Source organism: Melanostigma gelatinosum (assembly GCF_949748355.1).
Source record: "Melanostigma gelatinosum genome assembly, chromosome: 3".
Taxonomy (NCBI): Eukaryota; Metazoa; Chordata; class Actinopteri; order Perciformes; family Zoarcidae; genus Melanostigma; species Melanostigma gelatinosum.
This window is the reverse complement of record NC_136636.1, coordinates 17,586,550-17,647,497: the sequence shown is the minus strand read 5'-3', so window position 1 is coordinate 17,647,497 and position 60,948 is coordinate 17,586,550. Positions and strand designations below refer to the sequence as shown.

At 42.4% G+C, this 60,948-nt stretch overlaps 1 protein-coding gene across 2 annotated transcripts; it reads right to left on the bottom strand.

Annotated features, from left to right (window-relative positions):
• Positions 1-5,537: 5,537 nt before the first annotated feature.
• Positions 5,538-50,158, bottom strand: pax7a (paired box 7a). 2 transcript variants are annotated; one of them, XM_079265329.1, is made up of 9 exons: positions 49,981-50,158; positions 48,397-48,632; positions 47,643-47,787; positions 47,139-47,267; positions 28,891-29,090; positions 21,703-21,868; positions 21,082-21,272; positions 9,472-9,715; positions 5,538-8,307 (listed from the first exon to the last, which is right to left on the bottom strand). In XM_079265329.1, exons 1-9 carry the CDS (start codon positions 50,066-50,068, stop codon positions 8,192-8,194), a joined length of 1,515 nt encoding a protein of 504 aa, XP_079121455.1. In that variant the 5' UTR covers positions 50,069-50,158; the 3' UTR covers positions 5,538-8,191. The 2 variants fall into 2 exon arrangements, with proteins under 2 accessions (XP_079121455.1, XP_079121456.1); XM_079265330.1 differs by having other exon boundaries at positions 47,658-47,787.
• Positions 50,159-60,948: the final 10,790 nt, after the last annotated feature.

Sequence of the window (60,948 nt, the reverse complement as noted above, 5' to 3'; positions counted from 1 at the left end):
AGAGAGAGAGAGAGAGAGAGAGAGAGAGGGAGGGGGAGGGACAGAGAGAGAGAGAGAGAGAGGAAGGGAGGGGGAGCCGGGAGCAATACGAAGTCGAAAAGGGAACGTGGAGCCCTGGGGAATGCTGAGGAGGGTTAAATGATCATTATTGTGACACTTGCATGCACACACGCTAACACACACATGCAGTCACATGTGCATCGGTGAACAAAAGAGCACACACACACACTCATGCACGCTCCCCACCTCTGCTCCCTGGGGTCCTGATCTGACACTCTATTTACACACACATTTACACAGTCTACTCCCTCCTTTATAAAGCTGACAGGTACTTAAGCGGTACATTACTCTGAGGAGCTCAAGCCTCACGGCGGTGTAACCAAACTGTCCATTCACTGCTGGCCTTGTCTCAGTGTTCATTCAATAATGGCCTCGGAGAAATGCACCAGTAACGAGCGGTTGCATGTGGGCAGGTCTGACGCTAAGCATCGGGAGGCTCTTAAGATGGCCCCGGCTCATGGGTGGTGAAGAAAATTGTATCAGGGTTCAGCAGCTCGTAGAAACACAGAGAGCCACATGAGATCTCAGCTCTCCAGACCTGCCGGTGCTAGCGGAGCTGCTTGACCTGCTTCTGTTGATTTCATCAGAAATCAATAGCACAAGTGTGTTCATCAGAGTTTTAACATCATTGAAAGACAATCAGTGCATAATCTGTCTTAAGGTCGGTGACTTTAACCATTGTTATACAGGTGACAAAGCTCAATCTTAGCAGCTCCTCCGTGGCTCCTCTCAGATCCCAGCCTGGTGCAGTGAAGCGGTTAGCGTGGCAGTGGCTGGTGTGGTCAGGGCCCCATGTCACCCCCCAGCATCCTCAGTGTTCGTTTCCCTTTCATCTTGAGTGTGAAATCGCTGCCGGTGCAGCACTGACCTCAGCATTAAGAGGTCAACTATTGAAATCTGATGTGCGCCTCTCTGGCTGAGGAACTCCAACAGATGGAGGGAAAGAGAGGGAAGGTAAGAAATGGAAGGAGAAAGAACAAGACACATTGTATACACCCTGGCTCGCTCTGTCTTAAAAAGTGTGTTGTAGTGCATGTGTTACATCCACATTTATTTGCGGGAAACATTATGTTTTACTTTCATGTTTCTCGTCACCGTTAAGGGCACTAGTATCTCTGAGTAGAGAACTTTGCAGCTTTTGGCAGCTTTCTGCAAAATACATGCCAGAACTTCCTGTCTCCATGTGTTTCAAACATAAGGTTCTGCATTTAAAGTCAATTCGACACCTCATCTCAGTGTGAATCCCCTCCGAAAGCATATGTGATATGAAGCGTCGGAGAAGGTTGAGGTCTTGTCTCATATTTCCCATCGGCTACACTTTCATCCCTCTCTCTGCAGCAGACCACCTCTAGCAACCCTGCCCAAATAAGGTGTTCTGCCTTCAAAACCCTCCTCTCTGAAGAATCTGAAGAGTTCAGAATCTGCCGAAACTTTGGATCTCAAACACAAACATCTTTTATTCAAAGGGTGTCTGTAATCACAAATAAATAGCATTTCTAGCGATGAGCACAAGGCACAAGAGAGAGAGAGAGAGAGGAGCCTATCTCAGGAGCAGATAACTGGTAGATATGATTCCTCAGATAAGGAGCAGTAATTTGGCTTTTAGAGATCGCTCCGGGGACCGCTGTGCAGAGCTGCGCTGATTTACTGTGTGTATGGGAGATTGTTTTTTTTACACATTTTTATCTCTCCTGTTGAAGAGCTTTTCATCTCTGATGATTTTCTCTCTTTTTTATGTATTTCCCCCAGAAGGTGAGATCACAAACCCACAGAAGGCAGAGTGGCATGTTTTAAAGCGATGGACAAAATACAAATATTTGAAAATGTATTTCATGGTAATTATGTCAGGTTTCATGGCCTTGGCACAGTACTGAGGCACAGCCTGGATGCCTTAATTTGTGTAGAAACTGTAATCATTTGTTCATTTCAAGGTGAAAATTGCATTTTTTAATTTAAATTGTATCCTGCGTGATAGGCTATTATCTAGAAAAATTGTCACTGTGTATGGCGGTCTATGCCCTGCCGTCACGCCTGTTTAGAGCCCACCTCTCCTGAGAAAGGGCTTATATATGAATCTCCTGTCTGAATGCACCCAGCTTGCTCTTCACTTAGGGCCGCCACTGCACTCATTTCCATTTTGTTATTAATATTAATTAGTTTGAGAGCACAGCTCAGATTTTAAATGTAAATCAAGCTTGGCTTCGCAGTGATTTTTATCTCGCTCAGATTTCTTAGATTTACAACTTTACTTGGACTTTTTTCTTCTCCTTTTTTGTCTTTTTCTTTTTTAAAGCTGCTTTAAGGGAGGTGTGCATTAGTGTGTGTGTGTGTGTGTGTGTGTGTGTTTGTATGTGTGTACATGTATGTTAATACTTGTGCAATATTGGGCAAATATGTCAAGTTATATCTCATATTAAATATAAACTGATGAAATGCTATATAGGTGAAATATTGTATAACTTGGACACTGTTTCTGGTAAATCACACGACTTCAAGCTATGACAATACGCTATTTGAGCTCCTGCTTTTTACTTATACATGACAGATTGTCTATCTATAATACCTAAGAGGGGTAACCATGAAATTCAAAATACCTCAAATGTTCTGAAAATAAGATTTTCTCCCTATGCAAAGCACACAGTTGGGTAGAAGATATATGCACACCAAGCTGTGCGTCTGTGTCTGTGTCAGTGGGATCCTTGAGGTGACGAGCACAAAGCTGAGGCTCAGGTACACGGCGTATGCTGGCATAATTACAGGATTTGGAGGATTATTATACTGTAAGTGCTTTCATGGCGACAGCTGGGAGCTTTTTACTCCCCGTGACACATAATCTCAAAGAATAAAACCAAGACCCCCAGAGCATCTCTTAATCATTTCTTAGCATACCTGCACACGGCTCTCTTTCTGAAGACAGATTTGTATAATTATAATATAATTATCATATCTGGTATAAATCATTCTAAAGTCATGTTTTCAAACATATTTTCTTTAAAATGGAGACATTTTTTGGCCTGTTTTTCTTTACTAGATGCCCTCGCTGGTGGTTTGCCTTCTTCCTCTTCTTCATGGCTTTTCTGAGTCTTCAGCAGCAGGTTATTTATCACAGCATGGGCAGGTTCAGGGGCCTGGTTCTAAATTAGATCTGAATCAGAGCCTCTATTCCATGGCTCAGTTTGAAAGTGAGTATGACCCGGGTGAGGCTGTGACTTCTCTATCGCTGCCTCCTGAGCGATAGGGCCTCCTGGTCTCTCTACGGTGAGGCTCAGGAGTTTCATTTCCATCCCTGTGATCGAAACAAACCCATTACCGCCAGCCATTTATGCACAGGGGCAGTACGCAAGCCCCGGGTCTGAGGACACAGCCCACGGCTAAGCTACCGTGGCACAGAGCCACCTTCAATGGCCGTATGTCCACATAGAGAGGGGAGAGGAGGAACGGAGCGCTCGGGCCTCTGCACTTTATCTAAACCACTCCAGAGAGGCGAGTGGAATCGGCTCTTGTGGGCTCTGTTTATCCTCTGCTCCTGTAGTCAATCAATTAGGGGATCAAAGGAGGAGATGAGGGAAGTGTCACAAAGCTCTCCCACACACCACTGCCTGAGCTGCCACTTCGTCCAGTCTGAGTGACAGCAGACCAGAAGGAGACAAAACTCCAGGGCCGGCACCTCAGGAGACAAGCTGGAGCAAAGGGGACAACCATAGCACATGCCAAGGTCTAATCTGGACTACCAGAACACAAACTTTTAGAGGAATATATAAGGGATGACACACAGCAGGCAGAGAGCCACCTAACAATGCGTATTAGATATGTTGAGAGGAGGTCTCGCACATGAGTGAGATCATACAGGAAAATACCAATGTAGTTATTGACCATATTCCTGACATGCTTCTCCAGAGCCCAAGAACACTTTTATCTTTTATTCTTTTACGTGTATTTTGTATTAGACACTGAAGATAATTTCCACTTGCATCAAATTGAGCCTCGATGATAAAATGTGGTGATAAAATTGCAGTTTGAAGCTGATTTGAATCTGTAAATCTAAAGCGAATACTAAATATCCTGCATCTATATATATAGCTGACACGTTCAAATCTAAAAATGATTTTACAAAGTACCACATATGAACGATAGTTACCTCATGATGACACTGTCTAAGTTTATTCAGATGAGTCCTGGCTTTATTTAGCATCAAATCTATGTCCGAATACAATTTGATGTTAATGATGTTAATACTTGTGATGCCTTTCATTCGTTTCATTTAATTGCAAATAAACAGTATTGGTTCATATTTTTGCACTACAGAAAAGGTAAATACATCTCTCGCAGCACAACTTGCCATGATTTGCTGTCTTTGCTAATTTACACAAGATCATAGACATTTTATAGCTCCAGTGGCAGCAGATACAACATGTTTGAAGTGTTTAAAATCAGTCAGGACTGGATGGCGTGTTCGATATATATACCTCCAGCAGTGCTGATGGTAAAAACTGAATGAGCTCAACTGCTCTGACGTGTAATATGAAACACTGCGGATGCTTCCACACCACATCGGTTAGTTCCCCTGCATTCACACCATACCGTAGAGATTTGCAGACAACATTCCTCGGTCAGCGGCGGGAGAGGAGAGCGCTGCTGGTCAGTGGTGCACAATGAAAGACTTCCTACAGCTGCAACCAGACACGCTCTGAGTCTGTGTCTCTGAGTCGAGCACGTCTGAGCTCTCATCACTCCTTAATCACATCACTCGCACTGGAACAGTCTACCGGTGGTCCGCTGGCCCCACCGATGTACTTGAACATGGAGAACACACACACATGCTCAGGCAATATGCATGTGTGTGCATGTAAACAGTATGTGCACAACGCTCATTCCAACTTCACACAAAGGCTGCAACCAAATTTGATTAATCATTGCATTTTTTGTTTTTGATAAAAGTCAGAAAATACTGGAGAATAACCATCAAAGCCCAAGGCGATGTCTTCACACTGCATGTTTTGTCCGAACATTTAAAAACTTAAAGATATTCAATTCACCATGATATACAACAGCAAATTATCACATTTAAAAAAGCTGAAAGGTGAGAATTTTAAGCTTGTTTTTTGTTAAAAGAATTACTTCAATTATAGATATTGCTGTAAATAAATTTCATGGAAAAGATCAATTGACAAACTTTACACACAATAAAAAAAAGCGCCTGTTCGGCCAATTGCTTGGCCTCCAGTATTGCTGCTTGCAGCTTGGAGAGCCGCTCATATGAAACAGCTTCACGCTGGAGAATGCGCTTCCTCGGGTCCTCAGCAACACACCTGCCATGTGTGAAGTCGATCGGACGAACGCTTGACGAGAAAATCAAAGGACATACATACGAACAGAGACTTGTTCCATTTTTATTTTAAATGGAAAACAATCAACACACCCAATTTTTAAAGAAAGAGACAAATGGCAGAATCAGTTTTGGATCTTTAATTGATAACAGTTACGCCAGTGTTACAGTAAACACACCAACAGGCTGAAGGTAGTAAATACCAGTACAAGTTTCCCACTACTCTAATACTTCATACAGCAGAATAAATTATACCATGATAATATACACACATGCGAAACAGAAAGAGGAGTAAAGCAAAGCACAGATGTCAGAAAGCAACTAAACAGATTAAGGGTCAAACAGTCGGGAGGGGGGATAAGGAGTTGTATGCTTTAAATATCCAAATGTTTATTGACGCAAGTGTTAGAAATGGGTTTGATACACTAAAGACGATTCTAAAATTCTTCCTTTTTAAAATATACACATGAGTGAGGCGTCTAAGCGCAGCAGTTGGAGCTGCTGCGATTCAGTGCGGAGTCAGCGTTGCTTTGACTTCTTCTCCTGAAGTCGTATTGGTCCACAAATCAAACGTGACTCGATTCAGTTTCCCAGAGCAGAGCGGCCGTGTTCACCAGCTTCGTCACCACCCTGAACCGTTGGTTAAGTCCCACACCCAAGTTCCAGGGTTCAGGTGTGTTAGGTCCGTGGTCCAGTCGAGTCTGGTCTGCACTAATAATCAGTCTGTGAGATCAGGCGGTTAACAACACCCTCAAAATGCTCTGACACATGTTTCATCCAGCCACCTTTCAAATATACAGCGGTCCTGTGGTCCAGGGAGTCTATCTGCATTACCAAGCTTTCATTTTCCATTGAGCTCAGTTGGATCCTCTTTTAGACAATTTTTTTTCATGTAATTTATGTTATACTAATTTATACAAATTTATTCTTACCTGGGCCAAAAATCAGGAACAAAACTTTTGGTCAAAACAGGTAAACCAATTAAATACAATAGAAAGAAAACCAACAGAAAACAAGCCAGTTAAGGAAACTCAAATCAAACATTTACTTCCACAGATATCTTGCTTACCTACCACGCAACGTAGTTTTGTTTTAGTATAAAACATACTCTTTATAAACAAACAATACACAATCTGCTCCAGCTACTGTACAGTTTTCAGTTTTTAAAAGGCGACTGAGGACCAAATGCTGTGTTCAGATAAAGTGAACTATTCATCATCGTCACACTGATGCCAAAGAAATAGTCACATCTCGAGGGAGCGGCTGGTCCTGGATCGTGTCAAAAGTCAACTATTAGTGCTACACAAATGTCTCATTTCCACTATTCTTTAAATTGTTTTCTTATTTTTGTACATTTCAGTGAAAACGTCAAAGTGGAGGATTATGGGGGAGGGGGCGCTCCGGTCCAAACCAGAGAGGGGGGCCAATCAGTGGTGTTACCTGTGCCCTTTCATGACTGACTGGATTATATGATTTTCCAGAGTGCATGTGAATGGCACAGCTTGTGTACTTTTTAATCTCGTAAAACAGAGAGCGTCGGAATGCTTGTGGTTTATTCGTAGATGGAGAACGAGGAATGTTTTGAAGGAATGCTTGTTTAGTCTGAGAGTGCAAACCAACTGAAGGTGAATTTACAAAATTTGCTATTTACTCTATAAAAACAGAAATACTGGCTAGTAATGGGAAGGGTCACTGTGAATTAGCGTTGACATTATTTTCTGTGATTTAATCTGCTGTTAAAGTCACACAGGGTTCCCTGGCAGATGGGATTTGGGAGGAGTGGAGGGGGGGGGGGGGAATTGAGCTAGCCCTCCTTGGCAAGGTCCATATTTCTAAACAAAATACATTAATTTCCCCAATCCTGTTTTTGCAAACAATGCCCCCCTCCCCATGGACCACGGCTAAGGATGGGATGGAGGTTAGAAGGGGAAAGCTATTGGCCGCCAAAACGCTGCTTTAATTCCCTGCAGAATCCATCCAGCCAGACTTCCCACAGAGTGGCCAAGTTCTTTCGGAATGTCAAGATGAATATGAAAGTGGGAAGGTCAAATCGCTCACGAACATTCGAGCTCAGGGAACAGGCAGAGGAACAGCAGCTTGGAAAACAATCATCTTCTCTTTGTGTGACTGTGCCGACTCGCAAAACATGCACAAGCAACAGACACTCACTCCCAAATCGTCTCAGTCATCCACACTGTGTTTTACGCACCAACATCTAACAGAGAAAAGAGATACGAATGGAATCAAAGAACAACATAAATCACATTAACCATAATCATATAACAGCAACAATAATCTTAACAATATCAAAATGGAACAAGAATAAGAGTCGTTCAAATGATATTGGCTTTGTTAACTACGATGAACAGCAAGGTCAAAGTACATGTTGTTGATGGCTGTAAATGTTTGCTGGACTGCAGTCATGACAAACAGGAACAAGCGCCAAGGCGGCCGACCGTCCTCTGGTGTTCTTGGGTGCTGTCTGGCCTTCTGAGCAAAGCAAAACAGGGTTTGGGGCTGGGGAAGGTGTTTGAGGAGCAGCCAGAGACCCACAGAGATTTAGAAGAGAGGGTGCAGAGCCGCCTGGTGGTTGACAGTGGCGTGAAAAGTTGAGTTCAATTCCCCAAAGTGTCTTGTCACACCCGCAAGCGTCGCTTTCTCTGATACACAGCGAGGCTAAGTGTCTGTGCGCTGATGTCAAGCAGCAGAGAGGCGAGCTGGAGTTGGAGTTCAGAGTTGATGGAGCATGGAGAAGGGTGGCAGAGGGCGAAGGAGAGTGGTGCAGGGCGCATCCCGGGGGGGGCTTTAATAGGCCTGTCCCGTCTCCACCTGTAGCAGTCCCAGCACGGCCGAGTGGTCTCCAAGTTTCATCCTCCTCTGGGTGGACAAGCTCACGTTCTTAGCCAGGTAGTCCACAGCAGCTGCACAGAGACAAACAGACACAAAGAAACAGCTCATGTCAGACAGGTGGTAGATTCCTGAGACATATGTCCCATTCACTCTCATTTCAATCCTCTGATTAAGGCTGAAATAAGTTGTGGCAGAAGCGAGTGAGTCAAAGGAAAAACAATTCACAGAGTGAGAGTGAAAGATAAAAAACCCTTCCCCTGTCCCTTGTCTGAGGTTGGCACGCTGCTGGCATGGAGCATGTGCATCCTGGTAAAAGTCTCCATGCTGTCACTCAGACGGGTCCCCGTGTGTGTTCTGTGTGCCAGTCTTCATTACACTTGGCATCTCTGATTTCATGCCCTCCACACTCCACATGGCCGATCATTTTCATCCTCAGACAGCAGCTCTCTCCTCTCTCCTCCATTCATTACCCATCTACTGTGCTCAATCACCATCTTAATTAACCTCACATCAGCTCACATCCGCACTGCCATCAGTTTCTTGCTTGCTGACAGAACACTGATACGCACACACACACAGCATTGGTACGCGCTCACGTGCACACACAACACGAACAACATAAAAAAACAAAAAAGATGCACAATGCAGCAGATCACTACTTGAAGCTGCATATAAATACAAACAAATGTCGGCTAGCTGGCGCTGGCTGGCTTGTTGAGGAAGTGTGCTTCATTTTACCTCTTATGAATGGCTGTGACAGCATCAGTCAATTATGCTAATCTAATAAAGCAAACTCTTTCCTGCCCTGAGGGTGTGTGTGCATGTGTGTGTGTGTGTGTGTGATGGGGAAGAGAGAAAGAGGGAGAGAGGTGGGCAAGAGGACACTGTGGCCCCTGAGGGTGTGCCGTTCTTTGAAGTAGCCCTCTCCTCTTTCCCATCCAAGTGGAGTGGGGTGTGACTAAGGCAGCTCTCTAGGAGGATGGTGGTGGTGGTGTTGGTGGTGGGTTGAGGGGGGGTCTTTATCAAGAGCACGTGTCTGCCTCCACCAACCAAGGTGCAAAGGTCATGAGGCTCTCTTGCCTGGGAATTGGGCATCACTTCATAGGCTTTCTGAATTTAGTTAACTCAAGAGGAGGACGTAAAAGGGACGACTCGTTCGGACACGTAAAAAGACGAAAGCGCAACAACTCAAGCTAAACACAAACATACAGTATATGAATGCAGGGCTTACTCACTCTGGCCATACTGGCTGTACTGGTAGCCTGCAGTGACGGGGTCCACGCTGTAGCCGGTGGTGCTGTAGGTGGGGGGGCAGTATGACTGAGAGGAAGCCAGACTGTCCTTGATGGTGTCAGAGCGCTGGCTGCAGCTGGCTGAGATGGGGTTGGAGCTCTCCAGGCTGCCGTGCAGGGGGGAAATGGAAAAGTCGTGCTGGGGCTGGGAGGGTACGGCGCTGGGGTTACTCAGGATACTCATCACCTGGAGGGGAAGGGGGAACGGAGGATGTTGAAATTTGGAAAATTGAGGATCAAAGCATTGACGGAGTTGAGGGAAAGTACTTTTTTCTACAAATATAGTGCCATCCTAGCACTTCACGGTAAAGATGCCAATAGAAATACACCATTTCAACTTTGAAATGGGGAAAGGAAAAAACTTGCCCATTTTTTTTTAAAGAGCAGGGGGAAGGATACAAGGAGAGTGATGAGGTTAAAAAAAGGAGAAAGGGAACAAGAGAGACTGTTTCCATTAGCTGGCACTGCCAGTAAGTGTTCTGCTGTGGGACAGAAGGGTCCCAGGGTGATAATAGACCCACCATCCGTGCCAGACAGCCCCTGTCCCGGAGCCTGAGGCCTGAGCCCGAGCCTACAGCACAACAAGCACCAAGGGAGTCCCTAATCCCTCGCCCCTAGCCTACCCATCTCATGAATAGTAATGGGGTTGGAACTGGTAAATGATCCCCTCAGATCCCCACACAAAGTAGCCTCCACAAACCTTGCTGAGGGGCCCGCTGATACTGCAGGTTGAGGCTCGTTTGAATATCACAGTGTGTATATTATTCATAGTGTATAAAAGCTTCCAATTCAATATTCTAGATTAATGTAATAGCATGTGACATTCGTCAGAAGAAGGTCTCAAAATATGTTAAAATGGAAGAGATTACTTCTAGTGCTCCCTCAGTCTGAAGCACAGCGGCCCAGAACACTGTGAAGAATTTAGTTTTCTTATGCTGCGAGTTTCTTTAAGTGAAAAAGGAAAGTGGAGTATGTGTGTGGGAGGGGGTGGTAAAAAAGGGAATTGTCCCACACATGCTTCCCCTCCTATAGCATGGAAGCCTTCCCTTCAACATCAGGTTCATGTTGAGTTTTGCTATGCTGCACTGGCCTTTGGCCCCTCGGCTGCTAAACAAATTAGCCCATCATGGAGGTGGTTACACAGGGGTGACACACACAGACATATGTTTGCATGCATGCACACATACGCTGCAAACACAGAGACAATGCAGGGGCAAGGCGCAAATGTCCACAAAGTCCACAAATGATGCACGAAGTCCGGAATATCCCACAGAGGGAAAATTAACAATATTCTGCAAATGAATCATATCTTCAGGAAAGGCCTCCCAGGAAATACGAAGCACTCGAAGCACATCAGAAACATAAAAGCTGGTTCGTCATTTCCACATGTTAATTCTATCAGTATGGAAACCCCCACCCCTCCACATCTGTGGTCCGTGGACAAAGCATGTGACATGAATCCAGAAGAGGGAGATTCATGTCTCTCTTCATGCTGGACACATGTGATGCTTCCTCCCATATGGAGCCGAGCTGCACACTCTGAGGAGGAAGAGAGGACTATGTCTCCTGATGCGTTGTGATGGCTGAGAGTGAAGGGGGGGGGGGGGGGGGGGGGGGGGAGCTTGTGAGGGTCCTGAGAGAGACAGCTGGAGGGCATGAGTCCATTTTAGTCATTGGTTAATTGAAGCTTGATTACATCGCTTCTTCGTGAAATAGAATGGCCAACAATGGGGCCGAATATTATTCATGCTCATGAAAGTTCCTCAAAAGAAAATGACTTCTTATCACTGACATTGTAGCAGCTCTTCTATTTTAGCGAATTAGGAAGGGTCGACCACTTTAGAGTCTAACAAGTGTTGTCATCTGTGAGGGTGTCGCTATCCTTCAGTCGTCCTTCCCCCAAAGACGATTCCGTCTCAATGATTTGAGTTTTGCAAGTGGGGAGAAGGTAAGCTCTTCTGGAGTCATCAGGCTCTCATTAGCTGCGTGTCAGTTACATTGTGTGTTCACACCACTGGAACAAAAGTCAATGCTGTTTAAACATTGTCCTCTCAATCTGATGGAGGTACTGATAGAGATGCATTTAGTGCCATGCTTGAATGTGTTGTTGTTGTGTCTTTTTCACATCTTCAGTGTTTTATGTTTTATTCATAGGTCAATGTAAATGACATGGCTTTGCTACTTTGGTGTCCCCATAAAGCGCTCTCATTTCACATTCAGGGGTTGAATGATGCTTCGTCAAATAACTCGTAAAAACCATTTGCAGCCAGATACCTGCACACTTTTCTTTCACGATGTAAAACAAGACTTCATAGATATTAAATTGTGGCACAAAGTGTAGTATTCCTGCTGGCAAAGTCACAGCCAGTGAATTTATTCACAGAGAGGAATAAAAAGCTTTTTTGTAAGATTTGTATATATATAACATGCACACAGCTTGGTAGATGTGAATGGAATGTGGTTTTTGGATTGACATGGTTATTGTCAATGCAATATTTGATGGAGTTTCACTGAATGGGGTCTGGTGCACCAGGATGTCACTCAAGTATTAAATTACACCTCCTCTCAGTATATACACAGGTGCATTAAACAAGACTTGTAGAGTTTAAATGAATGCAATTTTTTTTACAACCATATTATTTCCCTAACATCTTCACACTCTTTTAGAGAAGACTTTCTCACTGCGTCTCTCCCTTCCACCCTCCCACCATCCCTCCCTCTCCTCTTCTCTCCTCTCCCCCCACCTCCCTCTCTTTTTCTTGCATACAGCGTCCTCAGCAGCCCAGAGTTCGTTTGTTGTTTGACGTTGTGTGAGTGCTGGTTTGGGAGATAATGTGAGCCAGGACCTAGTTTAAAGGACAATGCTCCAGGGCCTTCCCTTCCTCTCTCACCCCCTCCCCTCACCCTCTCCTTTTTCCACTCCCTCTCCACAGATAGATTACTTTATAAATAATAATAAAAAAGTAATTAATTCTCTCAACTTCTGAGCCCTCCAGCCTGTGGCGAAGTGAATGGGGGAGTGTAAATTGATACAATGTGCCTCCTTTCAGATAAATAAATAGCGCACTTGAAACACAAAAAGAGGCCCTTTCATACCTCCCTAATTTCTTCAACAGTAAAATTACATTTTTTTTGTCTGCGTGAATGTTTGACGAGATGTTCTTTGTTGGATTTCTTTCCAGAATCAAACAATATGAGAGACAGAGCTGAGAGAAACAGTGAAGGGGGAAAAGTCTGCAAATAAATAGAGTGCAGATGTGCTGCAACACATTTGTTTCATTAAAAGTTGTTGTTGTAATTGGATTTTGAGAATTTAGTTCTAATATCTTTAACAATATTTAAATAAGTAGCATTTATGTTGTTTTATAGTTGGGAGTATGAACTAAAATAAGATTGTGAGTCAGAAAAATTACATGTTAACTCTTAGTTCTCGTTCAAGCACCTGACGATAATAAGTGGGCACATGAACTCTTGTGTTGTACTAAAACAACAATTCACGGATGTGAAAAAGGAAACGGAGCAGTGAAAATATGATAGCCTATAGAAAAAGGGCAAGAGGGGCAGAAGAGGGGAGAGAAAGTGATATAGAGTGAGCGTGAGGAAAGTGGAGGCTTTGGGGAGTACAAAGACTCCTGTAGGACTGCGCTGGCCTGAGGGCTAGCCTGCCTGGAGAGCTGATAGGAGCCCCTTCTGTTCCATTCCAGGCGCCAGCTCCAACACACCCCACTCCACAAATACTCTTAATCTGCGCAAGACTGGATTAGTTCCTCTGTCACCGATAGCGCCCTGTTCTGCCCGAATCGAAATGCCCCCAAGATGTACCTTTAAGTTAGGCAGAGGTCACCGGGGCAGACTGGGAAAAATGAGCACTCCAAATGTCTGTAAGTTATCTGGGCGGTGCAGAATAGCATCTTGCACCTTAGCAGATCTGCCTGGCTGATACTCGCTTCAGCAGAGAGTGATTAAAGACAGCGATGACACTGAATTTCAGATCAATATTTGAAGGCCAGTCCTGAGGGTGTGATTACGGGACGAGAATATACTGTTTAATTCTGACACCCAGCAGTCATAAAGACCCAGTGTCTGACTTTGAGAACTGCCAAAATATTGAACATAGACATTATAAAAAATAAAAAATAAAAAAATAATATATATATATATATATCGTATTCGGAAAGAAAATCCTGATATTTTCTTTGATAACATTGCAAAATAAAACTTAAACTATCATTAGATCAAATCCTCTTCTAAAAAAAATCTGAATCAAACATCTAATAACCTGAAACAAAACGGAGATGAAAGAATAAACAACAGATGAAAAAATATCAGGGACCCCAAAGTCATTCGACTCCTGCTCCCACAACGGCCCACCCTTCCCCCATCCCTCACATGAGAGGGTCGGCCCAGCGGGCAGTAAGGCCCCTCATCTGAGCAGACAAAATGACTATTTAAAAATAACAGTGATTGCATAAATTGAATTAAAGCGTTTTGGTCACGGTGGAGGTGGCGCGAGGGGTGGCGCGGGGCCGCAGCAGACAGCCGGGATGGTGGCAGGCAGCAGATGACGAGCTCTGGCCTGCATGCCACTGCGTTAATTGGCCGCGGCACATTAATAAAAACTGAAAAGTGTCTTCCACCAGCGCCATAGGATGAAGAGACAGAATGAGAGGTAGAATGGGAGGAAGGGTGAAGGGTGCTGGAGGGAGAGAAATGAGCCTTTGAAGAATGTGGTCTGTATGGGCGAGGAGGTGGGGGGGTTGCTAATTGTGTTCAATTAATTGGCTGATTGGCACTGACAGAATCTGGGCACTGACAAGTCAGGCACAGATGAGGACGATTAGTGGGCACTGTAACAAGCTGTCACTCCTCACAACATGTTAGCCATCCTGCGCCTGTGTCCCTTCTCCCTGTGAAGCTGTTCATGCATACAAAGAGAGCTAAAACAGGTGGAAAAGGGATATGTATTTTAAAGGTTGTCCATACCTCCTCTTTCTCTCTACTTGCAAATTTTCATGAAGTTAAATCCTCTCCAGCCCACTTTAGCGCATGTTAGTTTTAGTGTTGAAGAAAGCACAGCTGCTCAAGCTGCAGGAAGGTCCCCCTCCCTCTTAAACATCCCACAGTTTAAGCTATAAACTTGGCCCCCGCGCTAACCAGAGGTTAATATGCCGTCTATTGGACTGCAATTGGAGAACGTGTGGGGAGCAATCCTCTATTCTCTGCTAGTGATATGCTTGAGTAACTATGGGATGGATTCAGCCACTGGGAACAAGAGAGGCCCCTTCAAAGCGCGCGCACACACACACACACACACACACGCACGCACACACACGCACACACACGCACACACACGCACACAGGCAGACTTCAACTCTCCGCACCTTGCACCAACGCCTCTTTTAAATTAAACGGCAGATTTTCTGATTCCAGGAGAGTGGTTTCAGCGAGGCAGGGTCTGTGTGTGTGTGTGTGTGTGTGTGTGTGTGTGTGTGTGTGTGTGTGTGTGTGTGTGTGTGTGTGTGTGTGAGGGAGCAGCTCCAGAAGGAAAGCGAGGCGGATCGAGGGAGAGAAGGAGAAAAAAAGGGGAGGAAGATGAGGAGGAGGGTGGGGGTTGTTTGCTAAAAACCGCAGGGGCCAGGTCTAGCGAAAAGTGTCAGGTCAAATTGTTCTTGACAGTGTTAATATCTGCACCTCATAGCCATAATTACATGTAAATAAATAGTGAAATAGCTCCCAGCTGGAGACTGAGTGTCGAGAGCTGCTGCATGAGACAACCAGCTGAGGACCCAACCTCCTCCCACATTCTCATCATATTGTGAGGAGGAAAAGAGGAGGCGAGAGAAAGAGACACGAGCAATGAACCATGCTGGCTAGATACTTGTATTTCAAGCCCTTTTTTTAAAAGGCGACGCAAACTGTGAGTGTTAGATCAACTTTGCAAAAGGGTCAAAAGCAACGCAAAGTCCGCGACCAGGAAACCAATGAGGGGACATGCAGGAGGAGACAGGGGGAAGGAAGGACAGAATGAGAAAACGTGAGAGAGAGAAGAAGTCAGAGAGAGTATTAATCACAGCTTTGCACCTGTCAGAGTGGCATCTGGAACTAAGAGGAACCACATGCAGATAGACAACAACCCGAGACCTCCGGCTAGCAGGACAGGTTCACAGTGAACCGGCCCTCCATCTTCCCCAGCCGTCCCATAACCCCCTGCACCCTGACCCCTGACCCCAGAGATATGGTCTCACCCAGCGTATGCCCCACAGACACTTCACCATGCCCAGCAGCCTGCTGTCACAGCTCTTTATTATTAATACTATTCTTATTATTTCAGTACAAGTCGCCTTCAAATTGTGTATGTATGAGACTGGGAATTGCCGCAGATGAGCATGTGACACAGTGCATGTCCGTGTGTAATAGGTATTTTAGATAGGATCGATGTCTGCGCCAAACTTTAACAAAGGCAGTATCACTCTCCACCTTATAGGCATTTCAACTGCGTAGGACACACAGCATGTGAATCAGTCTCAGTCAATTTCCTCCTTAAATCCCCATCTTCTAGGATTTACTGAAATTCATATTGGCTGCCTCTGCAAGATAAATATAAATCACATTCCCTTATATTTACTATTTATCAGGATGCAGCAGCTCACTTTCAGCAGGAAATATCTCTCACCCGCACACAAACACCCTTGCATTTAAATAGCATTTTTATTGTCCGCCATAGCCTTTCATCTGGGCGCAGGGAGAAGAGCTGCCTCTCCAGGGGAGAGAGTTGTAGCAAGAGAGGAAGGTGGGGAGCGAGAGAAAGAGCAAAGCACTATTGGCAAGGCATCATGGGATGACAAAAAGCCAAATGGAGGGAAGGAAGGTTGGTAGGTGAAAAATAGATCATGAATACATAAAGCTCCAACTGAAAATATGTTGGAATGGAAAAGAAAATGGCTTCACTTGGTGCTCGGGAGCCGTTAGAGATGTGTGGAGCAACAAATGGCTCAGGTATACCGACGGCTGGAAGCCTGCAGTATTGTCAGCCGCTAGCAAATGAGACCTGCGTGTAAAGCTGCAGCTATGTGCCGCATGAGCAGCGCTCTTTGGTTCTGTACGGTGTCATGAGGCGTTGAGTTTAGAATGAGAACCCCGTTCCAATAGTTCAGTCATACTTCTTAAACACGATACAGTCCGTGCAGATATAAGTCTCTTCAAGATACAGAAGACGAAGAGCCAACGCAACACGACGACGACCGCGGTGTGTGCAGAGGTGCATTTCTGGTGTCACAGACACCGAATCTTTCCTCAGAGTTCAGAAGTGTTGCAAAACAACAGCACACACTAATAATCTGTGCAGAAACAGTATAGCCAGTGGATATGATTTACAGTCCCTGGATTTTCTTGGCAGCTGCCAACAGCAGGTCTCTTTTTTTCTGAAAGCCTCTTACATCTTTTTTTATACTTGCCAAATTGAAACAGTATTTGTTTTAATGGGAGTTCTAATTAACCAGTATGTATTCCCCCTCTTGCTCTGCGAGTGGCTGAGCTATGAATGCAGGCTATGTGCTCATCCCCTTTGATTTGTTGTCAGTGGAGCCTGCCAGCTGACACAGTGCCCGGTGAGAGGCTTAATGCCCAAGTTTTAATAATGTGGGGGACTACATGAATCTCCCCCTCTCATTGGTATTCAGGTGCAGAATGTCTTGTTAGAAGTCAGGGAGGGAGGAGGAATGGAGCCAGAGCTCCAGATTGTTCCGTATATTTTCCCCTCTCGATTTTCTTTTTTGGCAACGGCAGAGCTTGCTTCTTAAAAATAATTCATCCCGTTTTTAAAAGAAGCGTCTGCGCTAATGGAAGAGCAGCAGCACAGTTTGGAGTCTCCCCTGGCTTATCTCTCTCAGACAGTTGTGGGGAGTCGCTGGTGAGCATGCATGGTGTCAGCGTGCGTGGTACGGTGCAGCGCCGCGCGGGCAGGCAGGCCTGGGGACACAGATCAAAGGGAGGCAGGGGTGAGAGCCGCTCTGCCTCTGATCCCGTGTGAGTGTGTGTGTGCGTGTGTGGAGGCCCGGCCCACTCACACAGCCCAAAGGCCCTCCTCAGATACACACACACACACACACACACACACACACACACACATCCTTGTCATTCCAAAACACACAACACTTTCATAAAACTGCTAAACAGAAAGAAAAAAAAGTTTCTCACAAAACTTTGCAAACTTCCTTGATTAAAACAGAAATAAAATCTCTATCTATCTTACCTTTGACTTCCCACTCTCCTGGTCACTTCTCCCTAGCATTTTGAATAGCAGCATACAGCATCGCTGCAACGCATTCAGTAGTGCATTCCTGCTTTTACTCTGCAACAGAAATGCTTTCAGCTCTTATTATTCCCTGATGTCATTACTTCTAGACATTTCTCTGAGGAGTGAAACCCAAGCTCTGCCACTGAGCTCTTCTTGCATCGCTTCGGCTCCCCAGTCCGTGCAGTTGTTTCCTTTCCTCACCCAGCAGGTGTCCCTGTCATGCAATAATGAGGAATTCAGCACAAACGTCTCCCCACATATAAAATGCCCATGAACGCTGCTTCCAAGAAGCATTTGAGAAGTATCTAAAAGGCTCTTTAGAGTTTCACATTACCAGGGTTTGTCGAACGTATACAATATTCTTAATAGATGACTGTGTGTTGGCTGTCAAAGCAGGCCCTCTTCAATTATAGGAAGACTGCCTGTCCTGTTGTTTTTCAGTCAACATATGCAAAATTCTAATTTGAAGCATCATGGTGGCCATTTCAGGCCGAGACAAAGGCCTATATTAAGTGGAATATTAAAAATGAAAAGTACCACACAGAAAAAGCAGACGTGAGCTTAAATCTTTAGGTAACAACAGATAGAAAAATACTGGCATGCCTGTCCCCTGTGCCCTTGCCTTTTCCTTCTAGCTAACCCCCGCTGTGCCGCTAAACGAAACAAGACCAACAACAAAACACACTTCTGGTTTCATACCTTTTGCCCAGCCATGCACAGCTTCACTCTCACCCCTAATATATTGCTCCCTCAACCAGCCAAACACGTTGTATATCCCACAATGACAGCAACCAGTTTGAGTGCAGACGGCTTTTCCACCGCCTGTAATGGGAAAATGTGTGCTGTCGGGATAGGTTATGGGATTGGGATGGACGCGAGCTCCTGTCGGGATCGCTGAACGTTGCAGGATTCCATTACAGACTTGGCACCACGCCACCGTTGCCCATTTACTGGGAATCAGAGAATTTTTGTCAATCTTTACAGCAACCGCTAGGCCATCAATGCCAGACACTTGAAGAAATAGCTTGCACATACCAATGCACAAGCATATCTCATGCAAACAGATGCTCTCTGTAACTTACAATATCAAATTCTCAATTCCATCTCGATAGAGGCTTTCTTTATGTTGCTTTTTTTCCATTAGAGGAAAGGGAAAACAGGACACTCGCTGTAAGCTACGGCAAATCAACTGTGAAGTGTCGCAAGGGTGTCGATCATTTTGTTGAAACCGATTTTTTCGTTGATTGAAATTTGTTGAAATGCAAAGACAAAACAAGGTCCGACGACATGGACAAGGTCAACTTTGTGTTGATTTTGTGATTTTTGTTGTTGTTGATATGCTGTGGATAGCTGCATGTTTGTGAAGAGAGAGAGAGAGAGAGAGAGAGAGAGACAGAGAGAGAGAGAGAGAGAGAGAGAGAGAGAGAGAGAGAGAGAGAGAGAGAGAGAGAGAGAGAGACAGAGAGAGAGAGAGAGAGAGAGAGAGAGAGAGAGAGAGAGAGAGAGAGAGAGAGTGAGAGAGATGGGGGCTTCCCAGCCCAGCAGGACACTGCACCACAAAGTGAACTCTGATTCTGCTGTCAGTGGGAACATTCATCTCCATGCTGAGAGACTGATGGGAATGCCACACAGCATTCCGCATGCATTCAATACATTTCAATTTTGTGCCGCGCAAACATCCCATCAAATCATCTATTCTACACCACATGCATTTGAAAAAATAAAATAAAATCCACAATTTAAGTTCTAAATAAATACCTGAATTAAAAAACAGGTAAAATGCATTTCAGGTGTAATTGATACACTTGATAGAGTAATTGAATTGTGAAAATCCATGCTGTACAGTTGCCCAGAGGCTCCTGTCCTAATCCTCACTATGACAGGAAATGTTTAATATCCCAACACATTCTTGAATGCCTGGGAAGAGAGTGAGAGAAAGCAACACTGCACCCCATGCCAGTATTAGAGAGAGCCATTAATGAAAAAAAAAAAACCGACTCCATGTTCCTGGTGTTTTTCTGCAGGTTTGCAGTGAGAGCATTAGTAGTTAAAGCCCCTGTGCCACGATTAACAATCAAACACGCTGTGAGCCTCCATGTTATCCTCCGTTGCTCTAGCAGGAGAGAAAATCTCTTTTTTGTCACAAAATCCTTAATTCTTTCTTCTCTGAAGAAAGAGGGTAATACCAAGAATGTTTCCAATCTGCTTTGAGAAATATTTGAAGAAGAAAAAAAAAGCTCCCAATAAAACACATGTGAACGACGGGGTAATTGCGGACAAATGCGCCATTGAAATTCCTTTTCAACTCCTTACACACCATTTCAATCTTATTTTCTGCCTGTTAACCACATCTTGTTGGTGAGGGTGGGCAAGACTGGCCAGTATTGATGGGTAATTGTGTATAATTCACTCCGTACACACGATTTGCATCAATAGAAATCATTTTTCATTCTGTGAGCTCAACCCTTACCATGGAGTCGGATTTAAACGCTCATTAATTGAGGTGTCCAAAGAGGTTAACATGTTAAATCCAGCGCTTTTCAGAAGAGGAAGGACAGAAACCTGCACATACTGTGTCACACATTAAGATGGCATGTATAAAGAAGATATTTAGGGGATTTAAACTGCAATTAGGAAACCCAGAAACCTAGCCTGGGTAATGTTCTTTATCATTGCAGGAATGCACAGGAGCATGTGAAGTACTACGAGAAAACCTCACGAGAAGAAAGCACATCGCTCCTGACACTCTGAACATAGAGCTGCCATGGAAATCATGCAGCAAAAAGATGAAGAAAATCGTGAGTCTTCCAGCGGCAGACAATTACGTGAAGAAGATTATGGGTCTACATTTATAAGCTTTAGCTAATTATTTCATCTGCATGTGTTCTCACTGCGCTGCGCAAGGATTTACATGTCCCAGGAAAGTCGAAATCACTGTTTGGAGCAGCTTGAGTACTTGCGGTACTATCAAGATGAATTTTAATTTGTTGATGTTAATCCAATTGTTTTACAAATGTAGCAATTTAGAGTAGCTAAAATAAATCCAGGGCTTTGGAAGGCAAACATAAAAGCCCACACTGGCAGTTATTTAGCTGAACATGCTGTTTCTGAATTTAAATTTCAGTCAAATACAATTAAATATTGTGAATAGCGAGAGCAGGAGGAGGAGGGTAGACTGATGGATGGGAACTCTACCTGTTTGTGGGAACATTATATGAACTGGTAACCTTTGCGGAGGTGAAACTTGTTGGACTGACCTGTGGGGAGAGCCCGTTGCCGACAGCGTTCATGTGGTTGCTGGATGCTGAGGGGCTCATGAAAGTATCGGAGTAGCTGGAAAAGCCGTGGCGATTGGACGAGAGACCGTATGCAGAGCTTCCGTCAGTCAGGCCTCCCTGGTGCATGGAGGATGGAGGCAGGGGTTGGGGTCTGTGCAATGTGCTGCCCTCTGACACCAAGAACAACATAAACAGGTCAGAGCGAATCGAGGGAAACACACTTAAACTGGAGCTAAGCAGGAATCCTCAAATAGCAGCCTCAAAGTCGAAGGTCACTAAGTCATAAGGCACACATTAAGTGTCCTTCAGAATTGATTACCAATGAGAAATGTCTCTTCATGCAAAGGCGTTATTATTAGGTGAGGGCTCATTTCTGTTTCACTGTGACAAAGATGTGATTGTAAACATAACTACTTGCTGCATGGTTGTTATAAGCTGCACATGGTTCATATATAATTTATAATGTCATTCACATGAACATAAAATATAGATGGCATACCACTAATAAATAGGACTAATGTAATCTTTACCAAAATTAGATTAAACTCAAAGTACAGAGCATACTGTATCTTTCCGGTCTGACATATGTTGTGCTCTTACCCTGTGATAGCGTGCTGCCGGGGTAGCTGGACTCTTGTAGCTGGTATGTTGGTAAACTTGGCATCCCTGTGGGCGGGAATCCTCCAGGAAGCAGGTGGTTGAAGGCCGCTAGCTGATTGGCCCCGGCCTGTTTACGCCACCGAGCGCGCCTGTTGCTAAACCACACCTGAGGAGAGGAACACACACACACACACACACCACTTTAAATGAAAGCACAGCTAAAATGAATGTTGAGCTCCTGCAGGTTACAAGTTGTTGTTGTTTCATTTTCCATTCACTCAAACTCCATTTATGTCTGCTGGCTGCTGCCACCTGTGATTAATCTGCCAGTTAGTGTGAGTGGTGGTGCTGGTGGTAGTTGAGAGAGTCCCTGTGGGAGCAGCCATTGAGGCTCGGTGGTCCATCCCTGTTGTTCTTAAGTGGCTGAAGCTGTGATCTGTGTAAACAGGCTGCCCTAAGCCCCCTTCAGAGGGGAGAAGTCATTTAAAGGTCAGAGGTAGGCTACTAGCCTCCAAATCACACACCTCAAGTATGTCTGTGAAGCAAGTGGGTGCTTTGAGAGAGGCCATTACTTCTCCGGAGACACGGCGAAACAATAACTGCTTTGCTGTTTTAATGTGGTTGTTTTTAAAAGCTTTAAAAGTCGGTTTAAAGAGAAAGAAACCGTTTTAAACTTCAGGGTCAAGACACAGAGTTCTAAGGCTGCAAATAGCAAAACGCTCACAGAACGAGCTGGACGAAGCGCAGACACACAATGTCAATTCCCTGAATGAAAAGGGGGAAAAATAGGACTCTTTTCAACCGCAAAGATTTACACATTTTAAAAAGGCTTCTGCTTCAACAAAACATGAATATAATCAGGCCCTTTTGAACAGAGCCAGCAACCTGTTCCATTTAACCAAGACAAGGCCCGGGCTTCACTGTGTGCTAAGGGTTGAAGGACATTGATCTATGCCTCGCACAGGCAATTCATCAGAGTTTAATACACTGTCAGCGCAGTTCATCGACTGTTGTGTTTCAAACGGCCCGGGCTATTGTGAGAGCACATGAAAGAGGGGGACAAAAGCCCCTCCATACGCCACGGAGAACAGTGGACACAAAGAGGGGGCGTCCCTTTTAAACAGGTCTTAAAGAGGGCCACTTTCAAGGGGACTTACACAGCGACATACTCACTGCTTTTTGGGGACTGCCTCTTTTTGTACACACAAACATACATATAAACTCGTATAGGCCTACAAGGGATCTCAGCCCAACGGAGCTCTTAATTTGAATGTGGTTCTTTTCTCACACAGTCGCTGCCTCTACAAAGACCAGATGTTTGGGGGGGGTTTTTTTGCCTGTACTTCGGTTTAGTCTTGAGCGCTCACTCGAAAGAAAATTGGATGCAACAGGCGATGACTGTGTACCAACCTCAAACACGCAACGGGAAAACCAACAGGAAATCTTTATCTCAGGCCTGATAGCTTGTAAAGACCCCGTTTGAATCCCCCAATCAGCTATTCCAAAACAAATGTGGTGAGTGGCTCCACTGAAATTTCTGCTATTGGGATGTAGTGGAGCGTAGTCCAAGGTCTGAACTAAGCTCCGACTAGGCCAGACAAACAGCTGCCTGGCCCAGGGGAGGGGGGCACGGGGGGCACACCCCTTTCTTCCACACACTCCCCATCACCCCACCCCGCAGTGCCACTTCACCTCCGACCTCATCCACTCACCCCACCCCTCTTTTATGTTCATTTTAACTTCCTTCCCCCGTTGTCATCCAAGCTTAGGAAGGAGGTGTTCCATCACGGCAGACACAAAACACTTAAACGTTGAATTCCGCTCTTTGCTTTTGCCACTTTCCTTTTGTCAGTGTTGCATTTTCAATTCTTTCTTCAACTCCGAACTCGCTCCGCCGCAATGAAAGACATTTTCTTTAAAAAAACGATTTCTCTAACATATATGATCCCATGGTTTTTATCACTGTAGTTTATGTACATTTAAAAAAAAAATCAATTGTGAATACAAAGCTGCAATTATCTTTCTAACACACAAAGATTCTGGTTTTAGTTACACTCTATGTCTTGTATTTCAAGTCACTGTGGATTTTTCAATATATATCAAACCAATAACCTGATCTTAAACCCTGACCAAGTGCTGTGAGTGGCTAAGCATAACCATGAAGAAGTTGTTTCCAGCAGGTACTGTAGGGACGATAAATTAAATAAGTTGTCCGTAAACATTTGGCTCACAAAGTATATTGTGATGTTTCCTTGTCATGTTGATCGAAAATGTGATCCAGCGTGCATGATGTTTCTTACAAAATGTGTTTGCTGTTTCAAATTAGTAAACTATAAATATCACTTCAAGAGGACATGGTTGACGATCACAATCCCTACAGCTGCGAATGTGTGTACGTAATGCATGCATACATTACGTACACACATTCGCTCGCACTTAGACTAACCCACAGCCTGAAGCTAAGGATTCGAGGCCGTGCTCTGGAACTTGATCACAAAGTCACCTTGGTCCACAGATTCTCCTCTGCTCTCCCCAATCCAGTTTAATTCTCTGCAGTACAGAGAGCTGCAGCGCTCCTCCATGTCTCCCCTATCTACCTACAAGTGTGCCGCCGAGTTCACGTGGCTCACTTCTGTTTCCTTTTCACGGACTAAAAGGTTTCCCCGCATCCAGTGCACTTGGATACGTATGCACTGCATCTCTGAATGGTTATGGGAAGGTTTTCGGAGGCAGGGAGGATGGAGGAACAGTAACCCATCTTACAGAAGTCAAGCTTAGCCCTGCTTTGTGAGACAAAAGAGGAAGGCTTGGAGGAAGGACATAGTTGGAGGAGGGTGAAGGTTGTTGTAGAGCACCACTAGAAGAGGGTCTAGTTACAAAACCTCAAACAAAAAACATTCAGTTTTTGTCCCTAGCTTGGTGGCTGGCATCGCTTCGTGTGCCTTTAATCTCTCATTCACTCTCCGCCGACAGAATCGAAGAGATAAAGTGGCATTTTGCATTTTCTTATCGCCGATCAGCGACAATGTGCACTCACAAACACTGTAAACGTGTGACACTGCACTGCAGTAAACATCTCTCGCTGTTGTTTCTCTCTTAAATAGGATCACTGATATTTCAGAATTCCCCGTTCAGACAATCCTCCATGAATTAATTTGTCAAAGACGAGCACTGAATGTGTGATGCCTTTCAGGAGCCAATTTGCAACATTCGGTAGATGAATACCAAGAGCCGAGATAATGACAAAACAAAATGTGCTGCTGACTTCATATCCACAAAAACACAGAGGGGTGATGCAACCAGCCTCAACATACAAATCATCTTCTGTCTCATACCACGCAATACCCCTCCTCCTCCTCTCTGCTTCCCCTCTTCTTTCCCCTCTCTCTCTCTCTCTCTCTCTCTCTCTCTCTCTCTCGCTCACTGATTCCCTCCCTGCTTGCCTTCCAGACTGGCACTATGCTAATTAAAGTAGCTAGGAGTGTGAATTTGAGAGGAGAGTGGGATTAGCTTGATAAGTATCAGGAGTACAGAAGCACTGTACCAAAGTCATTTATATTCTAATAATAAGAAAGTGTTCACACTGATGCATTGCAACAGTTTCTGCCCTACAATCTACACAAATCCTATTTATTCCTTTATGAAACATAAACCCATACTGGCGGGAATACAGTTGCCTGTTGGGTTTGGTTGTCACCACTCAGCTCCATTGTTATTGTCTCTCTTGCCGCTGGTACTCTACTGGTATTATAACAATCAAGAAACGGTGTAGTACCTCCTGATACCTCCCGATGGGATTATCTTCACACTAGCTGTGTTGAAAACTTGAGTTGGAATTTGCCTATACTGGTCTTTCACATAAAAGCTATGAAGACCAGTGCACAGTCTTCATATCAGTCTTTTCCCTCTGCTCATTCCATTGCAATCAACAGGCCAGCACAAGCCATAAATAAAGAGAGAAACTTTTTACCAAATTGATTTGCATGCTTCGTAAAACGCAATGCTTATACCTTATTAGATTCCACTAAGTATAATAGCTACATGCAGAATGTTTATTGGTAATGAAAGAGGATCTATGTGACAGATTCGGTAAAGCGAGCCGGAGGCGGCATGCTGAGATGATGAGCCTCAGCCGAGTCTCAGGAGTCACTCTCTTAAAAACTTCAGTCTAAATAGAGAAGACTGTAATTTGCTTCATCTGAGAGCGCTGATTTACAGCGGCCTGCAGCCGATTGCCTGCTTCCCCCCCTCCCCTCAGTGATACCCTCACCTGGTCCACCCTGCAGAGGAAACAGATACAAATGATGCCCTCTTTTCTAATAGCTCATGGAATGAGCTTTGCCGCCATGCTCCGGTTGACACTGAGGGGTTATCAGATGGAAAGTGGCAGCTCACACTGCATCGGCGGAGCACATACTGAAGGTGGACTTGGCAGTATCCCCTCTCACTGAGACAGCCTGGAACTAATTGCTGAGAGATACGGATCACATCCCGCAATTTGTCCGTTGGGGTGATAAAACCATTGCTCATGGTGGTGAAGGAGCGCTGCTCTGCTGAAAGGGGCAGCGCGGCTGATAGAGATGGATGGTGAAAGGGTCTTAAAATGGCAGGCGAGGGCAGACACGAGGGAGTTAGCTCTGTTTATGAGTTTAGGTTGTGAGTCAAACACTCATCACTTCCAGAAGAATCTAGCAGGTTCATTTGGAACACAGCTTTGGGCTGTGGCGTTTTAGTGCCAGTGCAGCCGTGTTTGACTCACAAGTACAGGTTACCTCAGAATCCAACCTGAAAACAATTGCTCTGCACATTATCACCATGTTTAATGGCAAATGGGTAACAGTGAACCATGACCGCGGACACTGATTCAAGTTGAAATGTGAGACTGTGGGAGCACTGACACCCCCTGCCTATTCTTTCTCTCTCAGCCCCAAACACCAGTTTGTCTGCGAACAACATCTGGAAGATGCGTCACTGCAGCTGTGCTGGAGAAGCTTTGCTCTCAGGCCAAAGGGTCTCCTCTCTCCTGCCCTGTGATGGGCCTTTTGGGTACCTGTGTAAAAGCCCAGCTGGTGGACATTTTCAGAACGCTGTGATGCAAACAACACCTACATGCACACACACACACACACACACACACACACACACACACACACACACACACACACACACACACACACACACACACACACACACACACACACACACACACACACACACACACACACACACACAACGAATATTTCACATTTAAACGAAATTTTTCCAGATCTAGATAAACTTTATTATCTAATTCTCCATGAAACATTTTAGCTGTTTATGTTTGTCATTGAAAATCTGTAAAAAAAAAACTTGAAGAATAGTTATTCCTTTGAGATATATTTGGGAAAATGCTACGAGAAAAATATATAGGCATTATTTATTTTGGCTATTTCTTCGTAACCTTCTCAGAAAGTTAAGTTTGAGTTGACCTTTTAACACGTTCAAAGCCTTTACAAATTAGATTATGAGGAAAACAGCATTAAGAAATTACAGCCATGACTGAAATTCCTTAGGTTTTCACATGACATCATTTCAGTCTATTATCGAACAGCAAACACACAGCAGTCTTCTTTCTTTCTCTCACTTTCATGTTCAGATATTTTAGGTAGGCTCCAGAAATACACAGGTGCTAATACAAGAATGGATTTTGTTTTGAACCCGGAGGTGTTACTGTCCTCCCTGCTGACTTTGAATGACACAAGATTGATGCATTTCTACATGGCTTTTACAAGCTTTAAAAAGTATGAATTAATGTAATAATAAATCAAAGGATTGTTGGTATTTTCTAGATACATGTTATCAGAATATACAGTGTTAGAGTCGATTTTTTTTAATGGAAATTTTTGATGCTTTCACTTCTTCCACGTCTTGTCCACATATACTCTAACACTCCAAAATAAAAACTAATATATTGCCATATAACAGCCATGAGATAAATTTCTCCTCCCTTGAGTGAGGCATTAAACACTCAGACATTTTGGACATCCTTGCGTGTTGAGGTTTTTAAGACAGACAAAGACATGTGTGGAATTAGTTACCCCAACTGCATGTTTGTAGTGGGATGAACAGTCAGCATGCGGTGAGGAGTTTGGGGGGGTTCAGAGGGAGTGTGAACGACTGTGGTAAGAGGAGAGGGTAGCCCAGACCTTTTTTTTTACGAGCGGCTGATTGATTAATGTTGTTCTCGGGGCATTGGGTCCCTGGAGAGGATGAGGAACCCTCTGTGATATGTGGAGGGTTTTACAAGCAGCGGCGAGCTTGAAAGTGATGGGATGAGATCCTGGCCAAAGGCCGAAATGAGAAATCCATCAGGAATGCATTCCCTTTCTCTCCTCTCCTCTTTTTTTCTCCCTCTCTCCGTCTTTGGAAGAACAGCTGCTGCTATAACTCTACTGTACATATCTTCCTTCAATCATGCAACTGCAGGGCACTCAGGCTGTCAGACGGGTTCCTGTATCTGAGGTGTGAAGATTGGGAGTATTTATCTGAAACATCTTGAACATGAAGGCTAATGATAAGTAGCAAACTCCCTAGTAAGGGCAACTTCTTCCTGACAAATGAGTAATCCAGTGCTGAAAGAAGGGCAATATTCTGACGTTTTCAGAACATAAGACATTCTGCTTTTGGCCGTACGTTTAGGGAAATTATGGTATTTGCTGTTCAGGCAGCACAGATCTCTGTGAGGCCCGCACAAGGTGAAACATAATGTGAGCTACTTTTTCTCCAGGAGTCTCCGAGTGACTACAGCATATTGATGTTGGCAGGTGGAGTTTTTAAAGTAAGCATGTGTGTTGAAAGCACTGGATCACCCGAAATATGAAAAAACACATTTCCTCAATTACCTTTAGGCAGAGATCTTCAGTTTTATTTGCCCAGGTTTTGAAATTTTCTATCAAAGAAATAGTCCCCATAAAAAGGGTTTACAGTTTGTTCTTTGGTTATCCAGAGTAAAAAGGACATTAATAATGTTGCTATAAATATCTTGACAGGCAAATTCATGCATTTGCATTGGTTGAAAGCATAAATGTCAGAGACAAATTAAACTCAACCCTTCTGCATAGGTACAACCATATGTATGTATATATTTAAATAATTTGGGTGAAACGAAATGCAGGCAAACTGCAGCACAATGCTTGGTCTCACTGGTACCTGTACTCTGGCCTCTGTGAGTTTTGTCCTCTGGGCCAGCTCCTCTCTGGTGTAGATATCTGGGTAATGTGTCCTTTCAAAAGCCTTCTCCAGCTCCTCCAGCTGCTCAGCGGTGAAGGTGGTGCGACTGCGTCTCTGCTTCCTCTTCAGGGGCAAGTCGGGCTCTGAATCTACATCCGAACCTTCGTCTGTGCGGTTACCTGAGTTGAAAAGAAAGAGACAGAGGACCATCTGTGTGATCATGTAATGAAGTCAAGTAAAGGAGTGTTTTGTGTTAATCAACTGAGGGGTTGTTAGCATCAAATCGGAGCTGCAACTGATCAAGAAAGGACTCTAACAGCATTGTCTGTATTTTGGAGCCTCTTTTGTTGCTCCAGAAAGCGAGACTGGCAACACAGAGGATTCAAGTGACAGCAACTCCTCTCTGAATATACAACTGGGAGAATATTATCTTAATCTGTGGATATTTATTTAATATAGAAGAGGCCCTGATACACAATCCCGCCTCTGTGAGGGGCCCCAGAGGCTGTGAAGGCAGAGGGCTGAGGGGGAGCGGGGGTGTCGGTGGGTAGAGGGGTTAATCTGCACAGGCCACCTTGCTGCTCCTCACCCTGCTTTTCTCTCTCATTGGCCCAGGGCACCCTGCTCATACACAGCTCAGCCAAAGTGTATGAAATAGAACACAATATCACACCAAAACCATTCAGTCCCATGTGTTTCCATCTGCTGTCATTAAATGAATTCGAACATATTTTACATTACTTTTTAGGCATTCAACTAAGCTGAATTTTTGCTCGAGGAATATAGATACAGCACAAAGCTGTACAATCCGGGCCGACAGGGAAATTTTTGACAGCATATACGCATTACCATTGCACATTACCATTATAACTGAATTTAGAAAATTGCATCATTTTCACCTCCTCTGCATGTCTATTCAAACTACATGGCCCTTTTCATTTCATGTCATAAAATTCATATTTTCATAATTTCCTCATTGAGACATTGACAAGGCGGCGTGATGTGCCAGTGTTGCTCCAGGCCTAGTTGGATTGCATCATGCACAGTCCAGAAAGTGTGGGAGAGGGAAAATAAAGGACGATATTGAAGAAGAGGGTGTATGAAGAGATTTCTGCTTTTGACAGAGGCCCTTCACTATTCAACTCGAATGAAAACTATAATGCTCACCTGAATGTCTTGCCCGACTGAGTCCCTACCACCTAACTCATTGTTTTACAGCTTCGATCTCTGTTTATAGCTCACTCCATTCAAATCTTTCAACATAAGTGGACAAAAGAATACTCAAACCTAGCCTCCAAATAACAACTGTGAGAACAAAAGAGCAACAGAGCTGGCGGAGTCTCAAGGCCAGCTCCAGAGTTTAATTAAACAAGGAATTATGGGATTATATGGAGACTATCATTACAGGCCACTCTATGAGTCGTCTACGAACATTTTTGTCCCCCTGAGCTCATGCTCAATGATTCTCTGCGGATTACATGTGGCTGCAGGACATGAGGCCGCATTCATTAAATCAATTCTTCAGTCTTATCCTTTTTAATAAAGATTGATTCTTGAAGCACAGGCTCACTCCGCTGCAGAACACCCTTGAACATACAAAGTTGAATATGTACACACACCACATATCCCTTTGTTGGTTTTCATGAGGATGCGTATATCCATTTGCCCGGTAACTTGGCATGACGACACTTGAGACCAGCCCAGCAGTCTGCAGATCGCTTTCCAAAGTCACCTCTGTGTCCTACGGGAAGACGTGGGGGCCAGAGTAGACACATACTCAAGGGGCTCTGAGGAAGACACGAAAGTCCTCTCCTCCTCGAATTACTTCCTTTTCCTCCCCTTTGTTTGAGGCGCTTTCACAGACTTCATTTTGCAAGTAAACTGCTGCGGCAATCTGTGTCACATTTAGCATGCTATCAGGCTAATGACTGATAAACCTCAGCAGACAATAGGTTGTACTGCTGCTCTCCATTCAGCCCTATGAGCCAACACATCTGCTCTTGTACATGATCCAGAAGCACAAGGTCAACAGCCCTGTTGGTAATGAGCAAGGGAAAATGGAAAATGGCACACGCTGCACGGGGCCAACTGGGATTGGGGTTGGATGTAAAACTCATCTATGTGCCGACTACGTTTGGCGAACAGACAACAGAAAATACATTAAGACACATGGCTGCTTTCCATGTTGGTGTAAGAAAGAGTCTGACACTGATTTCTAGTTTACAATCAGTGGTGTTACTGTAGTCCGACCAAAGCGAAGATGACTTACAAACTGGCTCGAATACATGTCCGAATCATTTTTTCACCAACAAAAGCACGTTCAAATCTTAATTTCATGTCTCTTTTTCTCCTCACAGATGTGCCAATGTTAACAATCGCAGACAAAATAGGTCTCAGGCAACAAAATCCCTGCAGGGCTGTCGAGGTCAATTCCTTAATGGTCTGCTCGGCACAAAAAGGTACATTCTCATTAGACCTTCCTATAATACGACGGTGGTAATTCCATTCACAGGTTCATGGGATATTGATAAACCACTCATGCCTTGTCTCATTACTTATCATCCAATTAGAATCAAATTATGTGCCATCCAGTGGGCATGATTACCGCCGTGTACTCTCCTCCAGGGGCCCTCTGAGATGTTTCCCTAATATTGATTTAAAACTGTGCCTATTATAAATAGGAATTAATCAGGTTTACACATTGCTTTCGCTAGGTAAGTGCTTGATTAAGATTTTAAATAACACTGGGTATGGTTTGAGTAAAAGCTACCTTCGCTTAAATTGTAATGAATGTCATGACATGTGGTAGCGGTGGTTCCAATACAGGGAATTGTTTAAAAGATTAAATTGAAGACGATCAATCCCTGAACTATAATAGGACTGTTTTGCATGTAATTGACAAAACATTAAAAAGGTGTTGTTAGCCACATACAGTGTTAAAGGCATGTTGTGATTTGTGAAAACAAATAATGGTTGCACGATGGATGAAAACTAACAATCGATGTACTTGCAGTGAGATTCTCAATTCAAAATTCAGAGCAGAGGGATTGCCTCCAACGGCTCTCAACATGGCGACAGCTGAGCCGGCGGCTATCAGCTAACAGTGCTAGCAGTGCAAATAGAGCCAACAGTGCTGGCGGAGCTAACGGTGTTTATCTGAGGGGGGACCGGAGGATGGGTGTTACGCTTCCGTGACGGTTGACGCCATTATCAGCGGTAACTGCCGTATATGCGCAGTGCAGAGTGGTGGCCATTAGCTAGCCAGTGGGGCACAACAGAGAGACTCACATGCACTAAAAGGCACCTGGCAAAGCACAAAACACACACAAAGAGGGAGAGTGATTTCATTCACTGCTCAGTTATTCCACAAAACCTTTACATGGCAAATAGTTGAGTGCTGCTATATTAATGCTCTGAATTTCGAACTGAGAACCTTTAACTGTTTCAATTAATGTGCTTGATTCCACACTAGAAATAATCTCTAAAGACAACCACCACATCTTTTCGCCCTGGTGTGACTTTGCTCGAATAATGCTGTAATTCTGACCAGACCTTTGGAAGGACTTGTGGTGCTAGTTAATAGTTTTAAAGTTACTATGAGGTTTAAAGCCTGCTCTCTCCCCTGATGCTCCTCTGCTGACCCCACAGACAGACTCCTTAGACTACCGGCAGATGGGATCCTCATCATCACCCTGTTTCCTCAAAACCCCTCCCCTCCTCTTATCGACCCCCTCCCCACCTCCTCCTCTTCTTCTCCCTCCAACCCCTCGGACTCCTTCAGTGCTCCACCTTTACCCCCCGCAGCGCTGAGGTAATGCTGATTAAACACACAGCTGTCCTTTCAATAGCGGCAATTAGCCAAGTGATCTGTAAGGGTACAGATTTATGATACATAACAAGAGCAATAAACTTCATGTCTACAGGTTGCTGAACAATGTTGACGAAATAGTTGCATCTGATTCCTAGAGAAAGATAAACGGCCTTGAGTAAATGTTCATCATGAAGCATTACGATCAGTGGGAGAAAAAATCTATTTAAAATCTATCTTTTTAAATAGTGTCAGTATGAATTACACCAAGAAAAAAACTTTAAAAGCTTTAAATAAGCTTTATTCTGAAAATCTGAAAATTAATATATCTACAGGCTACTTCGATTCAGATGTGTAGGCCTTTTAATGATGGGAAAAACAGCAAAGTCCACCATGAAAACAAAGCAAAATTCCAAAATGTAAACACAGCAACAACACGTTTTGCAAATGTAGACGATGAAATAAAAAGAAATGACTCCCTCTATATGCAACTAAAATGTAGTCATAATCAAATATTGTAAGTTTCTCTAGAAACATGTTGGAGAACATGTCTTTGAAAGGAGTCCGGTGTTTTTATCCCTCATCTCTGACACACCTGTGAGCAGTATTAGCCTAAAGTTAAGTAGTGCTCATCCTAGTCAGACTGTCTCTGATATCATAACCCATGGCCTCAATGTCAGCCATACCTTTGCAAACTATCCAAGACAGAGGGACAAAAACAGACAGGGCTTTGGCAGTGCAGCATTAGCTCATAATGGCTCATTTTGAAAAGCATATTAGTTCCAGCATAATTACAATCAGGCCTCACGCTCTGTGTTTTGCAGGCATTCACAGGACCAGCCTCTGAGCACCGAGTCACACCAGTTGACTGTGACTGACAGCAGATTTAGTATAAAATGGTGTTTTTCCTCCCTCTTTTTTTCCCACAGGACAAAAATAACACAGCGTCTTTTCTCCCTATTTATGTTGACTTGTTTATTTTGTGCCTACCTTTTGTCGTAGTTGATACTGCAATTATACTTTTTTGTCAGTCAGAGGGGGTGAATATCAAAAGGCCTAATTATGCAAACAGGCCTGTGATAAGAGGCATCTGCCTGAGATGGGATCTGCTATCTCTGACATGCATCTGTCTCTGTGCTGTCTTTGCTGCTCCAGGCCTGCATATAAACAGCCCTGTCTGTCCCCAGGACTGCATGCGATTCAACCACCAACACTGGAGTGGAGGGATGTTTCGGGGGCGGGGGGGATCACGCAGCAACATCAAATAACTAACAACTTCCCAATTTGCATTTTTCCGAGAATGGTGCGGCATCTCCGCTTAATGCACTTCCCTGTTCATCCCAAAGGGCTTGCCAAGTTAAAGGAGGCATGTGATTCAAGGCATTTACCGAAGGACGCATCTGAGATAGGAACCTTATGTGAATACAAGATAGACGACAGCGATAACCAGAATGGTTTAAAGACAAATTCTCTATGAATAATCTTCTCCTGTAGTTATCTGCTTGCGAGTGGAAAACAAAAACAAAACTCTAAAAGTGAGCGTAGCCTCTGCATGATCAGAATGTATTCATATATTAGATTAAAATATTCCGAACAACATACCGAACTGCATACGTTGCAAAATCACGTTAACTGTTTACTTGGTAACATGCCAAAATGCACCATCAATTTCCTCTGGTTGTCAGTGACCTTCTCTGGGCCGTAATTTGACATTTGGCTGAAATTGAATCTGGATGAGATGTGTAACTTTACATGAGGATATTAAAAATCCACCGTCTATCGGAAATAAAATCATTCTCACCTTTATGGACAGATGTCATTGGATTCAGCTTTGTCTCACGCCTATCATGTCAATTACCAGTTCATAGCTGGTGGCCGAGGGCCAAGGGCACCCAAAATATATTTCAAGTGTTAAGACGGGACAAGTGAGAAAGGAAAGCAGAGGTGAACAAGAGCTCTAAAGTTGAGTGCAACTTCAAGTCTGTAGCTAGAAGAAGACGTTTTAAACCGACTAAAAAACTACCTGATGAAAATAGAGATGGCCGCCTTGTTTTTGCCAGCAAATGCACAACCCCTCATTGCCAGTGTCAGTTTTAGACTCTTTTTTACGGCAACATTCCTCAGGAATTCCTCTGTCTCTCGGACAAAATCTCATTCTTTAGAAAAGGAATAGGGCGCCGTTGAAAAAGAGGGGAAAAAGGCAAGGGAGGAAGAAAGATGGGAGGCTCTATAATCTTTGGCTCTCACAACAAACAATTAGCCCCCTTTTCTCTGTTTGAGGTGGGGAGAAAGTGGGAGAGAGGAGGGAGGGTGGGGGAGACGCAAGAGAAAGCAGAGGAGACAGAGAGGGAGAAGCAGCGAGAGCGATGCTCTTTTATGGCTCTTGTCATATGGATGAAGGCGCGGCGCGTCCATGAGAGCGCACGCTCACCTTCAACAACAGGGTGTCCACTGGGCCTCCCGGCCTTTTCAGCCCAGAGAGACAAGCTCCTCGGGGGGCCATTGGAGCATGAATAGGGGCCTGACAGCCATGTGCAACTCCGCAGGGCATCCATAAACGCTGACATATTGACTCCCCATGCCTCTGCGCTGCCTGAGTGTGAAAGCGTGAAGGGCTTGAAGAGTGGGATTTTTTATTTTATTTAATATACTACTGACTAAAACTAGGATACGAAACAATATAATTACTTGTTTTTAACTCTAAGATATACTTTAAGGCAAATACTGTTGCTTCTGGAGTGCTGTTTAGGTTTTTTTTTTATTTCTAATACATAAATTATTGTTTTTAAAGACATTTTTAAAGACTTCTAACGTTGCAAATATGTTCATTTTCATCATTCACATAATGCAAAATCCCACATTTTTCAATTTACTTGCTAACTTATCATATTATTTCATACTGTGACATAACAAAGCAGAACTAGAAAGGATCTAACAGAGCCACATGACCCACAAAGACTCCAGAGGACACAACACATTGTTAGGAAGACTGTGCCACCTCTCACTAAGACTGAGCTTTGCACCAGGTTTCCTCTTCTGTCAAGCAGAATGTCACCGCTTGAGCAAGAGTCTTCGCTAATTGAGGTCACAGCGAAAGTAATGAAATTAACAGAGAGCACAAGAAAGTAAAAAAGGAGCCCATGGGGGTCTCTGCCAAATGGCACTGGAGCCAGAGCCTCGGTCCCCCAGCAAACAGCTCTAACAACCTACGCAGGAAATCAAACAGTAACATCTCAGGGCTATGAGCCGAGGTCTCCTGCAGGAACAAATCATTTTCTCAACAAAGCCAAAGACAGATTACTGGGCACAGTATAGGAATGCACAGCGGACATTTTTATGTGCCCAAGGGAAGTTTCCTAATTTTCTGGACAAGGCTGGGTCGCAAATATTGTGGAAAAGTTTGTGCGACACCAAGGACACTCGGGGAAAAAAGAGTTGTGCAGAATGATGGAAACTTTAATAAAAAAGCAATACTTTATTGATTGTTTTTAGCACTATTATGGCTATTACTATTTACAGATTTATACGTCTGAATATTAATGTATTCCTGTGCAAAATAAAAACAGCAGGTTTTGAACCTGAGAAAAAATGGCTTCATAACCTTTTGCACGAGCTGAAATTATTTAACATATCTTGAAAAATACTATTTCACTCCTCAGTGGACGGACATTCAGTGAATTACAAGTGAACAAAGCGTTTCCTTTGTATCCAACAATTTAATGAATATCTCCTCTAAAGAGCTTTTCTTCCCTGGGCACAGTGAAGCATTACAGTGCTTGGCATTAATTTCTGAGATCCCTCTATATTGAGGGGTTGTAATGTGGCACAGTAGCAAAGCTTTTTATACTGAGACTACATGTTCCCCAAGGAGAGAATGACTGACGATGCAGAAATAAGCCCATTAGTTGAAAATAGCGGACAACATTTGAAGTTGTTATTTTGTCGGCCAGGACAGGAGCTCCACCCCACTGTTTGGACAACCCCTTACACATTTAACTTGGTGGGAAAAAACACAGTTCTGATTTGCAACACTTAGGGAACATGTTTATTGTCTTTGTGGTTGTGAAAAAAAACATGCACAATTAAAACAAATGAATATATCAGTGGTGAAGCTGATCAAGAGCATAAAATGTGAAATGTTCTGGCCCTAAGTAGCATAGGCTAATGGCGATTTTTAAACTAGCAGACCATGGTCAATGTTTCTCATTCATCACTGAGGGAGCGCACGGGCGCACTGTGCTAAACGTAATTACTGTTGCACATTATGTGGGCTATTCCTGTATTGTAATAAAATTAGCCAGAAATGCCTTTTGTCTTTTCTAATGCAGCTCCATGGTAACCAGTGGATGGTCATAATGCAACACACTGTCCCCGATCTGTGCCAGCTGTCAGAGTTTGACAACCTTAGGTGGCAAGGCGAATTGGAGGAAACTACATTTCTTTCAATAAATGATGTGGCTCTGACCTGCTCATCCATTGCACAATTTAACATGGACATAATACAGCTTGAGATGTACTGTATACTCATTTGTGTGATCCTTCAGCTTGTTTGGCAGAGTAACAATGGTTTAATCGCCAAGACAAAGATCTATTCCTGCCAAAGGTCCCGCTTATTATTACCATGTTCATCTTAACATTTTTACTGAGATTACCCCAGACAGGCAGGAAATTCAATTACACTATGTAGTTTATTCTATGTTATTCAAGCTAAAGAGAAAAATCTTAAGAGCGGGATTTAACATAAAATTTGAATGCTACATTTAACCAAAATAGATTTTTGTAATGAAAGGACTGCAACACCACATTTTTTGTGTTTAATAAATCATCACAATTTTAAAAGGGAAACAAAACTATCTTAAATGTGAACCTATATTGTAGGATATTTTGGGAACAATTACAGTTCAAAAATCTCTCACAGGGTTTAAAAAGCATGCTATCAAACTTAAGACAGAATAAAGACTGTTAAATCCAATTGAGTCAAATACAAGATGGTACAGATTCATCAGCAGAGAGATTATATTTGGATGACACCAAAGAGGCAACTGCACATCAATACTTGTCTTCTCACCGATATGGCCTACATAAATATACTGACGTATTACTGGTGGATCTTTCACAAATGAACAGGCCTTTGTCATTCTTTGGCGTTATCTGACAGCCGGCAACAACATTTTGTTGTTTGGTAGATAACTTATTAGACAAAATGAGGATGATTTATGGAATTACATGGTTAATTAGATACTGCTTGAAGCTGAAATTACTCTGTTAAACTGTCTGTCCCCTTCGGCAATTCACCTCGTCGAGACAAAAACAACATTGCATTTAAAAGTCTGATCAGTCTACGTTTGGGGCTTCTTCTCTGCCACGAATGCTCAAAATCATTTTATTGCTCGTTGACATTGTTATTGGTGCTTTCTGACAACAAGCGCCATTGTCTGTAGAGGTCATGAGGTCAGTTAATTACATTTGTTGATTGCAGCAAAATGATGGCAGCTCGTCTAATGATGTGAGTAGAACAACTGCACCGGGAGGTTTGTTTTAGTGGATGTTACTTGAACTGAGCTGGTTGTTTTCTTTCTTCTGGCAGAAGGAAAGACGCTAAGAGCACAACTCAAAGCAATTAAACGAGATTTCTGTCCGATATTATAGGTTTTTCCATTAAAACCGTTGACAATAATCTCCCCTGCGGAGAACACTTGTCTCTCCTCGTGGCATGGCTGGGAATCAGCAGTGAGAGATAAATAAATGGCCTTTAAAAAAACATTGGCCCTCTTGTCAAGACACATATCAACTCGAGAGCAGCGACAGTCCACATGTCAACTCGTTCTCTTCCCATTTCCTCTGGTCCCTTTGCTAAAACACTCCTGTCTAATGAAGTAGAGGGACTGCAATCCCACAGGGCTAAGCAGAGCACTGTCAGCCCTGAGTGTTGTTTTCCCTCCGGGCAGCCCAGTCATCGTCCACTGTCGAAGGTAATACTCACCAATCAGGATTCATTACAACACCAAATCTATGAATGAACTGCCCACTGCAAGCGAAATCCGCAACTAACACACAACTGCCCGGGAGAAGAAGGCCTCCCAGGGACCCCCCCTGCAGACTAAATTGGATTGCCAATACAGCCCACAGACGTTTGAGAAGTCGAGAAAAACAATGGAGCAGAAAATAAATACTCCAAATCCACAATGATGGCTCCACTTGGTAAACTAACACAGTATTGATCGTCTTCTTTTTTTTTGTTTGTTTAGAAAAGCCTCATCCCTGCTAATAGCTGTCTGAGAGTGTAATCTCTCCCTTGTCCTCCCCCTCCTCTCCTCGCCCTCCACATTCCCTATTATGTGGCTCCTTTCAGCGCCGCCTCAAATAGTTTAGGTTCAGTGTCGCACTGGGGTACGGGGCATGGGACTGGGGACCAATTGTTTGCTAATGTTGACACCTGCCAGAGCAGGCTTGGTCTATTTGGGGCCCGCCAAGCTGCAAACTGGATGCTCCCCCTCTTTAGCGAGATTAAGTGTGGGTTGCTGGGGTCACAAATCACTGGACTCCCTCTGATGCACAGAGCCACAGACTGAGAGGACTAAAAGAGAAAGCTGGAGAGGGAGGGACAGAGGAGCGAAGAGGGATAAAGAGTGACAGTCTATTGTTTACTGAAAAGGAGGGGAATAATGTATCTCCTTGAGTGCGCGTAACCAGCGCGCCCCATTCAAAAAAAACATATCAACAGTGAATCCACGTCGCCAAAGCACACAACCGTTTTCTGCCTTGCTTTCTGTTTCCTTACGGGCAAATAAATGATCAGGAATAGTTGAAAGTGTTTTGTTTGAAATTCAGCACAGCAACAGGGGAGACCAATTGTCACACTCTGCTCTTGGTCTCAACACAACAGCTCAGCGTGATTTCCACACCCAAAATATAATGTTAGCAGTCGGAGAAAATAGGATGCAAGGTATTAAAGCATCTGCTTTTATGATGATTCATAGACTTTCTTTGGCTTGCGTTTCACCACATATGACGCTGATAAAAACGGCCTCGGTTCTTCAAGAATAAATAAACATGAGGACATACTCTGTTTCTATATACTATCATTTCCTCAGAGAAAAGTCTAAGAAAGTGCTTGTTTACCCAAACATAATACACATATCTTCTTTTAAGAAGAACATTTTTAAGCACACATAAAGTGTAAAGCCCAAGGGAGAACCAGCGTGGCCATTGACAGACAGTGCCCAGCTCCCCCTCCTCCCCCCCTTCCTTTGCAGATGTACATTAATGCAAAAAGAAGCAGAGATCTGAGCTGCAGCAGAAGCACCCTCTCTCCATTTAAAACTGCTGCTGTCCAGCCGGATCGTGTCAGTTTGAAGGCCCCTATTCAAAAGTATTCATGCATCTGCCTTTGAGGCACAATAGCAGCTAGTTTATAAACTGTCTGCCCAGGCACCCAAAAGCTTTAGTTCCTATTGTTTTCAGCCCCTTAATAAACTTTTTGGAGGAGTTCATCAACTTGCCTGAATAGCCTATGCAGCGAGTCTCAAGACAGAAAATAACAGAAGGGCCTTTTCTCCTCCCTCTTCTTTCTCTCGTCCTTTTCTAGTGGCTGTTCATCCAACAATGGTGAGAGTAGGCTGTCAGACATCACAGGACTTTTTTTGTACCAATACAAGGAAAAAAGGTTTCAATAAAAAGAGAACTCGGCCCCTTAAAATGGGAATAAGACAATTCTATTTTCTCATTTGCACAGGAGGTTTATCTAAGTCAAGCAGTTAAAGTTAAAACGTTCTTCCCGAAATTTAAACATAAATATCGAGCAGAAACTGTAAATTAAATATATTTAGATTTGGATTTCAAATGCCCGCGTTTTAATTTCTTCATCAAGATTCTGTTGAAGGTGAAAAAACAGCAATTTAATGATATTATTTTTCTCTTCTGTCTATAAATTCAAAGATTGCCTGACACCTGTTTGACAGGCGGAAATGATGGGATGCAATAAAATGTAATTTTGGGTGTAAGCCATTAATCCACTGTTGTACCTTTAAACTCAGTGGAAAGAAAATTAGCCAAACTTAAAAGTCTTTCATAGATGTCTGCTGTAATTAATTTCATACCTAATTAAAGCAGGCTACAGTCCGTGCAGGCTGGCCTGTTTAGCCTGCTGGATGGCCATAATTGAAGTAATCGCGGAAAAGAAGGCCTGCTTAGAAAATAGACCCCGCAGCGGTCCAATTCAACAACATCACCATCCAACCACGCTGCTCACCCCCCCCCCCCCCCCCCCCCCCTCCACCTCCACCATCTGACCAAAAAAGGCCTTGTTGGCTGCCCCGGACCAACCACCTACTGTTTCCCACCGATGCACTCGGTGCGTTTTAACACCCTAATTAGATGTGACAAGTTCAACGAGCTGGTTTCAGAGGAGGAAAAGCCGGTCAGGTTATGATTTCCGAGTCAGACTCACAGGGGAATCTGTGGACAGCTGATTCCTGTCAGCCTCATTCATCTTCTTCCAGCCAATTAAACATCACTGCTGACAAAGCCGTGGCAATTTGGGGAATACATTTAACGCCTCAAGTGGAAATGTAAATGTTTAGGCGATGTCAGTAGGCTGGTATACTAACAGTAACAATAAAATGGTAACATAAAAAAGTAATAATAATGATCATAACAACAACAATAAACTACTTCACTGACAAAATATTTCCATTGTAATTGAGTCTGTATGCGTGTAAAGTGTAAAATATCTGATGTTAGAGTAGTTGATATTTGTCACAAATATAATAAGGCAATATATAATATAACAGGGTAATGTATAAGATGATAGGGTGATGTATAAAACAATAGGGTCAAATATAGAATACAGTAATAGCATAATGTATGAAATAATGGGGTAATATATCAACAACTTTTCCCACAATATCAACTGTCAACAATAAAATACTTCCCAAAATGTATGTATTTTATGTTTATGTATCATAAAATATTTCAACATAATCTCCCCTTATATTACCACAAAATGAATTTACCTCTAGAAACACGATCAATTCAGAATAAACTAATGGCTTATTTTTTTAATGACATTATCCATTTCAGATCCCCCATATTTTAAGGATGACTTATCCCGAGAACAAATCATATATATGGCAAAATTGAAGACACAATTATGCTACCTAAAAGTACAAGGTTGTGTTACTAATACCTCCACCTGTTGACATGAATGTGTGATGCACGTGAGGAGGCGTGTGTGTGCCTGTGTGTGTGTGTGTCAGTGAGAAGGAGTGAGAGAGGGAAAGGGTGTGAGAGAGAGAGAGAGAGAGAGAGAGAGAGAGAGAGAGAGAGAGAGAGAGAGAGAGAGAGAGAGAGTAAAACTCAGGCAAAGAAAAAAAAGACAAGATATTTTGGACTACAGCCCTGCAGGCAGGATCCCGGAGCCCCGTAGTGAAAATTGGCGGAATAAAACACAGACAGGAATGAGAGTCGCGCCCTACTGTTGTGACAGGATACCTGGAGGGCAACGCTTCCCCTTTAATTTGTCTCGTATGGTTTGAGACCCCCAACCAGACATTCAATCCTCAGAGTGTTCGTAAGCCTACACTGAGTTTAATTCTCGATGGTGAAATTATATGCTATAATTAAATATTGTATCATGAAAAATATGCTCATTGGCATAGAGGCATCTTATCAACTTGGTCTTCCTCGGCTTCGTCCTTGTTATCACATTAATAGTACAACATCTAAAATGGGCCTATCAGCATTTGTAGGGGGAAATTGCAGGCTAAACAAAGGGCACCTATGGGTTTACAGCTTATATTCTGATATTTTAGAGCAGGAAATGTTAACCTTGAAATGCTACTATCTGCGCTTAACAATGTGTGATCATAACCCCATAAATGAGAGAAGAAATTGAATCCTTTTAAGTTATTAAGCAGGAAAGGATTATAAACTCCTCTTTATAAATGAGCTAGAAATCCCCATGTCTTCCTCTGTACACTTTTAAATTTCCCACAAGAAGCTGGAGAGGAAAGATTGCCCCTTTTCAAGAGCCCCACAAGAGATGGAAAAACCATTTTTGTGCCCAGATAGGGAGTCGTCCCACATGGTAAGCGCCACTTTAATTAATAGACAGCCTTGAGAGGTATCACTGTCAGCCTGGATAATGGTGGCAGAGCCTGTGTTTGTGCTTCCATGAATATTTCTGATGTGATCAAAGTCAAATGCCAGCACAGAATGAATTTAAGCCTACTCCATTTTTTTTATATTTAGCCTAATGCAGCCGACACTTAAAGCTCCTGACACGGAAACGTCTCTGCAGTGTGGTGGTAGGCCTACAAGCTTAAACTGCACTCTTTCAAATTGATGCATTACTCATTACTCTTAAGCAATGGGTTTCGTGTTATTATGTTGCACGCTTTGCTCATGTTACCTTGCTGGAACCAATAGCCTAATTTGTTACACTGGTAGCTCTTCACCACAAAATATAGTGATATGTCATTAACAACAATTGATACCACCGTTTGTTAAAGGGAAAAAGAAACATGCTGAATAAAAAAACGTCACCATTTCCATCTCGTGCGATTGTTGTTGATATTTTTGTGTTAAACCTTCTCAAGCCTTGATGGAGAAATAAATATGTAATATAATATAAAAACTATGATTTTAGCCCAATTTGTTACACTAATATCTCATGATAAACTGAGATACTGCAGTTAGCTCACAACCAAATAACTACAACTTCAAATCAAAACAGCTAATGTGCCCACTACTTATCCAATGTTGTTATTATTTCAAGCATATGGTCCAAGAGACATGTCATCCTGTCACTGTTTACTACAATCACAAGAGAAAGACTACAAATAGCCTAACTGTCATCCATGCCAACTACACATCACCTGAACCACACGGAACACAATACAGACACTTCTCCTTTGAATGCAGAGATGCTGCGACAGCCAAAGGCAGAAATCTTGAGAAATAAAATATTTAGGCAATTTGTCTCTGTAAAAAAATAAGTTTTGTAGAGAACAAACAGCACTTAGATTATTAATATTATTATTATCATCATCGGTAATGTCGCGTCTTTCCACTGCTGCCCCCTCTATAAGAAGAAATGTAGGCCTACCGATGTAAATTCCAGTGAAATATGGCTTGAGTGGCTGCGGGGACAGGGGAGGTTAATCCGAGTTTAATGCAGTGAAGCACAGCGCAGGGTCTGGGCTATGATGGGTATGTTATCTCTGCCCAACATTTGGGTCTCCCTCAATTTCCACCCAGCCAAATAGCTGCGAGAAAGTGCAGATGGAGTCACTCTCAATGCCTGAGGAGAAAACGTTATTAATAGCTAAATAACTTCCCCATACTTTCACTGAATCTCTCTCACACACTGTTCCAGATGGATTTGTTTGAAGTGGTCTCTCGCTTCATTCCCCTGTCCTTCTCATTCAGCACGGCTTTAGACCCGAAATATAGCTACATTATATTACCATACACTTAGAGACTGCGTGTGCGTGCGCGGACGTGTGTGTGCGTGTGTTAGTGCGTGCGTGGTGGTGACGTGGAGAGCGTGGAGGCGGCAGCTTTTGACACTTTTTAATCACTATTTGCGTGTTTATCGTTAAAAACAGCAAGACATATTAATATTGTGTTTCTTTCTTTTGTTCTGTAATTAGTTGCAGTTACCTGCGGAGGACAAACCGATTTTCTTGCGTAATTATTTGATTTATGACGTAAATTAACTATTTATACACAGGTACCGAAAGAGAAATGGATTTTTTTGTTAAATGCACGTCGTGATTTACGCTTCAGATGCATTCCACTACAAATTACATTTCGTAACCTCCTTTTAGCCAGCCCTAACCTGGATATTTGGTCTGTCTGACTTCCTCCCACCTCTCTGCTGCTCTGTCACTTTCCTTCACTGATGCTCTGAAATAATCCCACCTGACATCAATTTAATTAGATTGAGGACCCCAGGTAATCCTGCGATTTGCTGAAGTGTCCATCGCCTGTCTGCGCCTCATCTGACGGTCAGGTTGGTTGCGTTAGTGTGGCAGATGGACGCCGGACAGCTGATTCACCTTTTTTCTGATCGGTGTGGCGCTAAACAAAAGGATGTCCAAGTTTGCACAGATGTAGCGCAACCTTTCCACAATATCTGGCGCGTGATTTAACTTTGGCACGGAATAATTTAACAGTTGTAGCCTACATGACAATTAACGTGAGCACGAATTTATCTCGGCACAAAAGGAACGGTGAGTGGACCGAGATCTCCGCTCGGTGATGACAAAGGATTAACAATTATCATAACAAAAAGGGCCAATATAGTGTGACAAGGTCGAACTATTTTCGGAGCATATACGGTGAGCTTTGGTTGGTTTAACTTCCGCTACATGTTTCTGAGGAACAACAGCTGACTCCAAGCCACAAAATAACATTTACAATATGGTAAAATGCTTAGCAGTTTGAATACACGCTGAATAAATCTAGATTAGAGCTGGGATAAATCCGTGATGTAACCCCTGAGAAAATCAAATACACAGGCCTAATAAACAAATAGATAAATAAATAAAGTCTTAAAATCTGGATAAGTAAACGAAAAAAAAAATCTCATGAATTTTGTGCCCTGGGCGAGCCACTGTGAGCTCCGCTCAGAGATGAAAGTGAAAAGAAATAAAAGGCTCTGTTTAATCTGCTTTAAAACCGCTCTCCACATAAGGGCTGTGCTTCAAACTCGGAGAGTGAGGGGCTGATTGGGGATAAATACATTTCTTACCATGCCTGCGAGCTATTACACCCGGCACGAACACAGCCACCTATTCAGCAACCATCGTTTCCAGTGCTTACTCTAATAAGTATTAACATTATTAAATGCCATCCGGATGCCGGTAGTCTAAACTGCTTTACGCAGAGGATGCGTCTCTTTTTATAGCAACGTAATTGAGTTCCAATTTAAAACACAAGAAGCGCTAAGAACAAAAATAGACGCAGGGACATTCTGTGGATATTTTTGCACCAACAGTAGACAGGCAATAATAATGCAATGATAAAGTAGTTAACACTTTACAAGTCAAACTATCACATCACTCAGAGGACATGTGCTCATTGCGCGACAGAGTTGTGCGTAAGGACCAGACTCTCCAACATGCATTTGGTAATTTATAGCCAAAAGGTTTTACAAACCATCTATATGAACACTTGAAACATTTGCAACAAAATTGTGATATTCTTCTGGTAACATGAATGCTTGGTGTGACAGAAAAAAAGAGACCGTTTTCACGCTATCAACTGATTCTTCTCCAAACGGCCATTATATAAAATTACAAAACTATCTACCAGCGGGGCGTACTGAATAATTCATCTCCTTTTATGTCTCTCCTTGTCCTTTGTCCAAAGTTTCTCTATTTTTTTACCCGATTTTTGAATGAGAATGGACGGGTCCATACCCTCCTTTTCGCTGCCCTGCTTTCCAGGATTTGCTTTTGTACCTCGGACTCTTCACTTTAGAAACGCGTCAATGGAGGGGAGGTTTTGGTCGTGAAGTTCATCTTCAAGTTGTTTTGGCAGTGTCTTTCTGAGGGCAAATTAGGCTTTTGTGGACTCTGATCTAAACCCCATTCAGCCAACCTTTATGTCGTTTGGAAGCTGCGCATTTGCACTCCATAACAATAAAACAAACAGTGAAACACTGAACATAATGTGACAATAAAATATGACAATAAAATATGACGTTCATCTTTGAAAATGTCAAACAACTTTACTCTTATTTAAAAACTTCGAATACGAAAAATGTCACATTATCTAATTTATAATTCCTTCTAATGTCCCCCGGGTGTTATTTCTCACGTGTAATAATATATTTAATCTTTCAAAATGTACAAAACATGCTGCAAATACGTTGTATGCCACAGGAGATACCAATACATCTGAGGTTAATATAAACTTGTAAATATTCATGTAAATAAATATTATACACTGACAGCAAATACCTGCGTCAACGCTTTATTTTCCCCTCCTCGCAGCATTACTAATAGATCAAATAATAATGTGAACAAGTGGTGAGATGTCAGTGAACTGACATCGATTGTGATTGGGTCAACTGTCAGCTGTCATTTAGAGGTCGTTAAATGACTGAATGAATGAGGAGGAATTCGCTACACAAATTAATTTTCAGCAGTTAAATACCTTCTGCCAAGACTCTCATAAATAATTGAGTGAATGAACAACTGCTGGCTCGGAGTTAAAAGCAGGAATAAATTCTGCGTTTAGCTGCAGCTCGGATGTGGGGCAATTTCCCAAGAGGACGTAAAGTAGGAAGTCTTGTTAGAACATTTGCTCCCTGCTTACAAGGCTGCAATTTACCCTAAATAATAATAATAATAATAACAATAATTTGTTATTTCAGACAAATACAAAAGGGCCATATAATTTAACTTACATTTATCACCGAGGATGCCGTCGATGCTATGCTTTGTTTTCTTTTCTCCATCTTCATCCTTCTTATCACAGTCATCCTCGTCATCTTTTTTGCCAAATCGGGCCCTCAATACGCGGCTGATGGAGCTCACTAATGGCAACAAAAAGGTAAATTAGCTCTAAAACCCATAAAAGAACCATTGTAATCCTATCATACATTGTTTTTGGATACCATACAAAAAAGCACAGAAAATAAGTTTTACATGAAGAAGCTGCGTTGAAAAAAAAGGTCTATATTAATAAAGGAAGAATTACACTATAAATACAATAATGAAAATTATCTGTTGAGCACCAAAGGCAAAGGGTGATTTTTTGTCTGGGTCACGTAGCTGTATGTGTGCTTCCTGCTACACTGAAACATGTTATTATCAGTAACTGGGGCTTAAAACATGTTGGATTCAAAGTGATGTTCAGAAGTGATGCTGCAGTGCTCGCTCGTAATAAGAAAAAAAAAAGTGCAGCTTACCAGATGAAGCCTCACCTGAAGGAACTGTGCTTCTGTCGCACACCCCGTCCTTCAGCAGCTTATCCCGGATCTCCCAGCTGAACATGCCGGGGTTTTCTCTCTTGTACTCCTCGATACGCTTCTCCACGTCAGGAGTTGCCACCTGCTTTAGGTTTGAAATTATGAATGGGCAAACAAAGGAAGACATTTCAGTTTTAATTGAGAGGCATTTTTAAAGATAAAGAAAACTGTGATCCTAAAATTTAGGCTGCTGAAAATAAAAGACAAAACGATAAAATATGTATCCTTTATTTAGTGGAAATATTATGAGACCAAATAATAATAGGCCAACCATTAAAAGGCACTATAAACGAAATAAAAAAAATACTGTAATGGAAATAATATTATCATTATTTAGTATTGAATGAATACAATATTGTATAATCAAGCAATACTGAGCACCGTAGACAGCAATTGTTATCATGGGAATTGGCTCCTCGGTGTTTTTTAATTAATTAAAATATTTAGCAAGAACAAAATATCAGCTACAAAGTTTCTTATGACCAGTACTGAAGAAAGGATGTTACAGGTGGGCTGAAATGTAAAAGTAGTTTGATTATTATCATTAATATTCAGCCAAAAAAAATCCCAAAGGAGGAGATCTAGTCTTTTTTTGTGGTGTTGTGCCCTCTATCATAATCATTGTAATAAACACAAGATCACTCAGGTGTCGTGCGCCTCGCGACCCACACACACGTTCATGGATCCCACTCACCCTGGGCTTGCTGCCTCCTATGGCTCCCGGACGGATCGAGCCGGTCTCTTGGTATCGGCAGAGGATCTTGGAGACACAACCGTGAGAAACTCGCAGCTGTCGCGAGATTACGCAGGGTCGGATGCCGTGGTGGGCCATCTCCACTATCTTGTGTCGGATGTGATTTGGCAGGGGCCTCCCGTTGATGAACACACCGCCAAGCTGATTCACCCTACCCTGGCCCAGAGGGGTGGATACTGCGCCACAATAAACAATAAAAGTCTCAGAAACAACATAAACAACAACAACAACACATCCTGTCCATAATTAAATGTTGACTTCAATGTTGGCTCGAAATGGGCTTGAGTTATAGTCAAATAGCGGCGTGTTTGCTGTGTTGCTGACTTGTTTTAATGGGACGAAGTTTACGCACATTATAATATTATACATTTTCAAGAGAGCCTCGTGCCAAATTCATCCAGCGGCAGTCTGGCTGACAGCATGTATCCGAGGCCACTTCAGGATCCAATTTCACATTCAAGAGACACTAAAGAGGCTGACACTTCCAACCTTGATTATTCCTAGTCATGCTGTACAAATATTGATGTGATCCTTTGAGTCATCTCTTTGCTGTGTGTATTATTGCCATTTCCAGCAGCAGGGCACTTGAACAAATCCCGCAGCTCGAGTAACTTGCGAGCTACGTGGTTTTTGTACATTTCAGTCCAGAGCACTTGAGCACGAACTGGCTGTAATGGGAAAACTGTTTCCATAAATGCATGCAAATACGAAGTGATCTTTTTTCCGCCCATATGTTCAGACGACTTGAGTGTGGGCATCGAAGTTAAAAAGAAATTACCAATTAGATTGCTTTTTTTTTTGTGTGTGTGTGTGTGTGTGTGTGTGTGTGTGTGTGTGTGTGTGTCTGTAAGAATTGAAGCTGGACTAAAATAAACGTTGCTTTAATATCCCCCCAAAAAACAAATCAAAAAATGCTGCTCATCCTGTCATCTAAAGTATTATGAAGATACATTCCTGTCAAGTGGACTTCAATTATTTTAGTCCACACAATTATTGAAAATAAAACATTTTCTGCACCTATTATTTTTTACGATCAACCAATCATTTAAAAGTCAAAGCATTAAAAGCATAAAACAAATACGCAAATAACTAATAAAAAACCGTAATTAACACCAACATTTCGGGAAGATTATGTATAATAAGAAGGAATTACTGAGAGTAGAGATCTGTCCAATACAAATAAATTAAAATGTAGTTACAAACAAATAAAGACCGAACACATAAATTCCTAAAAAATATCATCTGGCTGAATCAAAACACACGAGAATGAGGTATTTTAAAATGCTGTGGGTCATTTTCAAAGCACGAGCTGATGCTTTCCCTACAAATATAATTCACGTTTGATTCAGGTTGTTAACTTTAATCATCACTGACTGGAGGTCGAATTTGTTCACCCACCTTTTTATTTCCCAGCATGTCACCAGTTACGCACTGCGCCGCGTGTGACTATCAGAGTGGAGTGCTGATGAGTTTTGTCACACAGCACAAGTTCAAACATCAAACACACGTTGACATTTATCTTACCTTCCAGGGGGAAGCCGGTTCGAGGGTAGTTCTGGCCTGGCGCGGGGCGCATCATCCGAGGCATCGTTCCTGGTAGTGTAGCCATCATGCTACCTTCACAAACAAAGCGGACTCCAGTCCAATTTATAAAGCGGAATGTCTTCAAAATGATCAATATGATGCTCGGTCTGCTGTCAAATCCCAATCCCAGGCGGACAATCTGGACAAGTCCTTGTTCCACCGGGGAAAAATGATGCTCTCCTCTGGTGCGATGAACGTGCCAAATATATGTTAAAAAAGATAACAGCTGCTGCAAATAAATTAGCAACCTCTTCAAACTGGGAAGTCTGCAAAATGGAGCTCTTAGAGTTGTGTGTATGAGTTGGAGAAAATGCACTGTTATTATTTTCCCTCGGTGTAGTTTGGGTTCAGTATAATGCCTGCTGGCTGGTGGGAAGTAGTTTAAGTGGCCAACTTTCGTGCATGTCGTAGGAGGAGACAGCCGAGCGCTCCCATAGGCTCCCTGGCCTTTCTTTTATGGATGAAAGCGAGTGGGTTTAGCCAGGAGCCGACCGACCAATCAGAGCAACACATTCCACTTTTAATTCACTGCTGCCTCCTTGACTCCATACACCGAAAAGCAGTTCAAAATGTTATTATGTCTAAATGTTATTCTAAAGCCTGTCTTTTCAAAATGTGTTTGCTTCCCTGACATTCAGCTGTTCGAACCGGTGGCATATTAATGCTTTTAAATGGTGATATTTCGATTCCCTTTCTCTTTCTTTCTTTCTTTTCTTGATATAGACGGAACTCGAGCAATTGAACAATATATTGCATACAAACTACTTCTATAGCATTACATTTAAACTGTAATATTTAGGTCGAACACAATTGCAATATATGTATTGCCTGCTGATTAAGAATCAAATTCCGAATAAAATACCATAATCAGAAAAAAATATTATTAGTTGAATCAATTGACCAAAACCATTCTATTATTGATAAAACGTGATACGTTATTCCTCCATAAATGCACCGGTAAATATACGCAGAGTTTCATGAGAATAAAATTCGCGCCCCAAAATACTTGAGTCAGGAGTTGATGATGTGCTTTCTGAACGGACAAAGGCTGCGCACAAGCAGCGCTGGGGAAGGTTGGACTAAGATGCTTTTGGCTTGTTAACCTTTCAATTAAGTAAATGTGCGCAGCATGAACGTGTAAATCGCTCATATATCCGCTGTGGTAATTACAACATTTGGATCGACCCGCTATTGATGACAACAGGTTGACTTGCCCTCAAGTACGAACAAGAGTAATTGAGGTAATTGTTAAAAACAAATAATACGCCACTATTAAACACGAATAAAAAGAGCACATGTGGCAAAAAAGAAAAGGTGCATGTGTCAACTGTGTGGGCCCACCGTGCATATACAATTGTGTGACAATTGCCGTGGAAAACACTCCTGGTGGAAGGCAATTTCACAAATAATTTTAGCAACAATTAGGGAGTGTGGAGGGGTGAAATGGCGATTTCACATGCAGATGTGCCGGTGGGAAGGATCTGGTACCCTACCGAATAGCTATGACCCTCACTCTCCCGCTTTGGTTTGCTTCACATGGGACAGAGAAGCACAAAGAAGGCGCCTCACCCTCCTGGGAAGGCGCAAAGAGCACTGGATTAAGTCAAGCATCAATCAAGCGAAATCCAGACAATAACACATTTCTCCTATGGAAAACACGTTATTTTACAAATATGTCAGCTCTCTGTTTGTCTGAAGCTACAACAGCTATTTTTTTTAAAATCACACAGACACGCAAATAAAGCTAATAACCCCAGCTAATATCAGGTCTGGCCTCTGTTATCCTAATCACTATTAGCCTGTTATTCATTTGTTATGCAGCTGTTGGTGATTATACCCAAAAGAAAAGAGTTTGCAGTGTGCAGAGAAACGTTGGACCATTTACATGATTATGAAATTAAATATGATGTTTTTCAGTTTGTATAATACTTTTGCAAACATAAAGACATTTGTAAGACTGAAATATGTAAACAACAGTTCATCTTGCAATCTAATGTTTTTGTTTGTTTTTGGGTATTTTAAGAATTTTGGTCCAGTATACTGTGCTGCTACAATTACACGAACACCTCTACAACAACCCTACAAATGAAAACGATGATGAAAATGATGATCCTTAACTTCAGCTTGCAGTAAACTAAATCCAGAAGTGTCAAATAGAACAATTACAGCCACATCTTCAAACTCCAGGAAGAAAACACTGAGAGCTATAAAACGCAGCATGAACAGTTGATTTTAATCTTTCAAAGGCCTGCAGTTGGTCTATATTTTCAGAGTTCTTTTAGCATGTTGGTTTGTTTATTAACATTGTTGTGGCGCCATGTCCACTAGTGGGCGACTACTGTTCCACTTTTTCAATCAGTTGATTTATTTGTAGAAAAGCCACATTGGGCACCTTTATGTGATCTGTGTACTGCTCCAGTTTCGGTATTTTTGCGTGAATAAGTGAATGTTTTTGTATTATTTGACCACAAGTGGCATCTGCATCCCACTCGTCCCCGTCACACCCTAAACTCCATTTATCCTGGTTGTTTCTGCAGGGTTCAGCTCAGCGTCTGGCTCATATAAGTAACTCTGTCATTTAAGTGTCCTTTCAGCTGCAGCAGACAGAAAAACACTTCCTCTCTCTCATGATACTGTCGCCAATCTTATCTTGATCAGCACCGCTCTTCAAACACTTTCCTACATAGCCTCTCATTATTTGTGTTATGGCAATTACCAAAGTTTCTTTTCTGCTTGTAGGTGAACACTTTCCCCCCATCTCCTATCTACATTTATTTTCTCTATACACAACGTTTAGCTATTCACATTGAGCAGCACAAAGAGAAAACACCTTTGATGAGAGGCATCGCCAATTTAGACTTTATCTTTGTCTGAGCCGAACAAAGGCGAGAAGCACAAGCATTAAGTGTATACAAACATTATTTTCCACTGTATTTAAACTGTGCTTTAATCATCCAGTAAGTGAGAGGGGAGTGTTGAATGCAACCAAACAACACTTTTTGTCTTTCGAGAATGCTGTGCAGAATATCTTTAGATTATGTGTTGTTGTTTTTCTGCAGTACAGCAGATATTACGACAGCAAATTCACATTCTGAAAGATGTCGGTCAGAGATGATATTCCTCTGTTCATGCATTGTCTGCGTACTGCTGATCAAATGAAAAAATGAATAACCTTGTTTTTTATTTTCAAATTTGGGCCCCATTTAAAATGGGAGAATATAGACCGTGAAAACTGTTTAACATCCTGTTTTTATAACACACAACTTAGTTCTTAAAAAACCCCAAAACACAGTAAACATTCAGACAAATAGTCTCCTGCTGTGTTATGATCCCTGCTGCCCTGAAGTATAAACTAATAAAATAAATGTTCCATTTTGTGGTTATGTTAATGCTTAAGGCAAGCTCTGTTTTTAAAAATAGTCTTACATCTGTACTCGACACATCAATCAAAAGCAACTTTCCCTGTGATGGCATGCCTCGACTATGTCGACTTTGAAATTGTTGCATGTGAGATCTGCCTGCGTGTAACAACACGTGGTCCGTGTGATAAACTGCCACCCAAAGATTCCAAGGAGGAAGTCTCTGAGTGCATTAAGACCCACAAAATAGTGAACAATCGTTTTTCCATCATCTTCCGTCCATTCACAGTTTACCTCCACTTTCATTTCAGAGAGTTTCTTTCTGCTTCAACAGTGACAGGATCTGCACTTCCACCACAGCCTTGTTAACTTGTTGAGACCTTTTCACATCAGCTCAGAATTATATAAATGTGTAATCACTTCCTTATGGGAAATATTTTATCACGATAGAGAGAGAGAGAGCGTATAGAATGCTCTCGGAGGAGGAGACTGGCTAAAAGCTTACTTTGGGTTGTGACTTTAACTAAAGAAAGCTGATTTGAGATAATCATCTCATTATGTGTGGCACAGGGAGGAGTGCTGAACAGGCATGTGGGTCTGACAAGGTGTTGTTTGGTTAATAAGGAGAGCAAGGAGCATTCCTCACACTCATTTGGAACAAGTTAGCCAACGTGTGAACCTTGCTTGAACTGCACAGTCTCCTCCTGGCTTTATACAGAACATATATAAAAAACGCAAAATAAAGTCAGCAAGCCGAGGCAGTTTGGAAAATGTAATACTTTTTCCATAAGAACAGACAACCCCGTTTCTTACAACCATAAACACTCTACAACAATCCAGCACTACAGTCCTCTTTTGAATCCTGATGCTCGGAGGACCGAATAGTAACCCAAAAAAAGATCTGTTACACAAAATTATCTTTTTTTTTCTTCTCATTTTTCTTTTTCCTTTGCTAAACAATGAAAATGTCTACCTCTTCAGGCCTCAAAAGTCCTTAAAATGAGAGAGAAGCTCCAGTCGTTTGGTTGATCTTTGGTTGGTCACAAGTAGACATTGTTGAATTTAAAGACACAAAGCCTGGGAGCTTCTTCTGTACAAGACATCCCACGAAGACCTTACTCTTTCCTACATCACCGCATACTCTATTCACGCACAGCGTGTGCTAGGGGAGTGGGAAAACAACATATGTGATGTTGTCTCTGTGAGTCTGGTGTCTGAGTTATGACTCACGGAGACATCTATAACTCAACCAGTGATCAAACACAGCCAAAGGCCACTTAGAGAGGGCAGCTTTCTCTGGCTTTCCAAAAAGATCAGAGGTATCAGAGCGAGGATCAACGGGACATGGAAAATACCAAATGATGGCGGAACTGTGGTAGAAATTTGAAGAAAAATCACTCATATCAGACAAAGCTGGGGGAAAAAAGAAAGTGAATGTTGCCTCCTTGTTGCAACACCATCAGATCGGCTCTGCAGAGACAAACAACTCTGTGGAAAGCAGCGAGGTGTGCGGGTGACATCACACAAACAGGCAGACTCAGCTGGAAGGGTGCAGGTGGGTGCAGGGGTGGCAGCAGCGGGCTGGGGGTTGACATCCTGTCACTGTTCATTATAGTGTGAATTCAGTGTACCCTCAACAGCACCCTCACTTGGCACAAGCAGAACAAGCTGGGGATGCGACACTGGAGATAGAGGTCCGGAGGAAAGAATGAAGACAATGGAGACGGTGAACAATTCACTGGACAAAGACAGACGTGTCTTTGATGATTCGCCTCCGACCGGCACAAACGCATTCAGATAATGCAACATTTGAAATGATGTGTAACTTGTCATGGCCGCCTACGATGTCCCTAAGATAAGACACCTTTTGTTTTAGTGTCAGTTTCCTAAGAGAGGGGCATCATTGCAGCTACACAAGGAGTAATCTCTGCATTGCTACTGAGTCTTCAATAAACAGGTTACACTTACACCTAAATGTGAAAGATCACAGATGAACAGATTTCCCTGAAGCATGTCTGAACATGACTGAGACGAAATCAGCAAACGAGTATTTTGGAAGAATTTGTCCGCGTTGATATTTGTCACTTCGCTCAAAATCCCTTCAAAGGTTTGACGATACAACCACGAGCGTTTTTCTATTAATTGGTACGTTTTTTTAAATTGGTCAAAGGAAAACAAAGTCGTCTTTTAAGTTTGTCAAACCTGTTTGTGTTCTGTCCAGTAAACTGAACATAAGGGAAATGAAGTATGGCTGCTTTACCGTTCTGCCTGCAGTGACAGGAAACACAGATTATTTACAATGTAAAAATATACATTTGCTAAAACTCCTTTTAATGCTGTAACAACACTGGACACAGAGTACACTGACACCTTTAGAGAGTTTGCCTGTAAAGGAATACTGTGGGTTGCTGGCATCATTTCATTGCAGTGGCAGTGTTACAATCCGTTTTACAGGACCAAGAATGCTCCGTGTTCGTGTTGTACTTGTGTGAGTGTGTGTCTGTGTGTGTGTGTGTGTGTGTGTGTGTGTGGCATGTGATAGGACCAAAATTCTTGGGTATCACGCTCTGATGTGCATGCCAAATCCACTTGTCCTCTCACACAACCTACCAGTGTGGCTCTGCCGTTTCAGCTCTGCCAGCTGATGCCTGGGGAGAGCAGCAGCACAGGAAGCAGGTCACAAACCCTTCGAGCAGAAGTCACAAAATTAAGTGCTTACAGAATTTGACCAAAATATGAGTTTTAACAGGCTGTAGTTACCCTGTATGCAGACTCTTACTGTTTGTTTGTTGTCTTAGAAGGAGATTTGTATTGCTTCTTATGTGTGTGTTGTCATATTTATTGGATTATATTTAGTTATTTTCTTTTATGGAGCCTCCCAGCGAAAGCATTTCACACGATTGTACTTGTATGATCGGAGTGACAATAAAGATCTGGAATCCTGAATCTCACCGGATCTTAATCGTTTCATAATGTCAATTGTGAATCTAGTGGCTTTTCAAAAAAATATATTCTCAAAATCTATTATCATTTCTAAACAGAGGTTCAGAGTGTTTTGTTTTTTTTTAAACCCAGATCGTATTGTATATAACTAAATGACTTTTGCAAACTGATGTTACTCCGCTGAGCTGAACATAGAAATTGATTCAGTAAAGAGACATAAACTGAATTAAAGCAGAAATCAGGATGTGAACGCCGTTTCTATAGCTGGACGCTGAGAGTGGTGGACGAAGTATTCAGATCCTGTACTTAGGTAAAAGTAGTAGTACCACAATGTAAAAGTCCTGCAATCAAAATGTAGTCCAGAAGTAGATCAACAAAATAAAAAAGCTAATTTACAAATTTCGCAGATGCATAGACATGTAAGAAGCATTTTACTGCTGCTCGAGATGAAGGTAACTGTTAGTACTTTGTAGACTGGTAGTTTAATCTGAAACAATTTCTCATATTTGATATACTGATCGCATGATATGTATGTGAATCTGCATCCGCAATGTAGCTGTCAAATACATGTAGAGATGTAAAACGCTTTCCCTCAGAACAGTGCAGTCGAAATAGTAGAAAATGGAAATCCTTGAGGAAGGTATAAGCACCTCTGAACTACACATTCCACCATTGGACTGTGGCATGAATTACACTTGCCTCAGCTCTCTCTTTGTCTTTGATTGAGTGCAATGTGCAACTGTTAAACGGGCAATTGTTTGAGGCTTCAAAATGTCATTTTCTAAAAGGGGGAGCTCACATTATAATCAGAGCGACATGTTTGTTCTACAAGTACAAACATGGACACAAACATTTGCTTTTTATTCGGCCAAATAGATTTTTTTTGTGCACATTGCTGGTGCTGAAGAAGATATAAAGTCATTAAAACATAATTGAAAGTGCAGTTTACAACCCAATTTCAATGAGTTGAACACGATTATCCTGTGAACTTCCTGTTTCTGAAACATTATCCTGGTCTTTGAAGACTTACATGATATCCCATCAGACCGTGTTTAAGCCCTACAAGAGTTGGTTCATTTCTCAAAGCTAAAGCTGTTGAAGAGGTTGAGGAAAACAGCATTTTACAACTATTCTTCTCAAATGTTTGAAAACGGAACCAGAGAACCGTTTGCTTGGTAAATGAATGCAGTTACTACATAATTAGTGACAAATAAAAGCTGTTCAAAGTAACAGTATTAGTTAGTGTGTGTTGGTATTTAACACATTTGTCTCATGAAATAGGCTGTGTATCACCCACAACACTCCCTACTTTGTTGACCGAGGCAAGCAACCACATGCCTCTCAATTCCAAAGAACACAGAACATTTCTGCTTTAATCAGTGGCTGCAATAGTAGAGACATCTCCGACAAAAATAAGTAACAGAAAAAGAAAAAGTCTCTTTGTTAATGAATGCCTCCAATTTGCACGCTATCACAATTAGTCTCACCACAACCCTCTGAAAGATCCTTCCAGAGAAGGAAGATCACTTGACCACCCGTCTGTGACCAAACATTAGGTGCTGCTCACGCCGGACACAGATGCTTAAAAAAAGCACGGGGCATCACAAAGAGCTCACAGACAAGAAGTCACACGGCTCCTGTGATTGAAAAGATGCATACCCTAACCCATTATTACGACGAACTGAGCTGAAGAATCTTATGCATGTGCTATTCCTTTCAAAAACTAAACGTAAAACAGCAACCGTTGCTTTTCCTTCAATGTAAATGAGCAGTTTGGCCAGCTGTTTTACTGATAATCTACCTCATAAAATCTATTATTTGGTGCAGAAATGGTGGTCAAGTAGCATGAAATGGTTTTGCGCGTACAGTTGGAGTGATTCAGTGGTTAACACAGGGACTTAGATTTGATCCCTGTAGGTTTTTGGTGGTATTTCAATGTTCCACAGACAAGAAATATAAATTCACTTTTGCCCCGGTCAGAGACATTTCTCATGGCCTCTTGTGTTGTGATCTGGCTCCTGGTCAATTCTTGAACCTTTGCATGCACTCCCTAGTGTTCGTGTGGGTTTCTTTGGGGTACTCCAATAGTTTCATTGAACTTTTCAAAGGCATGCAAGTGAATTAGATAGTCAACATTGCTCAAACTGTACAAATTATTGTCTTCACAATATCCGGATGGGATGTCCTGTCCGATGAGTCTTTTATGGCCAAAATCTTCTATTTTCTTCATTTCATCTCTCGATAACGATATCACAATATAGTATGTTTTATGGCAATTCAACAAATAAAGTCTTTATGAAATACACACATGATAAAGCCTATTTTGTATACTTCTGTTTCAATTCAATATTTGGCAAATGAAAGTATGACCAAGAACATATCAGTTTCAAGGTAAATTATAGGGGAAAAATGTAATTTATCGACATAATTGTATATCACGGTACCTCAATAAAAACAATAAATTATGATTTTGAATTATATTATATTATATTATCCGGCCATGTCTTTTTCTTATTCTTCTTTCAAAACACAACAAAAGATAGACGGACATCTTGCAGACACTACCCACGCCAACATACAGGCACGTAAAACTGGAAAACAGTTAAAGTAAATACACCAGAAGAGAATCCACAAGGAGCATTTTCTTTTACAACAGACAAAGATGATCACATTTTAAAGTTACCACCAAAATAGGAAACGTATCAATCTATACCCCTTTATAATTTAACAAACAAAGTTCTACAATACTTTGACGTTTTGGAAAGTACACTTGAATTGTTTCTTGCAAGATGAGAATATTGATACCACTCACTAATGGTCGATGAATAGAAGGGTACAGCCAGCAGCGGGTTAGCTTAGCTTAGCACCAAGACATATGACTAGTTGCGACCAGGAGAGACTCCAGGAAGTTTCTTCTCAAGAAATAGTCCATCACTGTCAATTTTTTCCAACTTTGGTTTACGTTGGGATTTTCAATCTGTGTGCAAAGCTAGCAGCTGCTGGCTGTAGCTTAATATATAATGGACAGATGTGAGTACAAAAAATGATCATCTGACTCCCCACCAAAAAATGAATCAATGTCTTTCCCAAAATGTGAAAGTATTCCTTTAATTCCTGTGTGTGAAGTGTGAACTTCAATCTGAAACACAATTCAGATTTATGCAGCTTCTGGGGTGTGAGGCGCAGTTCTGAATATAAAAATATGTACCTTGAACTAACAATAGCTGACACAAGTCTGACCAAAGTTCTGCATCAACATTTACACTTCGCTCTAATTATTTGAACAAATTTCTCAAAAGGCCCCCTTTCAAGCAGATCATATAATTCTTTGAAGCTTTGGAAATAACTGCCGGAAGTGGTTCAAAGCGATTTTGTGATTCTAAACTTGAGCTGGTATATATGTAATACACAGTATGTACAGGTTTGGGACCATGTAACAAACCCATGGCCTCACATCAATTAAAAACGTTACTTTAATTCAGCTTACATAAGTAGTAAGAGTTAAATGCACGATGTAAGATCAAGCATGCGTTCAGAAGACATTAGTGGTATTGTCTTCTTCTTCCACATAATCAAATTGAACTAAGACATCTTTAACTACAATGTCTGGGGGAGCCTCAACCTTTAAAGAAGACTGATCCTGCTTTTTCCAAGTAAAATATCTGGTCATCTGAGCGTCTCTAACTGAACTGTCACAGATGATTAGAGGAGGAACAACTCGTCTTGGTATCCCAAAGAGCATGGGGTCCTCACGAGAGACTGAGCCACAACTAGAATCAATGTCACCGTTCAGATAATCACGCATTGCCGATTCACCATGTAAGATGAATTTAGTTTGCTTCCTAACTGTGTAAAGTCTCTATTCATTTTCAGATTTTTCCACAGAAAAAACGTGGTCAACTCAATAATGACGCTTTCCTCTTGAAATCTCAGCCCTGGTTGTTGAGAACCAAGTGCTTAATGTTGTGTTGTTCATCTTGGTTGCTGAGATTATTTCTGTGACAAACCAAACTTTTTTAACTGTTTTATAAATATTCTAAGTAATGTCTCTTTTGTCTGTTTGTAAGTCATAACTGGCTTTATTTATGAGGAGTCACGCAGGGACAGAAGGATATTTTCAGAATTACAAACGAGGGCCCATCTCTTTTGTGTGTCTTCTGACCTCGCCTCGCAGAAAACCATGTGTTTGTCACACACACACACAGAAAAACAAGCTTTACACAACAGGAGTGTGAAATCACCATGTTCCAAGTCTGGGGGGGTATTTGTGCTCCCAGTGGGCAGACATCTCTGTGCACTCAGACGACATCAGGCAAAGCAATGACCCCTGAATTCATGATCGCTCTCAGGAAACAAGTGTTTCATCTCTGCCGGGGTCAACAGGGGAAACTGATTTGAAACTCAATGCGTTACTGATGTAAGACACACAATACATGTCGAACAGAAATGATAGAAACGAGAATGTGAGAGATTACCTGTCTGACAGCACAGTTATAACCAAAGAGCTTACTGAAGTGATTTTACATAACTTTAGCATTCTCGCTGTTTGCTACGTCTAAGGTAATATTGTATAAGTAGTCTAGTTTTTACTCCACTGCATTTATCT

Bases quoted from the DNA above. Each gene is read 5' to 3' on its own strand.
- pax7a (XM_079265329.1), bottom strand. From the start codon at position 50,068: ATGATGGCTACACTACCAGGAACGATGCCTCGGATGATGCGCCCCGCG. The intron at 47,268-47,642 runs GTAAGCTGCACT...TGTTGCCATTAG, and splicing joins TTCAGGTGAGGCTTCATCTG to TGAGCTCCATCAGCCGCGTA. The intron at 9,716-21,081 runs GTCAGTCCAACA...CTTCCCCTCCAG, and splicing joins GCAACGGGCTCTCCCCACAG to GTGATGAGTATCCTGAGTAA.